Raw genomic sequence first — 72089 nt, 5'->3', positions numbered from 1 at the left:
CCCGAGGATCACCTCCGCGCCTTCATCTCCGCATTCCGACTCTACTGCGTCCCCGACGCCGTGATTTGTCGGGCTTTCCCCATTTTCCTACATGGGACTGCCCGGAAGTGGTTCTGGAGTTTGGAACCAGGGAGCATTTCCTTCCTGGATGAGCTGATAGACCGGTTCATCCACCGCTTCGTGTCGTCTCGACCAATCACGAAGACTTCAGCTTATCTCTTGAACCTTCAACAGGGTCAGGGCGAGTCTCTTCGCTCGTATGCTCAGAGGTTCAACGAGGAGAATGTGCAAATACCTGATCAGAACGAGCAGGTAACTCTCGCGGCCTTTACCAACGGGTTGGTGGCCGGACTCTTCAACACCGAAATCCATCGGGATTACCCTCGTACACTTCACGAACTCTGGGAAAGAGTGGAACAGGGAATCCGGAGTGAAGATGTGAATCGCATGAAGCGAGAAGCCCAAGCCTCTCGTACGGGACAAGATGCCCGGAGAAGGAAAGACATCGGCCGAGGTGAACCCGGCCCAAGTGGCACTTCAAACCCACCCCGGGACCGCCGGAGTGTCTTTGACCGGATCGTGAAAGGAAGATCTTCCACCACGGACGCTGAGCTAACACCGCTCAACTCCAGCCGATCTCATGTCTTGGCTGTGATGAGGCAGAACCACCTCGGCCGAACACCTCCTGAGATCCCTGGAAGAAGAGATAGGAGGAACTCCAGCCTCTACTGTGCCTACCATCGAGATGTTGGGCACGAGACCGAAGATTGCAACGATCTGAAGCGAGAGATCGAAAACCTAATTCGGCAAGGACACTTGAAACAATTTGTCCGCAAAGATGGAAGCTTCGGACGAAGTGCCTCCCACCGGGAGAGCCGAGGTCCTCGCCGAGAAGACAGGCGGGACACCAAGCTCAACTGCCGAGGTCCTGAGGACCATAAGGGGGACCAAAGGCCTCCACGCGACGGGTCACCAGGCTATGGTCCAAACATTGCCGGGGTGATCAACACCATCTCAGGTGGTCCCACGGAAGGAGACAGCCAGAGCTCCCGAAAGCGGACCTACCGCCAAGCCGGCATGGATGTGGCCGAGCCGAGCTCGAGGCTGTCCGAGGTCATAACTTATGGTCCCCGCGACCCTGTCCCCGCTGCCTCCAGCAATCACGAGGCCCTCGTGATTGAGATTCTCACAAACAATTATATAGTCAAGAAGGTCTACGTTGACCCCGGAAGCTCGGTAGACGTCCTGTACTACCGAACTTTCGATAGCTTGAAGCTAACCCGGGAACAACTCACTCCGGTCAGAACTCCCCTTGTCGGTTTCGGGGGACACGTCGTCCACCCGGAAGGCATGGTGAATTTAATGGTGACTATCGGGCGTCATCCCCGTTGCCGAACTGTGCCTGTCAGCTTTGCGGTGGTCAAAGCGGACTCTCCTTACAACATGCTGATAGGCCGGCCCACGCTCAATGCCTTGAGAGCCGTATATTCTACCTACCACCTAAGTTTCAAATTTCCAACACCAGAGGGGGTGGCTGAGGTGAGCAGTGACGTGGGCGCCGCCGAGAATGCTACCTCGCCACCATCCAAGCCGCAGTCGGACCTCAGCCCCCGCCGAGGTCAGAAGAAAAGAGGCCGGCTGTCCTCTCCATAGACTGCATCGACCCTCACAAGGCAGGAGAGCCCAGCAGGCTTGAGCCAGGGGATGAAGTGGAACAAGTGGTCTTGGATGAAGCCAAGCCTGACCGAGTGGTCCAAGTAGGGGCCGGACTCCCTTCACCCCTGAAAGAAGAAGTGATCTCCCTGATCAAGGACCACCGAGACATCTTTGCGTGGTCCGCAGATGAAGTGGTCGGAGTGCCACCCGAGCTTATGACTCACCAACTTAACGTTAACCCACAGGCCCGACCTGTGCGGCAGAAGCAGAAGCGAAGACACTTCGGCCCCGAACGCAGCAAGGCCATATCGGACGAGGTCGACAAGCTCTTGCCGGCCAAGATGATCCACGAAGTCCAATATCCGACTTGGTTGTCCAACCCAGTCATGGTCAGAAAGGACACCGGCGGATGGAGAATGTGTGTAGACTACACCGACCTCAACAAGGCCTGTCCCAAAGACTGCTATCCCCTCCCGAGGATAGACACCCTCGTCGACTCGGCGATGGGGTACGAGATCCTGTGATTCCTAGATGCCTTCAAAGGGTATCATCAAATAGGAATGAGTGAAGAGGACCAAGAGAAGACGGCGTTCTACACCGATCGAGGTGTTTATTGCTACACCACCATGCCGTTTGGGCTGAAGAACGCCGGGGCGACCTACCAAAGGCTGATCAACCGGCTCTTCAAGAATCAGATCGGCCGTAATGTGGAGGCTTACGTGGATGACATCCTCGTCAAAAGTCTCGCCACTTCATCCTTCCTGTTAGACTTGAGGGAAGTCTTCGGGGTCCTGCGAGACTCGAGGATGAAGCTGAATCCCAAGAAGTGCGTCTTCGGCGTCACCTCGGGAAAATTCTTGGGGTATCTGGTTTCCCATCGGGGGATCGAGGCCAACCCCGACAAAGTCAAGGCCATCCAAGATATGTCCCCACCTCGGAACCTCCGAGAAGTCCAAAGACTGAATGGACGCCTGGCCGCACTGAACCGCTTTTTGTCTCAATCTGCTGAGAAGGCCCTGCCCTTCTTTAAAGTGCTGAAGAAGTCTGATCAGTTCGCCTGGACTGAGGAGTGTCAGTCTGCCTTCGACCAGCTGAAGCAGTACTTGCACCACCTGCCCACTCTCGCTTCACCTCGGCCCGAGGAGAAGCTCTACCTCTACCTCTCTGCAGCCGACGAGGCTGTCAGCGCTGTGCTCATCCGAGATGAGGGCACCCAAGTGCCGATCTACTACGTCAGCCGCGCTCTTCGCGGGCCGGAGACTCGATACACTCAGGTGGAGAAACTGGTGCTGGGACTAGTCCATGCCGCTCGGCGGTTGAAGCCCTATTTCTTAGCCCATCCTATCTCGGTCAGGACTGACCAGCCCGTTCGGCAAATATTGGTGCGACCCGAAGCTTCTGGTCGCCTCACCAAGTGGGCTGTCGAATTGGGAGAATATGACTTGTCCTACGAGCCACGCACCGCCATAAAAGCTCAAGCTTTGGCTGACTTCCTTGCCGAGCTCACCTTCACGGAAGGTCCGGAGTCCACCTCAGCCTTAGCCGAGGTGTCCTCCTCACCCCAGTGGACATTGTATGTCGATGGATCCTCCAACGGAGAAGGCAGCGGAGCCGGACTTCTCCTGGAAGGACCTCAGGGAGAGGTGTGCTCCTACGCCCTCCGCTTTGGCTTCCCAGCCACCAATAATGAAGCCGAGTACGAGGCCTTAATTGCTGGACTCCAGTTGGCCCGAAGGCTCGGCGCCCAGCAAGTCCACGTCCGCAGTGACTCCCAACTTGTTGTGCGCCAAGTTCTTGGTGAATACGAGGCTAAGGATGAGACCATGCAAAGGTACCTCTCCAAAGTTCACCAACTCACCGCATACTTCAAGTCATTCGAAATCTAAAGAATCCCCCGGTCCCAGAATAAGCGAGCCGACGCCCTATCCCGGCTGGCCTCCACTTCATTCTCGGACCTCAACAAGACGGTCTTAGTGGAAGTTCTGAATGAACCAGCATATGTGGAAGAGGTGGCCTGCCCCGTCCACTCCGAAGATAATTGGATGACCCCGATCATCCTCTTCCTGAGTCAGGGAACCCTTCCCGAAGACCGAGCCGAGGCAAGGAAGATACAACGCAAGGCTGCTCGACACGCTCTCCGCGATGGAGAATTGTACAAACGCTCTTACCTCGGCCCCTGGCTGAGGTGTGTCACTCCCGAGGCCGGACGTCATATCCTCCACGAGATCCACGAAGGCCTGTGCGGAGCTCATGTCGGCCACAGGATGTTAGCCAAGAAGACTATGCTCCTTGGATACTTCTGGCCATCACTTCGGCAAGACGCCCAGGACCTCGTTCTCGGCTGTCCTTCCTGCCAAGTCCATGCACCCGAGCATCACCAGCCCTCAAATTTCATGGTCCCCATCACTTCACCTTGGCCATTCGAGCAATGGGGGACAGATATCATAGGTCCTTTCCCTAAAGCGGTCGGGGGCTATACCTTCCTTGTGACTGCTGTGGACTACTTCACTAAGTGGGTCGAGGCCGAGCCACTTCGGACCATCTCGGGGCTGGCCATTCAAAAATTCTTTTGGAAGTGCATTGTCTGCCGCTTCGGCATACCTCAGATCATCATCTCGGACAATGGGAGACAATTTGCCGAGAATCCATTCAAGACCTGGTGCGAGAACCTCGGCATCAAGCAACACTTCACTTCGGTTGGCCACCCCCAGGCCAATGGTCAAGCAGAAAACTTCAACCGGACTCTCCTGCATGGCCTCAAGACCCGACTACACCAAGTTGGGTCATCTTGGGTGGAGGAACTCCCCAGTGTCTTGTGGTCATATCGGACCACGCCGAGGTCAGCGACACAAGAGACCCCATTCTCCCTGACCTATGACGCCGAAGCTGTCATCCCGGCTGAGATCCTTACTCCCAGCCCTCGGCTGGCAGCCTATGCCGCCGAGGTGAACGACGAAGAGAGGCAGCTGGACCTCGACCTCGTCGAAGAACGAAGGGACCTCGCCTCAGCCCGGATAGCTTCATACAAGAACACACTGGCACGCTATTACAATGCCCGTGTCAGACATCGTAGATTCCGTCCGGGAGACTTGGTTCTCAGAAAAAATTCAGTCAGCCGAGCTGAACCTCAAGGAAAACTGTGCCCGAAATGGGAAGGCCCTTACCGAGTTGTGGAATCTGACCCTAAAGGGTATTGTAAACTGAGCTACAGAGATGGCTCATTAGTGCCGAGGTTTTGGCACGCCGAGAACCTTAGGTTGTATTATGCTTGAAGTTATGACTCCATTCGGTTATTTCATCAAAGTTGACTCTATCCAGTTATCTTGCCAAGCTATGACTTCGGCTATTATGTTATTTTTCAACATCGTTATTACGCAGTTAAAAAATAAGGAGGACAAGCAAGGGATGAAGTCAAAGCAAGAAACAAGAAATTAAAGAGCTGAGATGAAAAGAAACAGACTTTCATTCAATAGAAGTATTACAAAAAATACAAGGCCGAAGTCGAAGTGCTACTAGACACTTCACCTCGGCCACCCCCTTGAAGCCTACAAGCCTAAACCCCCGTATCGGCTGCATCCCCGGTCTTGACTCCCTCCTGGGCATCCATCTCTTCGGCCTCCTTTCCGCCGGGGTGAACTTCATCTCCAGGCTCTTTGCCGACGTCCCCTCCGGCTTCGTCTCCCCCGGCATCCTCTCCAGTTTCTTCCTCTTCAACCCCCTCGAACACTTCGTCGATTTCGGACAGCCATTTGTTGAACTCGGCCTGGACCTCGGCCAGGTTCCTTCCAGCCTGGAGGCCCTCAGCCATCCGGTCGCACAATTCCTTGGAGTCCTCGTTGTAACTGGTATGATTTTTCAGAAACTCCAAGGCTTCGGGAGCGAGATGAGCTGCAGCCTCGTCTATGGCTGATGTGAAGCCAAACATGAAGTTCGGAGTGAGCAGTTGGCCGAGATCCCTGGTGAAGGCCTCAGACCTCCGGAATTCGTCCACCGCCGAGGCTCCAGCACTGTCAAGGGCTTGCTGGTGGGACTTCTTCGCCTCGTCCCCCCTCTTCTGCTCTTCTTCGAGAGCCGATCTGAGACTGTTGACAGTAGCCACGGCCTCCTCATCCTTCACCTCGGCCTCCTTAAGCCGCCTTTCAAGCTCGGCCTTCTCAGACTCGGACACCGCCAGTTGTTTCTCCAACTTGGAGATCTGATTCTGTAGCTTGCCGGTGTCCTGCTCATCGACCAGAGCACAATATCGGTGTGCCATCTCGGCCGCGAAGGCTGAGGTGGAAGCCGTGGTCACCATCAGACTTTGAACCAGCTCGGCCGGGCTCAGCTTCTTCATGAACTCCAAATCCCTTGGCAGAATGGAGTGCATTATTAGCTCCTGAGCGACCCGAGGGTGTTGGCACCTGTCGTTGACCGAAATCTTCCAGTTCGGACACCAATGATTGCCGGAGTGCGTCTTCTCGTCTCCGGAAAACACTGGGGGGCTATGGAAACGATTCCATAGCGAGGTCCCCGACACCGGATTAACCGGAGGCTTCAGCTGCTTACCTCGGCCAGAAGGAGGTGTGACTATTTTAACAACTCCAAGGGGAACTCCCTCTGGCGCAGACGAGGTGGACCCAGTAGCCGTAGTGGCCGAGCTGCTCTGGCCAGCCTTGGTGGAAGTGCCTTTGGGCGCTGAAGTCTTAGCGGCTGGTCCTTGTGACTTCTTCTTTGGCGGAGGCGCCGACGTCTCGTCCGAACTTTTCCTCTTCTGCCTCTTGGCCACTTCGGACGAGCCGGAGACGACGAGGTCAGACAGTTTAGTCACTGCACAAGAAATAAATATTATCATATGCCTTAGCCGAAGTGAAAAGAAAAGTCATGAAAGAAAATTACAAGGCTTCTCAAGTTCAGTGGAAAAGAAGGGAGCTTTGGTAGTATTGATCACGGCTCGACTTATCCCCCCATCCACGAGCACGGCTTCGGGGTAGTCATGGCTGAATAGCCGAAGTCCCGACTTCATCAGCTTCTGGAAGGACTCCTCTTCGGCATCCCCCGCTGAGGGGTCGGCCTTCGCCTTAATTGGCCTCCACCAAAAACCCCTCGGAAAGTCCACTCCGGGCACGAAAAAGTAGTCGCGCTTCCAGTTCTTGATCGAGATGGGAGCACCGATCACCAACTTCGGGATGGCATTGTTCCGGTTGCCAACATAAAACCATCCCTTATCAGTCGCGTGCGCCTTGAGGGTGTAGCATCGGCGGAAGAGATCGACGGAGTGAGTCACCTCCTGATGTCGGCACAGCATCTCAAACCCCACAATGATGCGGATCGCATTCGGGGTGAGTTGGGTGATTCTCACCTGGAAGTGACGAAGTAAGTCCCGGAGGAACCTCGACGTCGGCATCCTCAGCCCGGCCTCCAGCTGTTGAATGTAGACGGCCACCATGCCAAAGGGGGGTTCCGCGGCTGTGTCATCCACCTCGGGCGGCAAAACTTCATACCACGGCCGGAAGGGGTACTTGTCTACCACCTTCTCGGCCCTATCCCTTCCCACTCGACTCCTAAACTTCGGCATCTGGCCGAAGTTGATGTTGGCTACGTCCACTGGAGCAACTGGCTCCGGCACGCCCTCGTCATGGGGTATCTCGGTCCCGAGCTCGGTATTGTACTCGACCTCGGAACCACCCTCGCTCATCTCGGACGATTCCAATCCCGAGCCTGCCTCGCCGACTCTCACTTCGGTCGATCCTTCCTCGGAACTCTGTGCCGACCCCTCCGAACTGGACGTCGTCGCTTCTTCCTCAGAATCCGCCCTCACCTCGGTCTGGTAGCTCGGGGTCACGGTTTCTTTGTGGGTTTTAGCCGTTTTGGCCATATGTGAAAGACAAGACAAGAAGAAAAAGGGATACTTACTATTGTATACCGAACTGGACGAAGTGGATGACTTCGGCTGTGATCTCGGCTGGCAGGATTGATCTCGGCTACGCTCACAAATTTTGCAAGTCACAAGCGAAGAAACAAAGTGATGGGCCATGCGGTGAAAGGGACCACCTATTTATAGTGGAGAGCCAGAATCCGAAGAGGCGGCAAGAATACGAAAAGACGATCACGATCGAATTCAAAACGTCACGCCTCCCTCTCTCCTCATTAATGCCCCGTCCTTTCGACTGACACCTTCTGCACGAAACGTCCCACTACTTCACGACGCGACGGTTATCAGTGACCACGTCCTATCAACTGACTCGTCCACGTGTCGAGTCCCCGCATCTTCCGGAGCGGTTTCGGAGCCTCGACTCTTCATGACTTCAGCACTAGGAAGCCTCGGCACCTCCCTTGCTCGGAGCATCCGAGGCTTGGGGGGCTTATTGAGGATGCTCACCTCGGCCATCCCGAGTGGCCGAGGTGGACTCACCTCGTCCCTCATCGGAGCTCATCCGTGTCCCGGACATCATCCCTGAGCTCGGCCTCGGCCGTTTCCATAGCATACTGTGTAGCCGACCTCGGCACCCCCGCCTCAGCTGCACGCTGATGATGTCGAACCATCTGACATCACCCAGGACCAGTGCTTTACCTGAAAAGCACTGGAGGCACTTAATGGCACCTACACAATACTCCCCGTCATCATACCCAAGACAGCTACAGTGTCAGAGTCAGACCTCCTGACACGGGACAGAGCCGTAATGACCAGAGGGTGGGTCCCACCAGCGTAAGCCCTCCGCTCTGTCCTCTACTCTCCTATAAATACCTCACTCATACTCCCACCAAGTAAGCACACTGTTCATTAACTCATTCTCATTATTCTCGTTCTCATACTAACTTGATCGTCGGAGTGATACCAGGGGAGAAGCCCCGCCACTCACTTCGGACGAGGAGGTTCACTTCGGACACAGGAGTTCACCTCACTTCATCCCAGAGAGGACTGATCCAGGTCGGTCTAGTTACCAACCAAAAATCACCTCCTCAATATCCATTTTTTATTTAATTAAATATGCTATGGATATAATGCGATATCATCAAATCAGTCTTGAAGGAAAATTTTACCCCTACATAATTGTAATCAGAAAAAAAATTTAAAAAAAAAATATGCATACCTATATATGTGGAAAATCCTAGAATATAGAACTACAATCAAAATATCCTCTAATGGAAAATACCAAGATTGCAGATGCTATAAATTTGAAAGTTATAGAATCTCCTAAACTTTGATTTTATTCTAACTACCTAATTATCTAGCCAAGGTAACATTGACATCCTATGCTTATCCTATATTTTAGCAATTTTCCCTAGTTGTGAGATAGGCATTGAATGGTTAGAAATATTTACATTGGACATATCTATCTTGCTAATGACACCTGAAAGACTAAAATGGGGAGGCATCCACATTTTTTAGTGATGAGTGAGAAAGTTTTAAATGAACTTTGATTATTAAGATAATATTCATAAATAATATTCATATATTCACGTGACTCAATTGGTAAGGATTTGAGACTTGTGTTGGGAGTATCGGGTTTTGAGTCCACTCGCAACTAAAAATTGCATGCAACATAAACCCTGAAAAAATCATTATGAAAACATCTCTGCAAAAGAATTGTCAAAACTTAGTGAGAAACTTAAGGATGAAATATGAGGAAACACATCCTTATAAGAAAATGAAAGTATGTACGCCCTAATGATAATCACTTTTAGAGATTTTATATGTACTTAAACTATTTATGCATTAATAAATGACATCTTTATCATACTGATTACATGTCTAATAATTCTTTTCTTCAAGTCTTATTTTGCATTACTCACAATACCTTCAAAGGATTATTTTGGGCTTCCCAATTCATGCATTGGTAGCAATTAGATCTTAGATGAAAATTTTATCCCTTTCGATATCCCCGAAGTTTAAGGTTTTGCATTCATACAGAAAACGTCCAAATGTGATAGGTTGGAGAGTTATATTAGAAAATTTTGATTAAATCTTGCAACTAATTTAGATTATGTTGAAAATATGTCTTAGGACCTGTTTGATAACCCAATTCAGCACTTAAATTTAATGGAATTAGATTTTAATATATTTAGATTATTTGATAATAAAAAATTGAACATCTGAATTAATTAAGTGGCACTAAATTTTCTAAACAAAACTTGTTTCTAAAATTAGGTGATAAGCTATTCCCTTATCACTGGATATGATATGTACTCCATGTATTAGATTTAATACTTAACAATTCAATAATTTAATATATTTAAACTTAAGATTTTAGATTTCAAATTCAGTTTTATCAAACGCACCTTTAGTTTCGAGCCAATCAAATCTTTGTTTTCTCTTTCACCAACTATGACTCCCCAACATTTTTCTCTTATTTTTAAAGATCTAGCCATTTAAAAAAGTTTTTCTCATTTTTTTTCAGAAACCTTTTGGTGGCTTGATACATAAAACCAATATCAAGTAGCAATTTACCTTTTTTTTTTTCAAAAAATTTTTTTTAGAATGTCTTTTAGGCCGAAATAGTCACAATTTTAAGTCCTGTTTTAATTTTTAAAGTCGATATCCATTCCTTTTTTTTTTTTTTGAAAACTATTAATTTCTTTTTATCCAAAAAAAAGGCGGGACTTTGTTTGGATTTTATGGATTATGAATTGCCCGAATTCTGTGTCTTATTCCTTTAATATTGATAGTGATAAACTTGGTTGTGTCCTCTCCCTTAAAGAGGAATCACACATTCCTTTCCTTTCTCTCTGCCACTTTGATCTCTTGTGCCTTCAAGAGGAATCAGGCAAGGGATCCTCTCCCCATATCTATTTCTCATTTGTACTGAGGGATTTACTAGTTTGTTCAAGCATGCAAGTGAACGAAAGAAAATAACAGGGCTCATAATTTCAAGGAAAGGACAAAAACTGTCCCACTTATTCTTCACTAATGATTCCTTAGTCTCTTGCAAAGCTTCAAAAAAGGATGCAAGGGAGATTAGGAGAATTCTCAACTACTTGAAAAAGCATCAGGATAAGAAATCAACTTTTGTTTTCAGCCAGAATACAAAGAACAGCCAAGCTTATGAGCTGCTACAACAATTGGGAGGAATTCAAAGAGTGCATCAAGGAAAATATCTAGGACAACCATTGGTGATTGGAAGATCAAAGAATCAGGTTTTGGGATACATTAAAGGAAAACTGCTCGAATGGAAAGGGAAGATGCTAGGCCGAGATGGGAAAGAAGTGTTGTTGAAATCAGTTGCGATGATCATGCTGAATAATGCTATGTCAGTGTTCAAGATGTCAAAAGGTATTTGTAAAGACCTGTGCTTATATATGGCCAAGCTTTAGTAGGGCAGTGATTAGGGTGACAAGAAGATTCATTGGATCAATTGAAGAAAATCACAGAAGTCAAAGGCAAAGGATGATTGGGATTCAGGGACTTGCAACAATTTAATTCTATTTTGCTAGCCAAACAAGTAATGGAGAGTTCTCACTACTCCAAAGTTGTTGGTTAGCAAAATAATGAAAGAGTACTTTCCCACAACCTCAATTCTGAAGGCCTAATGCATTCCTAAGAGTATCACGGATATGGTAGAACATATAAAGTGCTATCAAATTGATAGAAGAAGGGACATGGAGAATTATAGGTGATGGGAGAAGTATCAAAATTTGGGAAGATAGATTGATACCACAAACCAAAACTGGGAAGTTATCAGTTGCAAAGCCAAGTCTCTGTGAAATAAACACAGTGAATCAATTGATTGTTTGGCTGAAGAATGGAATAAAAAATTAATTCAATCTTTATTCTCTCTAGAGGATTGCAGATCAATTTTGAGTTACCCCCTCAAATCTTTTTAGTGGCAAGGATAAGATTAAGATAGGTTCACAACTCTACAGGGGTTTAAATGGTGATCTCTGGGTATTCCCAGGAAAAGTCAAAGAATCAGATGGAGGATAATGACAAGACTGATGGGAGTAAGCCTAGCAGTAATAGTTTAATGGCAGGATTGTGGAAAAATATATGGGGACTTGATATCAACACAAAATCAAACATTTCATATGGAAGTGTCTGAACCATATATTCCCCGCAAATGAAGTTCTGCAAAAAAGCAAAAAAGAATGGTTAAAGGCAATTCTATATGCAAGAAGTGTGGTGACTGGTGAGGACATTGAAACAATAGAACACATGTTCTTCTCCTGCATTTCTGTTCAAGATGCAAGGAATGCAGTCTTTGTACAATGGGATGGATTAGCAGTCATGCATGGAACTTCCAAGTACGGTGGATCCAACTTTAGGAAGTAGTCAAAAGGAATAAAAGGAAGGAGGCATATTGCATTGACTCTGAATCTGCTGTGGCCAACACACAACGGTAGGAACGAAAGTTGCTTCAATGATAATGAGCAAACTAGATTCTGGATTTCCAGGAAAGCCACAGAAGATTGGGTGGGGAGGGGGGGGATTCCTAAAGGTAAACAGGCAAGGGAGAACCACAGAAGAAGCAATCCTAGCAATGTACAAGCAGCTTGTGCTAATTCTTTAAGTGACCAGCAAAAGATTTTGACTGTTAAAAACACAGACAGCATCAAAAGTATAGTTGGTTTGTGAATTAGATTGAGAGATGGATTGGGAATCCTCAAAGTCACTTGGGCACTACCAGTCGAAGAATGCGTGAGGCCAAAACTGCTGATGCTTTAGCGATACTAGAGGCAATGATGCTGGCAATTGAAAAGAGCTAGCAGTAATTAGTATTGGCTCTCAAAAGTAGTAAGGGATAATTGCAGAAACCTCCCCTGAGATTTCTGACATTTGCACTGACCTCCCCTCTAGGTTTTGAAATTGCATTCACCTCCCCTGAACAGTAACAATTCGTTGCAGAAACCTCCCTGACAACTTTTGTAGAAGTGAGATAAGAAATTTCTTCCAATTTTGCCCTCTTCTTGCTTGACAATTGCTTAACTAATTATCTAATTTGTTAATAGTTAAACTAATTAACTATTAACTAATTATCTGATTAATTATTAACTAATTAACTAATTATCTAATTAAGTAATTATCTAATCAATTAATTAACTAATTTCTATTTATCTAATTAACTGCTTAACTAATTAACTAAAACTGTTGTCTGTCTGAAACTAACAAACTATTTGCATGTGAAACTAATTAACTAATTAACTGCTTAACTAATCAACTAATTAACTAACTAACTAATTAACAGACTATTTGCATGTTAAACTATATGCAGTACGCATTACCTATTTAAAGTATCGGCTCTTTATGGGTATTTTACTGTCAAACATTTAATTTATGATACAAACATCAATGTTTGTAAGTAAAATTCAAAAGTGTTACAGTAATATTCTTACAAAAAGAGAGGGGCATAGGGCCATAAATTAAATGTTTGAAAGTAAGAATATTGATATTTTTTGTAACACTTTTTGAATTTTACTTACAAACATTGATATTTTTATCATAAATTAAATGTTTGAAAGTAAAATACCTATAAAGAGCCGATACTTTAAATAGGTAATGCGTACTGCATATAGTTTAACATGCAAATAGTTTGTTAATTAGTCAGCTAATTAATTAGTTATTTAGTTAAGCAGTTAATTAGTTAATTAGTTTAACATACAAATAGTTTGTTAGTTTCAGACAGACAATAGCTTTAGTTAATTAGTTAATTAATTAATTAGATAATTAATTAATTAGATAATTAGTTAGTTAATTAGTTAAGCAGTTAATTAGTTAATTAGTTTAACATGCAAATAGTTTGTTAGTTTTGGATAGACAATAGCTTTAGTTAATTAGTTAATTAGATAAACAGAAATTAGTTAATTAGTTAATTAATTAATTAGATAATTAGATAATTAATTAGTTAAGTAGTTAATTAGTTAATTAGTTTAACATGCAAATAGTTTGTTAGTTTCGGACAGACAACAGATTTAGTTAATTAGTTAATTAGATAATTAGTTAATTAGATAAACAAAAATTAGTTAATTAATTAATTGGATAATCAGTTAGTTAATTAGTTAAGCAGTTAATTAGTTAATTAGTTTAACATGCAAATAGTTTGTTAGTTTAGGATAAACAACAGCTTTAGTTAATTAGTTAAGTAGTTAAGTAGTTAATTAGCTTAACATGCAAATAGTTTGTTAGTTTCGGATAGACAACTAAATTAGATAATTAGTTAATTAGTTAATTAGATAATTAGGTAGTTAATTAGTTAAGCAGCTAATTAGTTAATTAGTTTAACATGTAAATAATTTATTAGTTTCGGACAGACAACAACTTTAGTTAATTAGTTAATTAGATAAATAGAGATAAGTTAATTGGATAAACAGAAATTAGTTAATTAGTTTATTAATTAATTAGATAATTAGTTAATTAGTTAATAGTTAATTAGATAATTAGTTAATTAGTTTAATTATGCAGAAATAGTTTGATTAGTTAATAACTATTAACAATTAGTTAATTAGTTAATTAGTTAATTAGATAATTAGTTATTAATTAATTAGATTATTAGTTATTTAGTTAATTGGTTAATTAGTTAAACTATGCAGAAATAGTTAATTTAGTGTAATTGTTATTAACAAATGTTTTGTTGGGTTTGATGAAAGTACTCATCACATTCATTTGGTAAAATTAAATCATGTCAGGGGTACTTTAGTAAATTGACCCACTTTTACCTATTAAATTGCCTCCAACTTTTGATAGGGGAGATCAGTGCTATTTCAAAATTGATAGGGGAGGTCAATGCTATTACTATAAAAGTCAAGGGAGGTTTCTGCAATTATCCCAAGTAGTAAATAAGATCAACCAAAAAAATTGTAGATAGTTGGAAGCTGCAAACCTGTTTTCGTAAGTGTAGTTTTCTTTTTATGTAAAGAAATAGGAAAATCATGTTAGCAATTGTTTGACAAAATTTACCATTCAACTAAACCAAAATCCTATGTGCGAAGTATAGTTTTTTATGTGCCTTAAAATGAGTGTACATGCTTATATAAATGATTATTACAATGGTACAATACGAATGACTTTTGACCCACAAAAAAAAAAAAAAAAACTTGATCATGTTAGCAACTGTTTGACAAGATTTACCATTACTAAACCAAATCTTAAAGGGTTCAATACCTTTCACCCTCTATGGTTTGGGCTTTACCACATAAGCCCCTATAGTTTAAAACCTATATATAATTCTCTTATGGTTTGAGTTAAAGTGTCCCTATTAGTTTTCTATTAAAACTAACAGTTAATAGTAAAAAGTCAAAGTCAAATTAATAAATTGACAAATTCACCCTATCATTACTTTTTTTCTTTTTCTTCTCTCTCTCTCTCTCTCTCTTGGGAAGAGAAGAGATTATTTTGAAAATCTATAATTTAAAATACAAAATATTAACTTTCTCCAATTACAAAACAAATGGAAGGGAAATAAATAAATAAATAAATAAGAAACAAAAAAGATGGAAGCGAAATATAAAACAAATAAATAAGAAACAAAAATACCAATTTTTTTTACTACAAATATCATTATAGGTTTTCAAATCAAAATTTTAATGGTATTTTCCAGTTCTTATGTATGTAGTTTTTATTTCAATTTCTTCTTTTTTACGTTTGGAGGGAAAAAAGAAGTAATAAAAGCATAAATTTGTTAATTTATTAGTTTGATTTTGACTTTTTACTATTGATCGTTAGTTTTAACGAAAAAATTAACGGTGATATTTTAACTCAAACCATGAAGAGGTTATATATAGATTATTAAACCATAGGGGGATTATGTGGTAAAGTATCAAACCACAGGGGAATAAAAAGATAATTTAGCCAATCTTAAATACGAAATATAGTTCGTGTGCACCTTAAAATAGAGACACATCTAAATTTTACAATCAGTAGTCTCTTAATTGTACATGCGTACATAAATGATTACTACACTAATACAATACAAATGATTTTTGACCAAAAAAAAAAAAAGGACTCAAAGACACAAATTGCACGTAAGGCCAAAAAAAAAAAAAAGAGGAGAAATTAGACAATTACTCGATTATCACCAAACAAATGCACAAAATCCACTAAAACGGAGACTCCAAATCTAAATAGGAAATGTAGCTGACACAAAGGAGGCGCAAGTAGAATGCCACGTACTGCCTCCCGCGCTTCACATTTTTAGCTCCAAATTTCCCCTCCCAACACCCAACTAGAACCTCCGACTCCGAGTGAAGAAGGCCGGCCATGGCCGCCGTGGCTAGCACCACTTCTGTTCTCAACAACTTTCCAAGAATCAACAAATTTAAAGAAAGCCCTTTCCTCAATTATCTCTCCAGAGGGGTTTTCCCTACTGAGAATTGCGCAAGACCCTCAAAAATGACAATTTGCAGGACCCAAATGAATATGGTTAAACCCAATAGCTCCAAAGAACACTTCTTTTGTGAATCATAATGGTAGAATTTACAACAGGCTTGAGTCTTGTTTGGTCATTCCTCCTCCAAGAGGGAAAAAACCCAAAGCCATTATTAAATTTTTGGGAGGTGCTTTTGTTGGAGCTGTCCCCGAAGTTTCTTACAGGTCAATCAATATTCGCCTGTCGTTAATATCTCTGTTTCAAACTTGACTATTAGAGTTGATAATTTTCATGTCTTTCTTTCTTTCATTTTTTTTTTTTTTTTGCTATTTTGATGAAGTGCTATTAGATTTCTGGGATGGAACATTTTAATTTAATTTCTGGATTAATATATGTGGCTACTTGCTTGTCCAACTACAGTTTTAACACACTATATTAGATTAATCCTTGAGTTAATTCTTGAAACACAGAAACTAAAATAAATTTGCTTGTAGCGTTAATTTTTTTTTATTGGAAGATTTTTTCCTCTGGTTGAAGTAATTTTTTTTTAACTCGGGAAAAGAAGATGGAAACATTGCGCTGGAAAAACAAGGTGTACTTGATTGAAATTCAAACTGTGATGACATTGCGCTGGTGATGTTTACTACAGAACAGAGGGTTGTTAATTCAATTTTTTCTATTGTAAACTAAAATGCTAATAGAGTCTTATGATCTGTTTTGTTTGATTAGTTGTTTTTGTTGTGGTGGCAGCTATTTGCTTGAGCAACTGGCAAATGAAGGCTATTTCATTATCTTGGTGCCATATAACGCGACATTTGATCATGAAAAAGTAACTAGGGAGATTTATGAGAGGTTTCATGCTGGCTTTGATTTGATTTTGGGGTCTGAATTGCCAGAATATGGCCTTTCACCTGATGATATTGTTGATCTTCCACTTTACTCGGTTGGCCATAGGTGAGTGGAGGTTAATTGAGCATTAATGATCACAAATTAAACTTCATAAAGCCTTAATTGTGTTGTCTAATGTTAGTTTGTATGTTCAATGATATACTTTGTCCTGAGGATGTTAGGCGTGTCCTCTTTTTTTCTTGAGGAATCTTTACATCAATGTGTATTGGAGCTGCTAACCTTCATAGCAACATTCATTTTATCATAGCAGAGGTTCAGTAAAGCTGTTTTGGAGCTGAACATGGGATAGTTGTCCAATGAATTGTTTTTTGAACATAAGATGATCGAGTTAGGCTTGGATAGATTGGAGGAACTTGTAACTGATTGAATTAACAAAATGCTGGGAACGTTTACTTTGAAATGGTGAGCGTGATGAAGAATACTTCAAGGTTAAAAACCTTGCTAGTACTCCTAAGTTTCATTCCGATGAGACTTCGTTATAGATAACCATGCCTAAAATGCTATCTAATTTATCTAACTTTTATTTCATTCTTATCACGAAACTATCCTTGACGTTATTTGGTTTAACTATAATTGCAGCAATGGTGCACTTCTACAAGTGCTTACTGGAAGTTATTTTTGTGAGAAGATACCCAAGGTTCCTTCTTTCTTCCAAAGTTTCATAAGTGCTTAACCAAAATTGAACTTAATTAAGATAAGAAAGATATAGCTAAAAAGTTATGCTTTTGCAGCTTTAATGTGTGAAAATGCACTGTAGTTCAGTGTTTAGTACTTTTTGACTTAATGAAGGTTATACTTGTCTCTCAATGAAGGCAAATGCAATAATATCATACAACAACAGGCCAGCGTCAGAGGCAGTACCATACTTTGAGCAGGTAATTCTGTTCCAATACTAATTTAAGGGGCTTAGCTGTTATCCTGACTATCCAAAAATAAAAAATGGTGGCTTGTAACATTTTTTGCTGTTGAAGTTGAGCAATTAATCTTTATTAAATTGGATGTTTGCTATTTTTTTATTTATTTCAACGCTAAAGGTCTTTCTTTATTTAAGTATTTACAGTACTTACCCTTATTCCTTCACACAAAAAAAGAAGAAAGAAAATTGCCCTTTTTGCCCCCTTCATCTCTAACTGCCATAACTTGGGCTATTCATGCAATGCTCCTGGGGAAGGAAAAATTTGCAGTTTATGCTTTAGTTTCTTTCATGTTCCTAGTTCTGGCTTTTACTGGCTTCCAAGGAACATGGATGGGGATTTCCTTTTCTTATACAGTTGTGGCCATGAACTCTTGGAGGCCACCCTTCAAGAGCCCAAAAACCTTTGGGGATTACAATTCTTCCTGGCTGGCTCATAATGACTAAAGAGCTGTTATGTAATATGTGAAGCTGGGAATGGACTTCTATGGGTAGATTGAGTAGTTCAAAACAATGTTTAGTGAGTCAGGATGCATCTGTGTTATGCCACTTGCTGAAATAGTCTCTATGAGTTCATGCACAGGATGGCAGCAACTCGTGAGTGTAGAAGTTGGTGTTGCACCTGCAACCTAGTTGAGTCCTGCAAATTGATTCATTTCAGTGGTATCTGACAAATTTGCTTAGATTTGGGTATCCTTTCATATATATCATTTTTACTATGGATAATAAGATTAGTTTGTAAAATCATCCTTTTCGATTTGTATATAGGGCATTTTGTTTCCCTCTTAGTTCCGACCATGTGACATAAGAGCTGCTGCATACTATGCCAAGCAGGTAATGGTGCTCTAGGGTGGATCAAATAATTGTAGCCACGGCTTAGCTAGTGTGATGCAGGACATGAAAGACATCAATATATCGAAGGAAAAAAAACTTCAGTTTCACAATCTTTTAGCTCTGGAATTGATTTAAGATTCAGATTGTGGTTCATTTGCCAATTTTCAGTGTGCAACTGTTGAGCTTGTTGCTGCAACTTTTGTTGGTAAGTAGTTGGCTGCCTGATAATGATACTGTACTTGAAACTAGTAGTGGAAGTCCAAGGGTAAAGCATGATTGGAAGTCCAATGGGTAGGCATGGGTGGACTTTCAAAGACCACCCATGGTTGGGAGTTCAATGGTCATCCTACATAGCTACTATTGTAGTGGACAACAATTGCCACAGACTCTACTCTTGAATGGCTGCTTTTTTTTTTTTACATGAGAAAGCTTTTAGGTTGCTGTGTTAGACTTTTTTAATAGCTTGCATTAGTTTTTGTAAATGAGGGTGAGTTTGAATCAAGAAAGTTTCAGAACGAAACCCCTCTTAGTCTCTTACCTGTGAAGTCTTAGTAGTCATCTTTCCTTCCTTCCTTTCTTTTGCCCTTTACCTCTCCTAATCTCTAATTAACCTCTACTTCTTAAATCTAATTTCTGCTCAAATTTCACGAGGTAAACAGCCTATTCTTTCATTGCCTCTCTGAATCTTCAAACCAATATATAGGGTAAATTTAAAAGAATCGTGGTTTCTATTGAGGATCTATGATAGCGATACAACTGACTGATGTAGTTTGTCTGAGTTCTGGGAACTCTACGATTTGTGAGTGTAGATGCTGGTGAAGCGTTGCACTCTAAGCCCTCCCCCACCAGTGAAGTAAAAGTCATGTCCTGTAGATATTTGACGTTTACCCAGCTGCTGCCATTTCTGAGAGCATACTTGGTGGATGAAGGGCTCTTTAGCTACTAAGATTGCTTTCATTATCATGCCATGGCATGAGTTTATTACCTTTTTCAAGTGCAATTCTACTAATCCTTCAATAATCCTATGGATAGTAACATCTTAGTTGTCGAAAGATGTATACATGACCCGTTGTGTCGGATCACATGCCTATCATCCTCAAAATCTCCTTAATTGTCATGCTATTCCCTTTACATTGGAATATGTATAAGATGGAAAATGTTAAAACAAACATGAAAAAGCTAATGCATAAAGGAATGTAAAGGTGCCATCACATCAATGTCATACTATGACTGTCAATTAACAAAGAAAATTTTTTATAATATGTCAGATAGTATATGCTCATATAATGGGTGGGTTGTGAGTAACTTATATTGCTTCAGCTATGCCATGAAGTTGATGTAAAGTGAAGATTTTTTTTTTGGAAAGGAAATAATTGGTGACGTTACAGGGAGCAAGAAAATGGGTAATCTTATAAGTGAAACAGGACAAATGGTAACTGAAGGTAGCAACTCAGAAAATAAAGGGAAAAAAATGTGAAGTAGAAAGTGTAATATGCAGTTTATAAATTAAAAGAGTGTCCATAGTAGATTGCATATATTTGTGGAAATGGTATGTCTGTACATATTACTGACTTTGCACTTCATTTCTAGATCTTTCTGCTTGGAGTTTTAGTATCTATGCTTCTGCTTGCTGATGGCTTCTACAGCAACTAACGCACTTTTGTTCATTTGTGATTGTTGTAATTTTGTCCTTATACTGAACTGTTCACCAATTATTATTCATCCAAAGGGTGAAGTCATATCGGTCTTCCGTTCATTCAAGAATACAAATTAGTTCAGTATAAATGGGAATCGATGTAAACAACATTATAGTTAACATATCCATGATCTTGGTGATGGTTTAACTCGAGCAAATCAACATTGAGGATTATATGGAAATTTGGATCTAAACATTTATCTAGTTTGTTTAATTTATATTTTGATATTGCATAAATATTATACCTTGAGATTTGGTGGATCAATTTTGTCATATGTTTTTGAACCTTAATTTCATTTTAAATCTTATATACCAAGGCGGAGTTGATTGTAAATATGCTTATATGATGAGTTGTTACTATACTCGTTCAACTGGTAGGGCTCCAGTTTCTCAGCCCTTGCTTTAGAATCCGTGTCAAATTTTGTCTCCTGCCTCTCAAAGAACTAATATTGCTTTTGTAACATTCCTCATTTTTGAAGTTGTATTATGCTATGATGCAGTTAGGACCTCTTGTCAGTCAAATATTTCCAATTATGGAAGCGTCTCCAGTATATTCATTCACTCGAAATGCCTCAGGTTGATCACAGTGAAAGGTTTCTTAATTTTCTTAATACTTTTTTAAAATTAAACATCATTAGTTATGTTGCTTTAGCTACTCATACATCAATGCTGTGTTAGTCTAATAGAAATCTTTTGAATCCCAGGATTAATTGTATGCTCTTTACAAAAGCGGGCTACTGAGAAATTGCCAAATCAATCCCTTGTTGTTAATATAATCACCATTGACATTAGCTTTGATGAGAAACAGTGTGGCTTTGTTGGGACTCTTGAAGGTCATTTTTGCTCTCACCTTCCCATGATCCAATCACCATTGACATTAGCTTTGATGAGAAACAGCGTGGCTTTGTTTGGACTCTTGAAGGTCATTTTTGCTCTCACCTTCCCATGATCTAACTTGTAGTTTGGGTTAGGTGGTGGAATTTGTGTTGTAGACTGATGAGTATTGGTGGAGTGCAAAAAGGGATGGGGTGGTAGGGAATGTTCCTGTTCTGTTTTATTTATCTATTGTAAATTGCAGTGATAGTGTAGAACTATTTTCTTTGAGTTAGTTTAACTTTTTAGGGTTAAGTTCTGTATAAGGGTGTTAAACAACAGAGTGGAAAACTGGTTACCTATGAGGTGGTTTATATAGAAGAACTCTATTGATGGTCATAGATAGCTCAAGAATGAGGGGTAGGTCATAGGCTTTTCAGAAACTAGCAAGGCATGCTGTAGAAATTGTATCCTACAATTTGTGTCAACACAAATACTTGTGGAGCTACTAATGTGTGGATATCATGAATTTGTAGCCAAATCAAAGCTTCTAGTTGTAGGTTCCAACTTTATTATCCACAGATTGACGATCTGCACTCAACATGGTTGGGTAGTTTTCTATCTGCACTTATTGAGTAGTTCATGTGACTGTTGTGACATTCTTGCCAATGTTTATTTACCTTTTTCATTTTCTCTTCTATTCAGAAAACAAACCTTCTGTTAATGTAATGGAGGATGAGTACATCTACCGTATTGGACAAAATTTGAATAGGTACCACCAGTTTGATTTAATCTTATACTAATTCCCTGTCCTGTGCAACTCTTTGGGTTCCTGAAGACCAATTATTTGGAACTATAGTTTGCTGAAGTGTCTCTACCCTTGATTTCCTTATGCATATGCTAAAAGAGAATCTTCTTGCAAATGTTATTTTCTGAGGCCTTGAAACATACGCAAGATTACCCAGGCATACAAGTGCTCTTTGGTCCTGATTCCATTTTAATGCTTTGAAAGAGGCCTCAACAATATCTGCATTAAACAGAAAATGAGACATTATTTATTTTTTTTTGGGGGGGGGGGGGAGGGAGAGTAAGTGAGAGATCCCAGGTTCAAGCCGTCCCACTTACACTAAAAAAAAGGAGACGTTATTTGACATTTTGCAGAGAGTGTACTTCATTGCAACTTTCAAATGTTAATATGTGCATTTTCATTGTAGATAGCAAATGTAGCAGTAACAACAAAAATAATTTTTTCAGTTTGTACAAAACTTAATAATTAGAAATTAGAAAAAGAAAATGAATCATTAACTATAATTGAATTTGTACTTTTGCATTTGGTTTCTTTTTCTTAATTTTGCAAATGTTTACTAACAGTTAATTCCTTGTGTGGCCTAAACATTATTTTCCTGAACCATAGAGGCTTCCCCCAACCCCCCCTCTCCCTGATTGTTGTGGGGGGGGGGTGGGAGGGGAGGTGGGGGGACTGGGGAGTCTGCACATGCTTGGCTGTAATCTACGAGTCCTCCTAAGTCCTTCCTTCACATAACCCACATAATGTTGTTTCTCATTTATTCCTGAAGATATGAGCATGATGGACACTGAAGCAAGTAGTGTATTCATTTAATCCTTGATCAAGCTAATGGTGCATAAAGCTTTTATAACAATGCGATGCAGAATGATGCTTGAAAACTGGGCTTTATCAAGAAGAGAAACTTTATGCATGAAGTGTTTTGATGTCAGGCTTTAGATCATCTAAAACATCGGTCTTATATTTTGTGTCGAGGGAGTAGAATATTATTTCTAGGGTCTTAGGGAATACAGAGATATTTACTTGCAAACAATGGCAGGTTATGTTTCGTGTACTTTATTATTCACGAAGAAGCAATAGAGCACAAGAGTGACATATAATTAACTTGTCCTTTCATTTTTTATGATTTACAAGAAACAGAAATCAATTCAAGACCTTGAAATTATTATTTTTGAAACTTTTATTAAATCCTCCCCAAGTTTCACAATTACCAAATATAAGGTATCTCTGTAAACCAAGGCAAGCCTTCAAGTAGTAATGAAAATATCCTGGTACAGGTTTTAAAATCAAATTGGGATTTTTTTCATAGGTATGATACAATGCTTCATTTGATTGAAGACATATGGCTGATGAGGTTGAATCAAATTGTCATCTTTCTGCTTCTAATGCCTTCTCCTGTCATTGATACTAATATACAGCAGATGCATGGAAAGTACTACTTGATACTGCTGGAACCATGATTCCAGATTACGATCCAGAAGTGGCAGTGTCAGTCAACAAGTTTGTTGATCACTTGCCGGCTGTTTTTAATCAGGTGACACCCCACTTACATGATGATGTCTATCCAACCTGGAAAACAAATCCTGCCACCTTTGTGGCTGAACATGTCTATATCTCCATCATTTTTCTGTCAAATGGTGAAATGGCATTGTCGCTCTTTCTGTCTTCTGGTCATTCTCTAATCCTCAAACTGCCTCAAATGGATGTTACTTCAGCTTGCTGAAGGAATTTCGGAGTTCAGGCCAACACCCTCTGAGAATCTTGACTGTTTCCAGAAGTCATACAATGTTCAGCATACATTACTGGTTTGAACATGTTATTCAAGTACCAGAATTGATTGAATTGCTCCAACTTCAATGTTCACTTTTAAGTCTATCTGATTCTTTTTTCAGGTCAAGTTCAATGTTGATGCAATTGATCAGACTGATCTCCTTGAAGAGACACTGAAGCCTCGAGTGGAATCTATTGGTGCAAAACTACAGAAAATAATATTGAATGGAACTCATATTACACCTTGCATACAGGTATGCTGCAGTAACTTTGTACTCCTTTTGTATCATAATCTTTAGTCCTTTGCTTTCTGGGAATTTATGCTGACATGTTGTGCTGCGCCTTGTATCTTGTGCCAATTGTGTATGTATTACTTAGCATGATCTTTAAGTCACTTTTGATAAAAAATTGGAAAGTGGCACGGTAATCAGAACAATCAGGATTCAGAAAATGACATGGTCAACGATTGTTCTCTAACTAAATTTCTTCTTTTTATTCTCCATTTATGCTGAAATTTGTTTTGTTGGACAATCAGGAACCTAGATGGCAAGTGGGAGATATATACTCGCCTGTAGATGCTGTTGCTCAAGGTCTTAAGACAATTTCTTTGAACGACACTAGAGTCCTCACAAGAACAATTACAGACTGGTTTAGTCAACTTGAAGGATAGGGACACATGAATCAGACCCATGATACGGCAATATCTGAATCATGTGAATCCTTCCCGGTATTGGGTTGACCTTCTTCCCTTTGAGTTGTTTGCATAGAATTTTTCTCAGGAATTTGCAGGGAAAAGCATCCTATGATGCATAGGATGCAAGCATATCCTATGATATAAATACGTAATTTTGACAGTTGTAGGCATCATTACAAGTTACATGACTTGTAAAATACAAATCTCAGACACTTTCTTGGGAGAAAAATTGCTTTCCAAACAAAGCACTATTATTTGCTTTTTTATACTTCTGTGTTGCCTTACAAATATTGACTATGAGTATGACTGCATTCATCAACAAATACTTCTGTGTGATGTAGAAGTTCTCAATTTTAGCAACTTCAATATTTTTAGTTTAAAAATGAACCTTGGTGGATTGGGCATTATAGTGCGAACATTCGATTATCAATTCATGGAAAAAAGAAATTGTTTTCATGACTGTAATAAGTGGGCATGATTGAAAATAATTTACTTGAGAATATTAATTTGTCCAAAAGGACAGATGGATGAGCATAAAGGACTGATACAACCATTATTTGTCCAAAAATTACTATATTATTAACTACTAGAGAAATCAATCTCTAAGTCATACCAGCGTATAAACATAGGCTTCATGTTTTAATTTTGTACCAAAATTTTAGGCTATTGTTTTAGATTGTATATTGAAATTGTGTGCAAGATGCTAAGGCACCTCTAAATTATTGGCTAAATCAATTAAAGAAAAAAATAAACAAGATTATGCAACACAATATTTATACAATTAGATAAAAGATAAAGCAAATTATAAACTCAGAAGTTACAAACAAACGTACAAAAAAAAAAGAAGAAAAGAAATAGGAAGGAAATATTTAGGTTGTGTTTGGATTGCATTTTCCATGATTTTTCATGGAAAAATTACTGTAACGATTTGATGTATGTGAGGGAAAAAGATCATAGGGAAATGTGATCACGGAAAACGAGAACGACATAATTTTCTGACGAAAAACCGCAATCCAAACAAGGCCTTACATATTCTTCCCCCACAGCCGGTGCAGTCTCCATCCCTCATCTGTCCACAATCCAATGACAACTTCAGAAACGTGTGCAATTTTTCTATAATCTTCAGTCTCTTCATTTAGATTCTCTAGCTTCTCCATCAGTTGAGAACTCAACCCAGACAAATACAGCTTTCGAAGATTCCTTGAGTGCTGAATTCCCAAAGGTAACTCCTCTAGCAATGGAAGTGTATCCAGACAAAGTTTGCGGAGATTGGGTAATGCACCCTCCTCCACTTTCAGCCATTTCAACTTCTCTAATTTCTCTAGGTACAATTTCTTTAACTTCAGGAATCCTCCAGCCTTGAAACACAACCCCTCTCCTTGGTAAGATCCACAAAATTGAATAATAACCAAATTTGGCAAATGGCGGAGGGGTTCAAGCAGATCCTCTTCATCCCTTAAGCCACTCCAATCCAAATCTATTCTTACCAAGCTTTGAAGATGAGCTATCCATTTCGGCATCTTTTCTAAGCGGCCATGCAATATTAGCATACGAAGAGATTGGAGAAATGAAGAAGGCATTGAAGATGAAAGAGAATGTTGTTGTTGATCATGATGATTCAGATCCATTACCTCATAATCACCCCCATCATTTCTAATTAAACTAATGTTTAGTTGCCGAAGACTAGTGAGGGTGGCGAGGGAGGAGCAGAGCACCTTTCCATCTTCTCTTCTCAGATTTGAAATCCCTAATCGTCTTAATTGAGTCAATGCTCCTATCTCTTTAACTATTACGGATCCGTTACTCGCATCTATGGTTGTTAATGATTGTAGGGCAAGAAGTCCTCCCAATTTTGGTGGAGCTTTAAACCCATGATATCCTTGACTGTCATCAGAAGAATCAACTTTTTGGTATACCATAAGATGCTCAAGATTTTGTAGCTTCAGGATTTCCACGGGTAATTCCTTGACTTCAGTTTCACACAAATCCAAATACTCCAAATTTCGAAGCTTTCCTATGAATTTCGGGACTGCTTTAACCCCTGTCCTATATAGGTTCAGATGCCTGAGATGATACAAGTTGAAAATCTCATTTGGGATTTCCTCCAATGTCTTTTCATCACTCAGATCCAAAACCTTTAACAGTCTGCTACTCTTTAAAGCTTTACATAACAAGGCTCTGGATATCGGTGGATTCATGGATTCAATCGTAATAAAGGATCGAAGGTGGTTAAAGCTATAACATTGGCTTTCTTGGTGCTGCTCGGTGTTGTTGCTGCTACTATGGACTACCAAACGGCGTACCTTCTCATACAACCACTTTGTGTATTGTCCAGTAGTAATTGCGATCATATTTTGTTCCCTTGCCTTGGAAAGAACAATTTCTCGCACTAGATCATGGATTCGACAAGCGTAGGGGATTCCTTCATAAAAAATTTGGGTCACTTGAATTAGGCTCCTATTGACCAGTTCTCTGAGGTAATTGTAGCCTACATCTTCCACAGTCATTCCTTCTTTCTTACCTACAAATCTTTCAGCTGACCATAATCGAACAAGTCTACCACAACGTATTTCAAAATCCTCTGGATAAATGCTTAAATACAACAAACAGGACTTAAGATGGCAGGGCAGATCATTGTAACTGAGAGAAAGTATCTTTTTTACCCTGTCCAGCATACCACAGCCTTCTAATTCACCCCCAAGGCTGCGTCGAACCATCTCCCATTCCTCTGCAATATTCAAGTCTTTCAAAGCCAAAAGCCCACTGATTGCAAGAACCGCAAGGGGCAATCCCTCACATTTCCCCAGTATACCTTTTGCAACATCTATTAGATGGGCAGGACAACCATTTTCCTTGAAGATCTTGCTGCAAAATAGGGTCCATGAATCCTCGAAAGACAGGGGCGCCATTTTGAAGACATAATCTTGAGATTTGTTGCAAGATGCAGAGGCTACATCGGTTTTTCGTGTTGTTAGCATGACGCGATTGCCATAGCCATTTTCGGGCAGTGCAAATCTAATTGCATTCCAGAATTCTACATCCCATACATCATCAAACACAATTGCATACCTTACAGGTTGTTGAAGAAAATCTTTAACACATTGTTTCAGCTGAATTGCAGTCATTGCCTCAATCGATTCTGGAACTGGTTTCTTCAATTCATTGTGTAACTGCCGAGTCAAGTCTTTCAGGAGCTCCAGGAAGTTGCATGGTTGAGAGACAGTTACAAAGGCACGAACTGGGAAATGCCTTCTAATAGCTAATCTTCGTGGACTTTTTTGACTAAGGTAGTTTTACCGAGTCCTCCCATGCCAACCACAGAAACAACTTTGAGCTGGGAATCATCCCTCTCGAGTAGTTGAGAAATTAGCTGTTGTTTGGGGTGGTCAATGCCAACTAGTTCAGCTTCTTCCACGAGAAGTGCATCATCCCTGCTATAGCGCCATGTTGTGTTGTTAACAGCAGCGAGAGACTCGGCCGCTTGGGTAGTACCGCCGAATTCTGATTGGTATCTCTGATGCCCTTCAGATATATTCTTTACTCTGGCCTTGATGCTTTGTATTTGCACAGCAACCTTACGACGAGCTCGCAAAGTCTTTATGGAGTTGAAAATTTTCCTAACAGAGCCATAGAACCCTGTTGCATGATGGTGAGCAAAGCAAGCTACGAATTCATCAAGAACATCTTCGGTGTCATAAGCGGCTTCTCGTACTTGCTTGATCCATTCTTGGAGCCTGGGATCAGCACCTTCTTCTATTGTTTCTGCCACTCCCACGAAAGCTCTCATGTGCCCCAACTCATCGCTGATGAGTTGAACCTCTTGGCGAAGCCCTCCCAATAATCTGCCCTCTTCACGCAGAAAAATTGAGAGCTGATCTAACACAAAAGAGAGAACTGTTTCTGCCATTTTCAGTCCTTTTCTTTAACTTGAGAATATCAGGAAAGGAACAGAGGCTCCTTGACCTTGTGGCTTGTACAGAAAAGGAAGAAATTAGAGTTGGTCATCGGTTCGTAATATGATGAACTTTAATAATGTGCGATTCAGTACTATTGGTCAACAAATCAAACCGCGTTCAGATCTGTTAATATAAAAGGTGTGGGGCTGAACTTACAGACTTCCGGACAATATTCACATGTGAATCTGTCCTTTACTGATTTACTTATGCAATGATGTCTAATTTGTGGGACAGATGTGTTACGTATCATTGTGATGACTCTAAAAGAATATTTATTTTTTTAATTGCTCTTAAACATGTTTTACAATTACTTATTTATCTTAAATACATTATACTACAAAACATGCTACAGTGAATTATACAAAAGTTTTTCTAAGTAATATTCTATCCATGCAATCCCAACTAAAAAAAAAATAGGGATAATTTCAGAAACCTCAGGGGAGGTTTCTGACAATTTCACTGACCTCCCCTGAGGTTTCCACAATTACACTGACCTCCCCTGGCAGAACTTGGGACCCAATTGCTGACATCATATAATGCAAAATTACTATTATACCCAAGACATTTTGTGTTATTATAGGACTAAAATATGATAAGGCAGATGGTGTTTTGGATAGTATTGGATTGCATTTCTATTTATTTAATGTATGGTTATGAAATTTGTAATGATATTACTCTTGGATTGCAGTTTTGGTTTGCACCTTATTACTGTTAAGGTTTTATAAATGACTGTTTTAGTTCTTGGATTACACCTTACCTCCAAAATTTGGGAATTTACCCAAATTTTCCATTCTCTAATATTCCTACAAATATGCAAAATTATGCATATCCCTCAAATCTACCCAATATTAATGTTTTGTTAAACTCTAAATAACAAAAATATGAAATATAATATTTAAATATATTTTAATACACACAAGTTGGACGGGTAACTAGTGTGTCAGAGAGTTGCCATAATCTCCTTAAACCCGCATGCGGGTTTAAAGAGTATTCGGATATTCTCATATGCACCTATGCAAATCGAACCAACCGGATATCTTATCCGTATCCCATTTTTTTAAATAAAAATCTTATAAATTTGAAAAATAAAATCAAATTTAGATGTATTAGGGTTTTAAAAATATTATATAAGTGATAAAAATTTTATAAATTGTAAAAATAAAATCAAATTTAAATAATTAAATGTTATATTTGCATAAGAAATAATACAATAATCATAATAATGATAATACAATAATATTGGTGTAATAAAACTGCCATTAATTTAAATATTTACTTATAATGCCCAAAGAGCCTAATTACCAATTTTTTTTTCTCGCGCTCAAATATAACATTAACCCGCATGCGAGCTAACCTTGAAATAGAAAAAACACAGAATCCCGCTTGCAGGTTTCAACGTTATTATGCAGGCGGGATTTTAACCTGCTTGCTTGTGAACATGTACCACATTGTTTTGAATTTTTGTGACAAGAGGAAAGCTTTGTCTGATGAATGTATTTGTGAAATGACCTAAGTGGTGGTAGATGGGTTAATTGGGTCGGTTGCGTTACCCAATTGTTTATATCCATAAGTAAAATTTTATGATTCCCATACCCATCCCCTCACTTTTTCTTATTTATTTCTGATTTTTATTAGTTTTCATTAATTCACTAATATAACTTGTACACCTACCTTAAGGGCATTTATGGGAACAAAATTTCCTCTCTTTCCTGAAAACACTTTTTTATGTTTACTTTTGTGGTCATGGGCTGATTTTGTTACAAAATCAGAAACCTCAAGGGAGGTTAGTGTAATTGTGGAAACCTCAGGGGAGGTCAGTGAAATTGTCAGAAACCTCAGGGGAGGTTTCTGAAATTATCCCAAAAAAATAAAAGGAATTCTTTTATTGGCTTTTCCTGAATATATTTTGGAGTGATAGGCTAAAAAGCAGTAGTTCAATTGATTGAGTTATTACCTTTTTTTTTTTTTCAAATTCCTATATCAAAACAGTTACCTTAGTTAAATATTTAAAATTTACCGGTGAAATTTGTTGCTAGTCATAACTTTGAGAGTCAATTACTCAAGTTACTTGAATCCCATGACAACTAAAACCATATTCTTTTCGGTAAGTGTTTGTCATCTTGATATCATTCCTACAAAAAGAATTGTCAAAGTCGTGTGAGAAAGATTTCTTGTCATTTTTTTTTACTTTTTTAGGGGTACACTTTAATAATTTAATATTGTTGGCCATTATTTTCTAAATATATAGAGTCTAAGCAGTTTTTAGTAGTACCAATATTTATAAGATGATAAGTTCCACAAATTTTTTGAGTGCATTTGTGATTTCAAGGACCTTAATAAAATTCTAATCCATATATCTTTATGTCTTAAAAGCAACCAGAAACTAGAAAAAAATACTGTGAGAAAAATAAGACAAACTGGAAGGGGATAGTTGACAAGTGTCGGGCCTATGTAATAATAAAAATTTATTCTAATAAAAATACAGATTTTATATATAGTGGTTAGTAGGATCGAATTCACAGAGATTGGAAAAATTTTGTTTCTTTTAGAATCTAGAGTACAGGAGTTGTTATAAAAATGAGAATAATTAAATAGCTCAAATAAAGAAAAATACTAAATTTTTGTTTAGTGTATAGAGTCTAAGCAGTTTTTAGTCTTACCAATATTTATAAGATGATAAGTTCCACAAATTTTTGAGTGCATTTGTGATTTCAAGGACATTAATAAAATTCTAATCCATATATCTTTATGTCTTAAAAGCAACCAGAAACTAGAAAAAAATACTGTGAGAAAAATAAGACAAACTGGAAGAGGATAGTATTTTAGGGATTATCAAGAACGGCATTGTCAAAAGAAAAAATAGGAAAAGTGTAAAAAAAGAAAAAGAAAATAGAGGAGTAGTTCAAATAGGATAATCATAAAGCACAAATAAGTGATTATACCCTTTTTTTGGTTTATCCTTTAAAGGGACATACTCTTTTTTTTTTCTGTCAATAGCAGCTCATATAAATGATTATGCTCTTTTTTTTTTTTCTTTCTGAAAAGTGCGGAAGATAGAGGCAAAAATCAGCATACCCTTTTCTGAAGTAATGATCTTGTCACTTGACAAATCGAGTTTGTGGCAGTACTTTTCACCTGCAATGGTATGTTCTTTAAAAAGCAACATTTTATTTGGCATGTGATTAAAGTTAGTAGGAAAAATCTCATGGTCACCTACTAAAGTATTTTTAATACTACCCCAAAAAATTTAAGAATGTGAGCATTAGTTGTGTTTAACTTTTTTTAAGATATTTCTCTTTTCCATTCTTCTTCGGTTTCCAAGAAGTTTGCCAACAAATAGCATCAAATTCACTTAATTTTCCTAAAGTCCTATTTAGTCTGCCATACTATTTTTCATTAACGAAGCTACAAAAGTTCCCCACTAATTGCAATCTGCTGCTGTGTTTTATAAGTTCCCAGCTTTTTAACCACTAACTAGACGGAATGGTTCAATTAAATAGCTTTAAAATTTTAGTGGGTCAATCCATACGAAAAAGAGGGTATAGCAAAATTCTGAAGTATTCTAACATTATCCTAAACTTTAGGAATTTTGATTTTATAAGACATTTGTGTGCTTCTTTAAAATCTCGAGTGTTATGCTTCCAAAAAAAAAAAAAAAAAAAAAGATCTCAAGTGTTTTTAGTTTTAGATACATTTGGACCTTGGAATTATTTTGTAGGGTTTTGTGCTCTCTCTCTCTTGTACTCTTTTACTTATAGTGATATTGTGTTGCTTCTTTCACCTATGATCCACGATAGTGGTTCCTCAGAAGAAAGAAACTGTAGGGAAATGAAGTATTAATTGTCAAGAAAGAAAGAACACCCTAAAGCAAAATGATGGAAATTAAAAAGAAGAAGCCAGACAACGACTTGATTTTGAAAGACGAAGGTGCCCTGTCTGCAAATGAAGCTAAAATGCAAATTCGTGGAAGCTATTAGAAAGACTTTGCTGTCCGTGGGGTCTTCACCCTTCAGGACCTTTCGTATGATTTACTTTTGCACCCTCTTGCAAAAGTAAATAAATGATGGACGAAAAAGTGTAGTATATGCCTTTTTGTGTGTGTGTTTTAACTACTGTAATTTGTGTAATTTTTTGTTAATGTGCCACGATGATTTACAATTTCAAATCAGGCCAACTAAAGAATTGGATGTCATAACTAGAGGTGGCAATTATACCCAAAATCCAACAATCCACCCAATCCACCCACTAATTTAAGAGGCTGGGTTGGGTAAATTGGATGTTGGGTTAATTTTAGGTTGGATAATAAAAACTCACATGTATTTTGGGCGGTTTGGGTAATTAAGTTGGGTACCCATTACCCAACTTAAAAAAACAATGGAGGCCTCTCGTCGGGAATTTTCAATCCACCACCGTTTTCTTAACTTTAAGCATTTTGGCACATTCTTGTCAACTGCATCGCGCTTGCTGTTTTTTTTTTTTTTTTTTTTTCCCTTTAAGATAGCAAACTTGCAAGTCCATACACATCTTGTTCCTTTACTAATTGGTTTTAGGATTGTGAAGATTACTGTTCAACTGCATGTTAATGTACATATACATATTTTTTTCCATTGTTATCTTTTGGACGGAGAGATTCTATTAGCAACTCGTGTTTTTAAGCATTTACTAGTTCCTAAAAAATCTAGCAAAATATGCAAGCAAATTTTTAATTGCTTTCATAAGTTGCTCAATTATTAATTAAAATTTGTCAATTAGATCATTCATGGGTCCAATTTTCTTTCTTCTTCGTCTTTTTTTTCCCCTTTTTTGGCCCTTGACATGAAGGTTTATCACAAGACAAGATTGATATTCAACCACAATAATTGTGTAAAAAGTGCAAAGTGAGGTTATTTAATAATGAATAAAAGGAACCCAAAAGTCACAATTCACAAATCTCAAATGAATTGGATAGTGATATTTGAACTAATTGGTTGAGAATTGTATCTCTCTTATCAAGTTTCAATTTAATTAAGGCATGATTGGATCTTGTTTAATATTGGTATAACATTTTTTCATGCTATATTCAACTTGGACCAAAATTGTTTTAGTGTGTGAAAAAAAATTTTTGTATGCAAAAATATATTTGAGAGAATTTATGTATCAAAATCTATTAATTAATATATTGGGTCATATTTGGGTCTTGGGTTTGAGATGACCCAATATGACCCAACCCAAAACTAACCCGATTTAAAGTTGGGCGGGTTGGGTATAATCCATTTAAGTAAAAACCCAATATCAACTCGTCCAAAATCCGTCCAACCCGCCCAATTGCCAGGTATAGTCATAACTGATAAGTTACTTGCGATTTGATTTTTACTTTTTTGACTAACCAGTACCATCCTCTTTTAGTTGTGATAGATGTTCATGCAGATTTTTAAAATTTTGAATGTTTCAAGGTAAGACAGAAACATTATGAATCCTGGTCCTAATAGTTTGTGGTTGAAAAGCGTGCAGAGAAGGGAGATAGTAAAAATTTGACTTTACATTATTGTGTCTTTGATTTTCAAATTTACAAGGGTAATTATACAATTATGATCCTTTTATAAAATAGCAAATTTTTTATCAACAGAGCAAAACCATGACTTCCTAGCAAGGTCCTACTTCACTTTGGTTCCTTTTTGATGACCCGTTCCTCTTTGGGGTCATAATCTTTAAAAAAGAGAGAGCAAACCAAAGCAAAAGATGGAATCTTAAAAAGAAAAAGCCAAACGATGACTTGATTTTGAAAGAAGATGCCTAGTCTACGACTGAAGCTAAAATGCAAAATCATGGAAATTATATTAGGAAGATTTTATCACTTTTCAGCAACTTCCAATTGATTGTAGGCACTTCAACCGCATGAAGGAATAGCTACTGCGCCATCTTGCAAAAGTAAATAAATAAACGAAGAACTGAAGATTTTTTACATGCCTTGTGTGTGTGATTGCATGGCTATTTTTAGCTACTGAAATTTTGGGTTACTATTTTATAACGATACATCATGTCAACTAAAGAAAGCTTAAAAGTTACGAGTACTGTTTTTTTCCCTTTGAATGGGAGACTTCAGCCTTACAATGGGAAAGAAAAAAATTAAGAATTTGATAGTCGAATGTCAGATCTTATGGTCACCTAACTAAAGTATTTCTAATACTAGCTCAAAAGATTTGAAAATGTGAGAATTAGTTGTGTTAAACATTTTCTAAGACATTCCTTTTTTTCCATTCTTCTTTAGTTTCCAAAAAGTTTTCCAACAAATTGTATCAAGATTCACTTAATTTTACTAAACTCCCATTTAATCCGCCATACTATTTTTCATTAACAAAGTGACAAAAGTTCCCCACTAATTCTGAAAGTTTCATTTTTTTTAACCACTAACTACACGGAATGGTTCAATTAATTAGCTTTAAAAGTTTAGTGGGTCAATCGATACGAAAAAGATAGTATAGCTGAAGTATTCTAACATTATCATTGTATCATTATCCTAAACTTTAGGATAGTTAGTGTCCCTATTTCACTTCTCATTTTCTTTTCAAGGACTGTTAATTTTTCTTTTTTGGTTTCTCATTTCAAGTTTCTGATCTAAGAAAATGTCATGAATTATGACTCTATCAAATTTTCATGATTAATTGCAGAAAGAAAACTCTCGAAAGACAAAAAGCGCCGTCACTAAGATAAGGTATGAGAATGACACAAAATGTCTTACATACACAAATTACTCTTTAAAAACTACAGTAGAAAATTCATGTAAAAAAATGCAAGTTTAACAATGTTATGCATAAAAACTTATCCATGAATATTATTAGAAAGCATGTCAACCTAGAATTTCCTACTCCAATCATTCCCTTCCAAAAGATAGATTATTCATCTATATGCCCATAACGGAGAAAAAAGGAAAAGCTTTCATTCTAAAATTTGCTTAGCATTAAAAAAATAATAAAAAAAACCACGCAATATAAGAAAATTACCACACAACGCGGGTTATGCGCAAAGCACGTGCATCCAAACTAGTATGATATACTACCAAGAATAACAGGAAGCTAATTCCCAGCCCTGGAAGCTACTCGGCAACGTATAAAAGTACATAGTAGCAGAAGAATAAATGTCAAAAACACATGGAAGCCAGATATATATATTTCAACCAAAAATGTGTATAATAATAATAATAATAAAAAGAAAAGAAATTCAGCACTTACTTTGGAGAGAATGAACACTCTGGCAAAAGCTGATCTGTTGGATTTGCAGAAATTCCGTTTATACTGGCGAGGCTACGTCAAAAAAAAAAAATAGAAAAATAAAAATTCCTTTAAGTTTGAGGGAAAAAAAAATTAAGCACTTACTTGAGAGTAAAATAAAAGAAAGAAAGAAACCACTGGGAGTAGCTGATCTGTTGAGTTTGGGAAAATTGCTAGTATATCGTGAGGCTACTTAATTACTCAAAAGTAAAGTTTAAGAAAAAATGTAGAAACTGTTCGTATATGCAAGGCTTTTTGGCAATGGAGACGATCTATTATTGAGGAGAAAGGAGTAGTATTGTTGTTGAAAAGAAAGTAGATCTGTTAAATTGGTCATGAGTTTCCTAGCCTTGTAGCAGTACAATTATTGAATGTGGTGGACCTATAGATTAGAATTTTTCCAAGCAATGGCATAATAAAGTAGAATGAAAAAATAACTGCATGACCTTTCAGGGTTGTCTAGTAATAGAGAGTTTTGAACATGGGATGCATATTGCACATTTGCACTGTACAATTTTGAGTGTTTTACCCTTCTTGTTAGTTTCAAGAATAGCAGGAAGCAAAAATTCTAGCCTTGGAAGCTAGTCGCCAACATATGAAAGTATGCTAGTAGAATGAATGTCATAAACACATGGAAGCCATTTATATTTCAACCAAAAAATGTGTATGAAAAAAAAAGAAAAAAAAATTCAGCACTCACTTTGGAGAGAATGAACACTCCGGCAACGGTTGATCCGTTGAATCTGCAGATATTCCCTTATATGGTGAGGCTATGTTTATAAAAAAAAAAAAAAAAAAAAAGCCTTGAACTTCAAGAAAAGTGAACAAATCTCAGCACTTACTTGAGAGAAAATAAAATCTCTGGCAATAGCTGATCTGATGAATATGGGAAAAGTGCCTGTTTATCGTGAACCTACCCTGTCAAATCCAAGTTTGGTGAAAAAGAGAACACGGGCGAGGAAGATGATAATTTGAATCAAAATTAAAACAATGCAGTATGTGCAAGGCTTTTAGCTAGGAAGATGGAGTATCATATAGAGGAGAAAGTAGGAGCAGTACCGTAATTGATAAGAAAGTGGGGTGAAATTGGCCGTGACTTTCCTGGTTGGATAGTAGAACAATTACTCAACGTGCTGGACCTATAGAGGCAGGCTCAAATTATTGCATGACCTAACTTCTGAATATGGGGGACCTAAATTAGATTTCATCTTACCGGTTGGAACTTGCAAGTTAACTTTATATGTACCAATTGAAAAAGAGAAGGTTTGATAATTACCATGCTTCTTTTGTTTTTGCTTGTACTGTAGCTTTTTTTCACAAGATTATTTTAAGTTGAATATAAAGACACTAAAATAAAATTATGAGAAACCCGCAAGATGAAATGAAGTTAAAGATGGAGATGTTAAAATAACTTCCAGGACATGTTAAATTAACCCATACTCAAAAATCATACAAGTAATATATATAGAATTCGGGGCATTTTCTTGCTATCTTGAAATGGTTGAGAAGATTGAAATTTTGGCACTAGATTACAATTGTTTATGACCCAATAATTGTCAAGATGAGTCAGCACAAGTAGTAAAATCTAGCCCGTTTGGATTGCTATTTTAAGAGTTTCTGCAAAAAAAAAAAAAAAGTATATTGTAACAGTTTGACGTATGCGAGGTAAAAAAATAATTGAAAAATGTGTTCGTGAAAAACATAAAAATTTTTCTGCGAAATATCACAATCGGGGTCAAAGTTTTTGAATGCCATCTTCAATATCATTTTTATAGTAGGCTATTTGTAGTTACAACCATATGATCCCATTGAAAATTGTTGAAGATGTGAAATACCTTATTTGGGAGTGAAATAACTTCCATTGTGTTTTTGTTCAATCATTCTATGATTCCCTCTAAGAGCCGCATTTACACCTATTTATCGGTAGAAATTTCTCGAATATGATGCAGGAACATTTTTAATTTTTTTCCATTCCCAAAAGTAAATGACTTTTTTCTTTTTTATTTGTTTTATGGAGAGTTTGAAATTGAACATTTGTGTATGCAAGGTTTTTTGGCAATGGAGATGGTCTATTAACGAAGACAAAGTAGTGGTACTGCTATTGATAAGAAAGTAGACTTGCGAAATTGCTTGTGAGTTTCCTAGCAGTGTAGTAGTACAATTATTGAATGTGGTGGACCTATAGATTACATTTTTCCAAGCAATGGCATAAGAAAGTAGAGTGAAATAACTGCATGACTTTTTTGGTTGTGTAGTAATAAACTTTGAACATGGGGGACACAATTTAGAATCCATCCTAGAAAATTTTTCACGAACATGGAAGCTAACTATGAACTAAAATTTGCCATTGTGTATTCTTCTTTTGTTTTTGCTTATACAGGAAGCTTTTTCACAAGATTGTTTTAATTAAAAAATAAGGATGCTAAAATGAAATCACGAGAAATTCACATGATGAAATGAAGCTAAAAATAGGTATTTTCATGGTAGGTTATTTGTAGTTACAACCATATGATCGCGCTGAAAATTATTGAATATATGATTTTTTTCTTATTGGATAGGGGATTATTTGAAATATTATTTGGAATAATTACTATAGCACTTTTTGTGATGTAATGTATGCGAGATAAAAAATTGATTGGAAAGATAAAAAGGTATTTTGAAAATTATGTTTGTGATGCAAACAAATAATTTGAAGCCAAATAATAGCTATCGAAACACACTTAAGTTGAAATGTTTTTGTTCAATCATTCTTGATTCCCTCGTAAGAGCAGCATTTACACTTATTAACCTAGTAAGTTGAAATTTCTCAAATATGGCTCAGGAACTTTTTCATTTTTTACTTTGCCAAAATTCTCAAATTACATGGAAGAATCAATAGTGGTGATCATAAGGAGTTTCAAATTTTATCACTCTATAAGAATCTAAAAATAATTTAGGTGTGAATGTTAAAATCAATTAACACTCAAGGAGTTCATTAAAACTTTGATGGAAGGGAGAGGAAGTAGGATGAAATTTAACAAAAATTAAAATAATGAAAATTAAAGAATAGGAAAAGAACATTAAATATGCCTTTGCAAAAAGTAGAGTATAATTATTGAATTGGTAGTGATTTAAATTTACTTACTAACGATTGAATTTGAATCTACATCTAATTTAATTAGCTCTAAATAAGTGATGCCATTCCTTCCATTTAATAGTCACTAATTAATGGGTGTCATTAGGTTATCCATTTGAACCTAAGTAGATGGCATACCCAAACTCATTTGTTCAAGAACAAGTTGCAAAATTGGTCACTATTTATAACTATAAATGGGTGGAAAGAACAATAGGATGGCAGGAAATAGATTACGAAATTAGTAAGAGATTGCACAATTTGAAAAAAGCAGAGTAGGGTGAAGGGAAGGTAGAGTTTGTGGGAGGGAAAAAAGTTGGAGGAATGTGGGAAGTTTGAATTAAGAAGGTAAGAAAGAGGGTAATGAAGAGTAGTGGAATGTTAAGAGAAAGTGGCACAAAGAGGAAGACACATGGAGGGGGGGGGGGGGGGGGGGGTTAATAATGTTGTGTTTGATGCACTTTTAGTATTTCTTTAGGTATTTTTGTGATCTTTGTTCATATTTTTTAATATACTTTAAAGTTTTAGACAAGGTACATAAATACAATAAAAATTAGATACAAAAGTAGCACTCTTTTGATTTCTTAACTTTTTTTTCGTGTAATTAATAAAAAATAATTTATTTATTATTATTAGTATTATTATTGTATTAAATATAAATTCGTGCTTAGCACTGGTCAAAATACTAGTTGTGTAATGGGAGTTGGGTACGTGGGAAGCAGTGGTAAAATAGAGTGGAAGATCGGTACAAGTTGAAGAGAAAAGTGCGTAATATATGAAGCCAAAATTTTCAGGAAGGGAATCAAAGATCTGAAAATAATTATAAAAAAAAAAAATGTTCAACCGAAAATGATTTTCAATGAAATATTTTTCCCATGAAAAGATTTTACATCCAAGCAAACAAACCCTAAAATATGTTGATTTTCTGTGTTCAAATGCCACTACCTGCAAAACATAACGGAATTGTGCGCACTTAACCCATCTACGTTCACTAGTTATTATGCAGACAAGTTAAAAGATCAATTCGTGCATGCGCCCGTAGTTCGTGGGGAGTATTGGGCTTCCATTATGTCTCGTTATCAGTATTATAAATGGTATTCTTATATCTAAACGTTATAAGTATCCCAATAAGTGGATATGGAAACACTGTTCTGAAGATCAACAAAAGGAAAAATCATCCATGCTGGGAAAGCCATATTCAAATTCCCACCAGTCCTGAATCATTTGCGAAGACACATCTTTAGCTCAACATTTTGTACACTTTTTAGCATGGATGACCTTTTCTCGGATCAAATTAAATGCAGTTAACTAAAACTCTAACAAACTTATGGATTTCATCCTCAAATGCTTGCCTAATCTAATTTGAATCACATTGTTCTGAGTTCTGAAACAGAAGTTGATGGATAACATTCAACCATTGAAAGCTTTCAGAGAATGAGTCATTTCGCTGTGTTCCTTTTCAACAACTAACTCAATAAGCACTAATTCAACATCATGGACATCGATGCTTCTTTAAAGAACCTGACATCCATACTTTTCACGGCGATTGCTGGATTTTTTGCTAAAAATTAAAAAGAATGATCAATAAAATTATTACTAGCATTATATATATATATATATATATATATATAAAGAGAAAAAATAAGACTAAATAAAAACTAAAAATGGCATTGGGGCAGGACAGGTGCACCTGCGAGGGTAACGAGGTTAGTCGGGATGGGGGATGAGTGAGGATTCCTCCACCTCAAACCTGTCCCATTGCCATCCCTAAATGTATGATTTTGGGACGTGTCTTGACTTGTGGTGGTTATTAGCGTTAAAACCATTTAAATATTTATTTTACCAAAAAAAATTTAATGGACAAGACACTGAGTATGCCCACTATTTCTTTTTTCAGTCTAATCTTTAGCCTTAATTGCAAAGTTATATATGCTGTTTAAAATTGACCGCAACAAGAAAAAGTTTCTCCATTCATATTAGTACAGAGTTGATTAGTTCATACTGCTTGAGTTAGAGAGTTACAATTAATCAGATGTAGTTTGCATTGGACTGTTTGGCCAGTTATTTTGCAAGTGCAAGATTTTTAGCAAGGGAGATGGGACTACTTAGAGGAGAAACTAGAGTGAAATTGATCATGACTTTCCTGGCTGGGTAGTAGTACAATAATTCAATGAACTTGGTGGGCCTATAGAAGCAGAGTGAAATTATTGCATGACATTTATGGGTGTGTAGTAGTAATAAACCTTTGAATGTGGGGGACCTAAATTCCATCTTAGAAATTTTTCCACCTGCTGGAACTTGGAAGTTAATTTTGAGGGTACTAATTGAATAAAGTGAAGGTTGAACAATGGCAGTCAGGACCCGAGGTCAGCAGGGACAAAAGATAGAATAGGAAAGGAAAATTTTCGTAGATTATGCACTAAAATCACAGTTATATGAAGATATTAAGCAAGTTTTTTATCAAGTTTATCTGCTACAAGTTTTTAAATAATTTTAACTATAATAATTTTAAAAAACTTCTCAAATTTTTTAAACCATATACTTCGAAATATCCATATGTTTATACACTTCAAAAATTTTTTCTACAACTTCTACAGTAAATTACAATACAATTTTAGATAAACATCCAAAAAACTCACTTGCCAAATGGGACCTATATGTGATCAAATAGCAACACACTTAGACGAATGAGATCATTTGCCTGCCTGACTCACTTGGCCGTGATTTTCTAATTCGATTTGTTTAGCGAGTGTCTTGTGGGCATGCATTAAAATATATTTCAAGTGTTAAAATTTTAAAAATATAAAATTAATTAATATATATAAGGAGATTAATTTTAAAAAATTTATAAATGTAAGAAAAAATAATTATTATTGGTGTGTGTATATATATATATGATAGATTGAGTGAAATATCGGTATGTTAACGAATACAGACAACATTCGTTGCGGAAATCCTTCCTAATTTGCACCACTCTTAGACCCTGTTTGGCAAATAAGTTTTTTAGGTGTTTGTCTAAAACTTTACTATAATTTACTGTAAAAGTTTTTTAAAAAATTTTGGAAGTGTGTTTTTTTTTGAATATTTTGAAGTGTATAATTTAAAAATTTTGAAAATTTTTTTGAAGTTACTATAATTAAAGTTTTTAAAAAACTTGTAGCAGAAAAACTTGTCTGCCAAACAAGGCAATTATTTTCGATTACATATTTTACAATGAACAATGTACAATATATAGATGTTCAGTAACTGATCGGGGATGTCGTGAGCCATAGTGATAACTTGAGCTAAAACCACATAAACGTTTATTTTTCCAATAAAACCAAAAAAAAAATCACCGAAATTGACATCGAGTGTGCCCATTGTTTCTTGTCGGTCCACCAACGTTGACGCTGAGTTTTCCCGCAATAATGATAGGGTGCGTTTTAGCGGGGTATTTTGGGCATTAATGCATGTTTATCTGACTAAATATTTTCATTAATTGGGTGGATTCTACTGATATTTTGTTTTGATACTAATTACAGGAATTGATGCTAAAAAGTACTTAAAGTCAAAATTTCGAAGATTTGTCGCACGTGGGGGCCCCTTGAGAAGCTGAGAAAATTTGATTGTAATAGACTTTATTTTATTTTATTTTAGAGAGTCTCGTTTTAATTTTGTAAAAGACCACTTCTCGAGAGGAGAAAAAAAAAAGCCCCTCCTGGAAGGTCGGATAGGGGAAGGTATTAGACTCCAGAGAGCGGGCTGGCTGAAAACAATTTTTTTACCTCTTGTCTGGTTTAGGTTTTCTTCCTTTTTCGTTCCCTTTGTTCTTAAAAAAAGGGGGCTGGCCGTGGCTTTGTAACGGGGAAAAAAAGAGACAAGAAGGCCGCAATTGTTGACTTTGTATTCTGGCTTTTCTATCTTGTGTGAATTGATTTGGAGAAATCAATTGATTGAAACCCAATCTCTCGTATGTCTTGTGAGGAAAGAAAGAAAGCTAAGAGGAGCTGCAACTGTGGACTTTTGACATTGCTTTTCACCCTGGCCTTGACTGAAGAAAATTGAAAGTGTGCACTCTCTATACGGTTAGCTTAGGAGAACAATTGAAAACCACCATAATCGATTGTCCCCTTTCTTTCTTCGGTTGACCGGAATTAACGAGGGGCAATTTCTTTCGTTCGCTTTGATTAAGGAATCGATGGCTTCTTCCAACCTTGTCCGCATGGCCTGTACATTAATTATGGGGAACTAAATCCCTAATTCTAATCAAGGGGGCAATTGACGAATTGGTTCAACAACTACTGTGAGATATAAGCTGCTTTTAATTATTTTCTTCATTTATTGATATTTATATGTTCCTTACTTTTAATTGCTATGAACTTGTGTATGATTGATTAGTGCGCAATAATTAATTATCCATATAGGCTATTTTTGCTAAATAGGGGTAATTGAATCCGTAATTGTTCGTTATCTCTATCTTAGTAGCAACTGGCGTAATCAGATTTATGTCAGGGGAGCATATGATCTAACTTAAACGAACTCTCGTAGCGTGTTTGTTGGTTAGGATTGGACCTTTCTAATTATTAATGCAATCTAAAAATTTAATTCTACGGTCGTATCTAGGGTTGTTTATGAGTTAAAAAAATAGCTAACGGTCGTACCTTGGCTATCGAGAAATTAAGGAAGGGTTGGTTGTTTATCGCGTGCATGACAACTATAACTAATCTATTACTAAATGTTGGAATTATCTGTGAATCGATGATCAGTGTACGAACCATTTCTGAAGTATACCCTTGGCTAGAGTTTCTCTTAATTATTTCTTTTATTTAATTATTTTCTGCATTTAATTTGTTTAATTAGCATTTAATCTCAAAACCTCCCATTAATCTTGACTTGGTAAGAAATAAATTTTTCTCCAGTCCCTGAGGAGACGACCATGCTTACCACTGTCTATTTGTTTGTGAGTTCAGTTAAATAATTAATTCATGTATATTGGATTAAGCAAACTCTTCAGGAACAGGGTGAATCAAGTAACCCATTGCACACCTAGAGTCCCTGCTTCAGTACTAGAATTGATTATTGACTGCTTTAGGTGGTACTTAGATTTTATTTATTATTATTGCACAGGTTCGGCACCTGTCAATTTTTGGCGCCGTTGTCGGGGACTGTCATTTGAAATATTTATTTCTTTTTGAGTTCAGTTTTTTTTCTTTTTCTTCTTGATATTTTTGCTAGTTTATGCCCCATTCTTCTCGCACAGGTGAATTGGTATACGATCCTGAGGTTAAGAAGGCAGCGCGTGGGCGAAGGCAAGAGATCAAGAGACGAAAAGAAGGGCACTTATCTACTGCAAACGAGCCAGCAGAAGACGAATTTAGCATGGCCAACACCCAATCACTAAGGAAGTTGGCTGCCCCGGAGTTGACTCACCAGCCCTTGTGCATCACATTCCCCACTTTGGCTGAGAATACCGCTTTCGAGCTGAAGTCGGGGTTGATTCACCTCCTACATTCGTTCCATGGTCTTTCTGGTGAAAAACCCCACAAACATGTCAAGGAGTTCGAGATAGTTTGCTCTAATATGAAACCTCTTGGGGTCACTGAGGAGCAAATAAGACTTAGAACTTTCCCCTTTTCTCTCAAGGATGCAGCGAAGGATTGGCTATACCATCTCCCTGCTGGTAGTATCACCACGTGGGCACAATTGAAAAAGAAATTTCTAGAAAAATTCTTCCCCGTATCCCGGGTTGCGAGTTTGAGAAAGGAAATATGCAGCTTCAAGCAGTACTCCGGGGAGTCCTTATACGACTATTGGGAAAGGTTTAACAAGTTATGCACTAGATGTCTGCAACATCAAATTAGTGAGCAACTATTGATCCAGTACTTCTATGAAGGGCTCCAGTCAACTGACAGGAGTATCATTGATGCTGCGAGTGAAGGAACCTTGACGAACAAGGCATCGAAGGAGGCGTGGGAGCTTATTGAAGTCATGGCAGAGAACTCTCAGTAGTTTGACTACCGTGAGATTAACCCCACTCGTAGGGTCAATGAGATAGAGACGTCATCCATTCAGCAACAATTGTCAGAGTTGACGTCCGCTGTTAGGCAATTAGCCATGGGGAACACACCACGAGTGAAGGTGTGTGAAATCTGCACTAGTATGGACCACTGCACGGACACGTGCCCCTTTTTACAAGAGAACGGGGCGAAACAGGTAAACATGGTAGGAAGCGTGCTCGCGCCACGCAGGCAGTATAACTCGTACTCCAATACATACAATCCGAGTTGGAGGGACCACCCAACCTTAGTTATGGGAACAGGCAACCAAATTCACTTTCAAATCGTCCACCAGGGTTTCAGCAACCATGGCAGCAAAAGCCTCAACCTTCGTCCGCCAATTCAGGTAGCTCTCTGGAGGATATTGTCAAGAGTCTGGCCATGACTACTACTCAGCTCCAGCAGGAGACCAGGTCATTGACCACGAATATGGCCCAACTCCAGCAAGAAACTAGAGCCTTAACCATGAGTACCACTCAGTTCCAGCAGGACACCAGAGCAGACATGAAAGATATGGATACTCGAATAAGCCAATTGGGAACTGCCATCAATCGCCTGCAGTCCCACGTCCATGAAAAATTACCATCTCAACCCGAGATAAATCCCAAAAATGTAAGTGTCATGACACTGAAGGAGTGGCAAGGAACTGGAAGGGGCTAAAGTGGAAAATTCAAAAAGCAAAAGTGAGAAGGAGATAGAAAAGAAAATTGAAGAGGAATGACGTATTCGCAAGGATCATAAGGTAACCTTCACTTCTCCACCCACTATTAAATCTAACTTACCCCCCCTTTCCTTGCAGGTTAGAGAAGACAAAGAAAGTAGAGAAGAAAAAAGAGCTTTTGGATGTGTTCCAAAAAATGGGGATTAACATTCCCTTACTGGATGCAATCAAGCAGATATCTAAGTATGCCAAGTTTTTGAAGGATTTGTGCACCCACAAGAGGAAGTTGAAGGGTGACGAAAGAGTGGCGGTGGGAGAAAATGTATCAGCTATGCTTCAAAGGAAACTCCTACCAAAATGTGGAGACCTAGGTATATTCACCATTCCCTGCAAGATAGGAGGTACCCCAATTAGGAAAACGATGTTGGATTTGAGGGTATCAATTAATGTTATGCCTAAAACAATTTATGCTTCTCTTAATCTTGGCCCACTAAAAGGCACAGGCATTATAATCCAACTTGCAGACCGTACCAATGCTTATCCAGAAGGGTTAGTTGAAAATATTTTGGTACAGGTCAATGAGTTAGTTTTTCCTGCAGATTTCTATGTCCTAGACATGGGGGATGAAAGGGCACTACATCTGTCACCTATTTTGTTAGGTAGGCCATTTTAAGCACTACTAGGACGAAAATAGATGTAAATGAGGGTACCTTATCAATGGAGTTTGATGGAGAAATTGTAAATTTTAATATTTTTGATGCAATGAAGTACCTGGATGAGGCTAACTCCATTTTTGTTTTAAGTGTTATTGAGCCCCTTGTGCAGAAAACGTTTGAATTGGATGGGGACGATGCACTGGCAGTGGCATTAGCCAAGTATCTCGAGTTGGGAGCAACTCCTGATGCAGGATTAAGTGATGAGTTATATCGTGCAGTTGAAGCACTGCATTCGCTTCCACCAATTTCTCCAAGATATGAGCTTACTTCTCTTTTTGTACCAGAAATTCTGGCGAAATTGTTGCATTCTATTGTGCACGCACCTGAATTGGAGCTCAAGCCTCTCCCAAAGCATTTGAAGTATGCTTTTCTCGGGGACAAAGAGACACTGCCGGTCATCATATCTGCACATCTGTCACCAAGACAAGAAGACAACCTGATTCGTCTTCTTCGAAATCATAAGGAGGCGATTGGGTGGAACATAACAGATATCAAGGGAGTTAGCCCTCCTTATGCATGCATCAGATCCAGCTTGAAGATGATGGAAAATAGGTAAGACATGCGCAACGGAGATTGAACCCACTAATGATGGAAGTGATAAAGAAGGAAATATTTAAACTCTTGGAAGTGGGGATCATTTTCGCCATCTCAGACAGTCCGTAGGTGAGCCCAGTCCAAATAGTCCCGAAAAAGGCAGAAGTAACCGTAAAAGAGAACCAGGAGGGCGAGATAGTCCCAGTGAGGAAACCCACAGGATGGCGTCAGTGCATTGATTACCGGAGTCTGAATGCTGTGACAAAGAAGGACCACTTTCCTCTCCCATTTATTGATCAGATGATAGAAATGTTAGCTGGTCGTGTCTATTACTGTTTTTTGATGATTTTTCGGATTATTTCCAGATCGCGATAGTACCGAAGGACCAGGAGAAAACTACATTCACCTGCCCATTTGGCGCGTTTGCCTATCGGAGGATGCCTTTCGACCTTTGCAATGCTTCGGCGACTTTTCAGAGGTATATGGTAAGTATATTTTATGAGTATGTAGAAAAGATTACTGAGGTATTTATGGATGATTTTAGTGTGTATGGGGATAGTTTTGATGAATGCCTTGATAACTTAGATTTGATTTTAAAAAGATGCATAGAAACAAATTTGGTACTTAATTGAAAAAAATATCATTTTATGGTGGAGTATGGTATTGTCTTAGGGCATGTAGTGTCGACTAGGAGAATAGAAATAGATGAAGCAAAAGTCGATATTATTTCTGCTTTACCTTACCCCGTAAGTGTACGAAAAGTACGCTCCTTTTTTGGTCATGCAGGGTTCTACAGGAGATTCATCAAAGATTTCTCCAAAATTAGAGTGCCCCTGTTCAAACTGTTGTAGAAGGATGTAACATTTGACTTCACCGAGGAGTGCAAGATGGCATTTGACAAATTGAAGGAGTCGTTAACATCACCGCCCGTCATTCAACCTCCAGACTGGAGCCTCCCATTTGAAATTATGTGTGACGCGAGTGACTACGCAGTGGGAGCTGTGTTGGGGCAAAGAATTGGCAGGGCGGCTCATGCAGTCTATTATGCATCAAATGCGTTGAATGGAGGTCAACTCAACTATTCTACAACAGAGAAAGAATTACTAACTGTGGTTTTTGCATTAGAAAAATTTAGACCTTATTTGTTAGGTGCAAAAGTAACAATTTTCTCTGATCATGCAGTCTTGAGATATTTGATGACAAAGAAGGATGCAAAATCGAGACTTATCAGATGGATCCTACTCCTGCAAGAGTTCAACTTGGAGATAAAAGATAAAAGTGGGGTAGAGAATTTGGTTGCCAATCATTTGAGCCGTTTGCTGACACATAAGGAAGAACAACCATTGAGGGAGACATTCCCAGAGGAGCAACTTCTTGCCGTTGATTCGTCTACACCCTGGTACGCCGATATAGTAAATTTTTTAGTGACTAATCAATTGCCTGCAGGGTGGCCAAATGTTAGGAGAGATAAATTGAAGAGTGATGCCAAATACTACATTTGGGACGACCCCTACCTTTGGAGACAATGTTCGGATCAAGTGCTAAGAAAGTGTGTAAGTACAGGTGAATTTCACTCTATTTTAAATTTCTGTCATTCGTTTGCTTGTGGAGGGCATTTTGGACTCAAGCGAATAGCTCGCAAAGTGTTAGAGAGTGATTTTTACTAGCCCACCCTTTTTAAAGATTCGTACTTATTTTGCAAATTCTGTGATAGGTGTCAAAGGGTGAAAAATATTTTTCGTAAGGATCAAATGCTTCAAGCCCCCATGTTATTTGTTGAAATTTTTTATGTTTGGGGGATAGATTTTATGAGTACTTTTCTCTCATCTTTTGGTTTCCTATACATTTTACTTGCAGTTGATTATGTCTCTAAATGGGTGGAAGCCAAAACCACCCGTACTAATGATTCTAGAGTGATTGCAGAGTTCTTAAAATCTAATATTTTTGTCCGCTTTGAAATGCCAAGAGCTGTGGTAAGTGATAGGGGGACACATTTTTGTAATAAGACCATCGCTGCCTTGTTTCGAAAATATGACATGCTTCACAAGGTATCAGCGCCGTATCACCCGCAGACAAATGGGCAAGCCGAAATGTCAAACAGGGAGATCAAATCAATCTTGGAGAAGATGGTACGCCCAGATAGGAAGGATTGGAGTTTAAAGTTAGAAAACACACTATGGGTGTACAGAATCGCATATAAGACACCTATTGGGATGTCCCTGTACAGACTTGTCTTTGGTAAGGCTTGTCATCTCCCTGTAGAGTTCGAACACAAGGCGTTCTTGGCAGTAAAGCAGTGTAACACGGGTCTTGAAGAGACGGGAGTTCAACAGAAATTGCAACTACAGGAGTTGGAGGAGATAAGGAATGAAGCATATGAGAATGCCACGATCTATAAGGAAAAGAGTAAAATCTTCTATGATCAGCAAGTTGCAAGGAAGTCTTTTGTAGTGGGGCAAAAAGTCCTCTTGTATCACTCGAGACTTAAATTCTTTCCTGGTAAGTTACGTTCTCGTTGGATTGGTCCATTTGTCGTTTCTAATGTGTTTCATTATGGTGCAGTGGAGATCCAAAGTTTGAAAACGGAGAAGAAGTTCGTGGTGAATGGTCATCGTCTCAAGCCGTATTATGAAGGATTCTATGTTGAAGAAGTAGATATTGTACACCTCCAGGATCCATTTTATCTTGTTTGAGAGTTTCGGCTGTGTCTAAATAAAGACATTAAAGAAAGGCGCTACTTGGGAGACAACCCAAGAATATTTGTTTCAGTTTTCGTACATTTTTTGAAGTTTTAGTTAAGGGTTAGTGTCATTTAATAGTTTGATATTTGGTGGCAGGAAATTGACAATTAGACGTGCCTACGCCAGTTGGTCATGCCTAAGGGAAGAAAGTTTTCGTCCGCAGTCAGAAGACTCTACAGTAGTTAAGCGTGCCCACGCCAGGTGGTCACGCTTAGGGAACTCAATTTCTGGAGATTGGTCAGAAGACTCTATAGCAGTTAAGTATGCCCACGCCAGGTGGTCACGCTTGAGGATCAAAAAATTTTGACGGATGGTCAGAAGACTAGAGGGCGGTTAGGCGTGCCTACGCCTAAGACCCAGGTTCTTTGTTGTCTATATTTAACAAAATAAAAGGAAAAGAAAAAGGAAAGAATGCAACAGACGAGATTGCCCTCAATTTAAAAGCAAGAAAAAGAGAGAGAGAGAGAGAAAAAAAAACATAAGTGAGAGGAACTTTTCTACAAAGATTAAAAAAAAAAGGGGGGAGGGGACAAAAAGACGAAATTACCCTTACAAAAAAAAGAAAAAAGAGAGAAATTTTTTTTTTCAAAAGTCCGTAGCCCTATTTGTCTTCTTCTTCTTCCTTTTCCTTTTTTTTTCTTTCTTCTTCTTCCTTCTTTTCCTTCTTTTTCTTCTTCCCTTTTCTCTTGTTCTACCGCCGCCGCGACTTGCACATCCACCGCCGCCCACTCCTTTTCCTTTTCCTCCTTTGCTTTCTTGACGTCGCCGCGCGCTGTCCGCTACTGCCAGTAGCGCTAGCAGCAGCTGCCTAGCAGCACCAGCAACAACCAGGCGCGCTGCTGCGCGCCTGCCTTCCTCTGCGCCCAAGCCCATCCACAGCAGACGCGAGCCAAGCGCTCCAGCAGAGCCCCGAGCGGACCGCCACTGGCGCTCACCAGTCCCGCGCTCGCACAGCTTGCACCAGGCGCCTCTGCCCTCTGCGCGCGAACCCCCCTCGCGCGTCCCCACCAATCTCCCCTCGCATGCGACCAGCCTCTGCTCAGCTCCAGCATGCCATTCAGCCCGAGCCCAGCGCGCAGCAAATCCAGGCCAAGCCCGCGCGCCACGGGTGCCCTCCGTGCACTCCACGCCAGCAGCTCGTGCCTCCAGCCAAGCCCAGCAGGCGCGCGATCTCTTCTGCTCTTCCTCAACGACTTCACCAGACAGGCCCAGCAAGTAGCAGCAGCAGCCGAGCGCCCTTCTGCGCCTTAGCCCACGCGTGTGGACCCCACGCGCGTCGCTTCTGCCTTTTCCACTATACCTGCTGTTGTTGCCAAAACCCCTACGGTGATTTCTTCTTTAATTTTCTGTCATTTATTAGTTGAGGCCAGATTATTAGCTTTTATTAGCTGATGCCAGATTTCAATTTCTTAACTGAAGCCAGGTTGTTGACTTACTAGTTGGACAGAAATTTTGTGCTTGTTTGGGTACTGTGATATATCTGTGGTTAATTGTTGATTATTTGTCAAATTTTGTGCTCAACCAGTGATATTTGGGGGGAGTTTCTACTCTGATTGCCTGTTTAATTAGCTTTTGGGAAAATTTGCTGTGTTTATCTAATTAATTGGTTTTTGGGTTGAGTTGGTAGTATTTGGGGAATATTTTGCTGTTTACAGGATTAATTAGTTTTTGGGGTGAGTTTATTACCCGTTTTTGCACTTGTTTGTGATTGGGAACTGTGACTAGGGATCATTTGCTTTATTGGCTGTTTGTTGACATATTTTGAACACCATTCCCTCATCTTTTCCCAATGACCAGACTCAAAAATAAAGGCAAGAGCAAACCTTCCACCTCCACCCCACAGCCTACGGTCCCCTTGAGTGGACCTGCCCCATCAACTGGGCCGGGAGGACCCCGTACCCACCTTGGATGGAATAGGGAGGTTTATATCTCCTCTCCGGCCCACTTTGACGGCAATTTGACCTTCATCCGGGCTGCCGACAAGGAGCGGTACGCCTCGGCGTGCACAAGGAAGATAATTCCTTGTAAATACATCCACGGCTCTACACTTGATATGTTAAATGTTAGAGATGAGGTCACGCAGCAATTGGCCGACATAGGTTGGACCCGCTATGCTACTATCATTTTGCCTGCTTTTACTGAACTGGCGTGGGAATTCTATGCTACTTTTGAGTTCAATATCCCCGATGAATTCTCCGTTACCACTCCCGAGGTAGTGAGGTTTAGATTAATGGATAGAGAATTCACCAGTCTATCACTGAATTTAATTTGGCTCTTGGGTTTATTGATATTCCTTACTCCCAAAGTGAGGAATATATGCACAGTATGTGCGAGTACACGGAGCCATTTTTCTCTCATAACATTGGTTATTGGAGAGATTTGTCGGTTGACCGACACAACTATGACCCCAGCCAGTCTAAGGTATCTTTTCTTAAGAGCGCTGCCTACCATTATTTACATAGATTTATGGCTGACAGTTTTTCTGGTAGAAAGGATAGTTCGGGTACTTTGACCAAACCCGAATTCTTTTTCATTTGGTGCATGGTTGCTCGGTATAAGGTCAATTTGGGTTGTTGGTTTGCCCCCCACCTTCGAACTGTCTTAAGTAAGAAAAATAAGCCATTAATTTTGGGCTCATTTATCACTCAATTTACTGTAAATCTTGGGATTTTGGACTTGAATAATCATAATTTGCATCGTGCTTGTACTATGGAATCTCTTGATTTAGTTTGTTTGGAGAAAATGGGTCTTGTGCGACAGGTGAATGGCGTTTTCCAGTTTGCTCCCCCGGGGCCAATCTCTGTTCCACCGAAGCGCAGAGCTTCCAAGTCCACCGTCCCGGAGGCCGGTGGTCCTTCCACGAATGCTCCCGGACCGTCCTCTTCAGCGCCTCCACCGTCTCCCTCCGCCGATAGCCAATTTGCAGCCCTTCGGTTCCAGATGCAGCACATGGACACTCGTATGGAGCGGATGGAGCGTCAAATGGCTGGAATGGCCCAGAATTTAGCGCATCTCCATCACGTGGGTTTCCGCCTGCCCTTCCCTCCATAGCCGTAGTTCATATCTGCCCTCCTCCGTTTTTAAGGGAAGTGTCGTTGCCCCTTTACCTCAGTTTTATTCTTTATTTGCTTACATTGAGGGCAATGTAAGATTTAGGTGTGGGGGAGGGTTAACTATGCTTTAGAGGGTTAACTATGCTTTAGTTGTGTTTTTAGTTGTCTGATTAAATTTTTCCTTGCCTTAGTAGTTCTCTTCTTTAAACGATGATGAATGTAATTGATATATGAGTATAAGTAGTAAGTTCATGCCATGGGGTGTTCTACTTTCCTTGATACTGAATTGATTGATGAATATGCTGAACTTGACATCAATTTGATCACTGGTGCAATTTTTGAGCCTAATTTTTCGTTTGTTGAGTGATTAGTACACATGGTTTGTCATTCTAGAACTTGCTCGGTTATGTATGTCAAGACCACATTTAAATGAGTTTAATACATTGAAATGATAGGGCACCTAGGATTGAGCCATTTTTGGACTTTCTAAAAAATAAAAACTAACCCTTAGCTTATTTACCATTAGGGAGCCAAGTTGAGTCTTAACCCTTATTCTTCGCTTGAGACCCTAATTTTTAGCCGTAAAACCTCTTTTTAGACTTTTTTTTTTGAACCCCGTGTGAAGAAGTGCTTTGATTTCATTACATGAAAATTTGGAGTATTATTTGAGAGGCGTTACACATATTTATGGAAAAGAAGAAAGAAAAAAAGAGGGAAAAAGAAAAAAATATGAAAAGAAGACAAAGTGCAAGAAATCAACGAGTAAAGTTGACTTTTATGGTGTTGGTTGGGAGTTATTCAAAACACAAAAAAAAAAAAAACAAAACAACAAAACAAAACAAAACAAAAAACAAAAAAAGGAAAAAAATAGAAAACAAAAGAGAAAAAAAAAAAGAAAAGAGAAAAGTGAAAAAAAAGGGGAGAGAGGAAGTAGATGAATGAAAAGAGGAGAAACAAAAAGATCGAAGGCTGTGGCAAGTGCCGATTTACTTCACTTGTATGATGGTTGAGATGCCTTGAAGTTTCAAATGTGCAAGAATCTGTGTAATGAATTTGTGAGCACTTTCTTTATACTTTTACACCCTTTTGAATCCTTTCTATCCTACCCTCTCGCCCTAACCCCATTACAACCTTGCAAAGTCCCTTGATTGCTGCATTTAAATTTATAAATAAGTGGTGGCGATATGATATATAAGCAAGTTTATGGTAGTGTCATTCTATTGTGTTGATTTGAGAGTTATCTTATATACATGTCCTATACACTTGGAATGAATAAGTGCATTTTAAACTGCGAGAATTATCGATTTGGTATATTCTGATTTCAATGTGGTTATTGGAAAATTTGGGATGCCATTCTTGGTATGAACTGCTGTGAATTGCTTAATATCTTGATTGCACTTCTGAGTTAATTATGCTTGAGGGCAAACATAGTTTAAGTGTGGGGGAGATTGATAGGGTGCGTTTTAGTGGGGTATTTTGGGCATTAATGCATGTTTATCTGACTAAAATATTTTCATTAATTGGGTAGATTCTACTGATATTTTGTTTTGATGCTAATTGCAGGAATGGATGCTGAAAAGTACTTAAAGTCAAAATTTCGAAGATTTGTCGCACGTGGGGCCCCCTTGAGAAGCTGAGGAAATTTGATTGTCATAGGCTTTATTTTATTTTATTTTAGAGAGTCTCATTTAATTTTGTAAAAGACCACTTCCCGAGAGGAAAAAAAAGCCCCTCCTGGAAGGTCGGATAGGGGAAGGTATTAGACTCCAGAGAGCGGGCTAGCTAAAACAATTTTTTTACCTCTTGTCTGGTTTAGGTTTTTCTTCCTTTTTCGTTCTCTTTGTTCTTAAAAAAAGGGGCCTGGCCGTGGCTTTGTAACGGGGGGAAGAAAAAGAGACAAGAAGGCCGCAATTGTTGACTTTGTATTCTGGCTTTTCTATCTTGTGTGAATTGATTTGGAGAAATCAATTGATTGAAACCTAATCTCTCGTATGTCTTGTGAGGAAAGAAAGAAAGCTAAGAGGAGCCGCAACTGTGGACTTTTGACATTACTTTTCACCCTGGCCTTGACTGAAGAAAATTGAAAGTGTGCACTCTCTATACAGTTAGCTTAGGAGAACAATTGAAAACCACCATAATCGATTGTCCCCTTTCTTTCTTCGGTTAACCGGAATTAACGAGGGGCAATTTCTTTCGTTCGCTTTGATTAAGGAATCGATGGCTTCTTCCAACCTTGTCCGCATGGCCTGTACATTAATTATGGGGAACTAAACCCCTAATTCTAGTCAAGGGGGCAACTGACGAATTGGTTCAACAACTACTATGAGATCTAAGCTGCTTTTAATTATTTTCTTCATTTATTGATATTTATATGTTCCTTACTTTTAATTGCTATGGCCTTGTGTATGATTGTCCCCTTGCTTATCATTTAATTTTTTAAAAAAAACTTATACTAATTTAATTTTTATATTTTACATATTCATCTATAATTTAATAAAAAGTCTTCCACTAAGAAACAAACATGCGAAGAGAATACAAGAAAAAGAAAAAAATTAAAAGAATTCAAAATCAATGAAATTTTGAAATAAGTAGTACCTTTTTTTAAGTATATATTCCACATTAATTAAACTCTTTTCTAAAAAATATAGGATCATGATTTCTGCAAATAAATCTTGTGAACAGACTATAGTCTTCCATATTTGTAATGTAATTTAAACAATGAAATTACTTATTTAGCTCTAAAAATATTATTTTGTGGTATGTGTATAAAAATAATACATATATGTGTGTGTGGTGGGGAGGAGGCGGATTGGGTACCTGTGGTTTTTTAATTTATGTGATCCTACCACATCCAGCATCTAAGCGGGTATTTGACACTCTTTTGATTCGGTCAAATAATACAGATTGGATATTCTAATTTTTAGGTCCGATCGGATTAGGTATGACGAATTTTTGAGTTAATGGTCGTTTTTGTCCACCTCTAATTGTTTCTGCATTGACATATGGGCCAGAAATGTCACTAAAAGTTCTCTACAAAGGCCCATGTATCCAAATCATATCATGGGTCTCTACAAACCTTGGTTGCCTTGCGAAGTCCAGGTATACGAGGCCCATCATTTACATTTTTAATTTTTTGGTGATTACTTTCAATTATTGATTCAATTTATATGGTAATCTGGTTGCGGTTTGCGCATATTATTGTGCACTTATGGTACCACTGCTGTGTTTTTGTAGAATAATTTTTACAAAAAACAAATATATAACACTTTTGGTTAGAGTAAATTCCCTCAATTATTTTTCAGACAAGGTAGAGTCATAAGAGATATCATCAGATGAAAAGAAAATAAAATAAAAATGAGAATCCGTCTAAGAAATTAATTAATGTTTGCCAAGTGGATATAGATTATGCTCCATGTAGCATGTGATTTCACCTGCAAATCATGATTTCGCATAAAGTTACAGATGATTGCTATACGAATTACATCCATCGTGAATTAAGATAAAGCTGAGAAATTTTTCAAGTCTATTCTACTCTGTATCATGGATTTAGAATGTCTAGCTAGTATTGCAGTAGAATCTACAAGACTCATTTTCTTCCTCTGCATTGCAAGTGCAACATATTGCTGTGATGGCCTCTGGTATATATAGGCTTTTCTGATGGTGCAATTGGAATATATGATGCCCATAGCTTGAGGCTCAATGTTGGATAGCCGCCTGGCATACAATACAGAATTTCCTTGGCATTTTTCTTATCTATACTAAAATAGTTTGAAATACAAGAGCAGATTATTAGCTGTAAGAGTTCAAAACTTCTTGAGGTATTTTCTGTAACTCTCATCTAGTTCCTTTTGCATGGCAGTGCAGAAATTCTGATTACATATGCTTTTGTATTTACATTTGGTTCTGAAAATTACTAATGTCACCTTTAAGCGATCTGTTTCTCTATTGAACTGACATGAGCTTCAAATATTATCGAGCCATTGGATACAAAGGCCAAAATTGGGTAGTTTGAACTGTACCGTCTAATCCTCAAGTTTTGCACTGAATGGTCAACCATCTAAACCGTTGTCAGTGACATGAAGAATCTTCTGTACTCAAGTTTTGCCCAGATAGTCATCTGTAAAGTTATGGTCCATGTCCCTCAATCCCTAGTCTGAGCTAAATGATAAAAAAGACAAAAGGATACAAGTTTTTGATTGGTTGTTTGTTTGTTTTTGGGGCCTGCAAGGTTTTCTGATTTTCAACCACTAATAGATTTCAATAGTTTATACTGCTCTTCTACAAAGTCCAATTTATCACTCTTTAATTCAATTTTGGTCTCTTTTCATTCGATCTTTTCCTGAGAATACTGATAAGAGTTTATTTTACGTATTTTTAAGTGCATTTTATTAGTTAATTTTGAGTTGATTGTTTAGTTTTATAAATAAAATAAAGAGGTTTTTGGTAAAATTATATATTTTTGGTAAAAGTGGATAATATTGCATTTTTAGTGATTTTAATGGTAAAAACTTCATTTTTATGCAGGAATGATGATTCAATCACCAAAGGATGTCAAATGAGATGAAAATAGAAATTTGGTGATGAATTCAAGTGATAACCAGAAGAATGAAATGAAAAACGTTCAAGTAAGGAAATGCAATACAAATCAGTGTTGACACTCTTCGGTATTTTGACCATATCTGGAGCTACACTTATCGGATTAAGGTGATATTTATACCATTTTAAAGCTAAGAAAGAGACCTACAATTCATATGAAGACATCGAAATCCAATTCTGCCATTTTCATGGACAAAAAGTCGGAATACAGAAGCTGCACTCTGTGGTCGGAATTGGAAACAGAGGTTTGACCAGGTGATAGTATTTCGACCATATCTCAGGCTGTACAACTTCGGTTTGGGTGATTTTTATAGCATTGGAAAGCTAACTCAAAGGGCTACAGCTTTTGTGTTTTGCACAAAAGCCAGTTCGGTCTTCATCATGGAGAAAATCGCAGTTGAAATAAGGCCAGAGTGAAAACGCGAGTATACAAAACGCGAGTTTATGCCGCGTTTTGCGTAGGCGCGTTTTGTAGCCGAAAATTTGCAATTTGCTCAGCCATTCCTTTTGTGTTCAGACTACTTTCCAGCTATTTTGAGGGACAGAAATCGGTGGCACATGCTTCTGCAACAAAAGAGAAGACCAAATGAGTATGGACAAAAGGAAATATCATATCTTTGACTTCTTTTTACAAAATCTGAGTGGAGGAAATTATGAAATGAGAGGAATGGAATTTCTCTCACCTTTTATGCAGAAACACAGAGGAGAAGCCTGGATACCATACGTAGCTAGTTTTCTTTCTTGTATCTAGTTTTCTCTCCAGATAGGGTTCTTGGAGAAGTATTTGGAGAGTTTCACTGATAATCATATTGTGCAAGAACATAACAAGAATTGGAGAGCTTCACCTTCAATTGGCTAAGCTTTCTTTTATCTTTCTTATACTTGTACTTTATGAGGTTTTGCATTAATAAACTTGTGAGTTTGATTGTTAAATCATTCATGAGTAGCTAAACTCCTTCATCTAGGGAGTAGATGAAACTTATGGCTAAATAATACTAATTGAATGTGATCTACACTTGTTATATCTTGTATTAATTTGTCTACTTGTGTAGCTGTGATTACTTGTTATTGATTGATCACCAATAGCATGTTTATAGTGTTATTATTCAATGAGAATTGGTAATAACAATTGAAACACATGAGTAGAGCTTGAGTTGTATGTTCATGAAAATAGAGATACACTTAGGTGGATTAGTGAGCATTTCATGAAATAAAACGGAGTAGTAGTAGTATTTCACCATGAAAATAGGGAAATCTATATTGCTCTAGGCCATTTCATCATGAAAATGAGACTTGGTAATCTTGGAAATAAATCTCTGGTTAAGCAAGAATAATAGCAAGAAGTAAATCCATTCATTTGTGTAGTTTATGCCATAAGTGGAATCTACATCCCTAGAATCTTCCTTAAGTGAAATTTATCTATTCGCATTCAGCATTTGTTAAACTAGATTTGTATATCAGATTTGTAGATTACAGCATTAGATTTTCTCTGCTCAAATTAATTGTAAGTCTAAATAATAGAGAGAACAAGGGCTTAGTAATTGTTTAAATTGCTCCTCGTGGGATCGACCCGATACACATTTTGTACTACAATTGCAACCTGTATACTTGCAGTCCAACGGGTGTCAAATCGGAATTAAACTTGCATTGATACAAAAATCCCGTCAAGTTTTTGGCGCCGTTGCCGGGGAGCGGCAATATTAGGGCCTAATCATCTCTATTAATTTAGATATTTTTTAGTGTTTTTTTTTATTTGTTGAATTAAAACTGAAAAATTTCTCTTGTTTTTGTTTGTAGTGTATGCACCGATCAAATCGAGAAGTTGCACATTTCGATCCTGAAATTGAAAGAACATTACACAGAAAAAGGAGGAGTACATCACATCAAGAGGAACAAGAGGTTTGGCAGCCAATAGAAGATATTCTGATAGAATTACAATTTGAAGAAGACATGGCAGAAAATGAAGCAAATAGGCGAGTTCTACGAGATTATGCTCTACCGGGAACACAAGGATCTCAAACGAGCATAGCAAGGGCTACGGTAAATGCTAACAATTTTGAGATTAAACCATCACTTATCCAAATGGTTCAACAATCTCAATTTGGAGGTAATGCAGTAGAAGATCCTAATACACACTTAGCTACATTCTTGGAAATTTGTGATACAATTAAAATGAATGGAGTTAGTGATGATGCTATAAGGCTAAGATTGTTCCCATTTTCATTGAGAGATAAGGCCAAACTTTGGCTACATTCTCATGCTCCTAATACTTTCACTGGATGGGATGAATTATCAAGAGCATTCTTAAATAAGTATTTTCCACCAGGTAAGACTGCTAAGTTTAGAATGAATATCACTAGTTTTAGCCAATTGGAAGGTGAATCATTATATGAGGCATGGGAAAGGTTTAGAGATTTGCTTCGTAAATGTCCACATCATGGACTGCCGGAGTGGTTAATCATACAAACCTTCTATAATGATTTAGTTTTTTCTACTAAAACTATGATCGATGCAGCTGCAGGTGGAGCTTTAATAGGTAAATCACCCCAAGAATCTCATAATTTGATAGAAGAAATGGCAGCAAATAATTACCAATGGGCCAATGAGAGAGGTAATACAAGACGTCACGCAGGTATGATAGAAATGGACACTCTCAATATGCTGAGTGCTCAAATGAATAATGTGATGAAATTGCTAAGTAGACAAGGTGGAATTGGTCCAAGTTCATCTAATGCACATGTAGCATGTTGTTCTATATGTGGAGGTGAACATGATACTAATGAGTGTGTTGATTCTGAGCAGGTACAATTCGTCAATAATTACAACCGAAATGCTCCAAATAATCCCTACTCGAATACTTACAATCCGGGGTGGACAAATCATCCAAACTTTGGATGGAAAGATCAAGGCAATCAACAAAGGCCAACCAATCCGCCGGGATTTCAATCAAGGCAACCACAGGCTGAAACTAAACCAAGTTGGGAGATCGCGGTGGAAAAACTTGCTAAGGTGACTTCGGATAGATTCGAGCAAGTTGAGGGGCGGTTGGACCAATTAGCTGGGATGTACAGAAACTTGGAGGTTCAAATTGGTCAAATTGCCAATGTAATCAACAATAGAAACCCTGGTGAATTACCAAGTAAAACCGAAGTGAATCCGAGAGAGCATGTCAATGCAATCATTCTTAGAAGCGGTAAAACGGTTGAGGGATTCGATTTTGAAAATTCAGGTGGTGAAAAAGACAAGAAGCAAGCAATTGAAGGGGAGCAAGAAAGTCAAAATGATCATGTTATCATTGATATTGATGCACTTCATCCCAAATTAAATTCTAATGTGATACCTTTTCCTCACAGGTTGAAGAAAGATGGACAGGATCGGGAGTTTGAAAAGTTCTTCAAAATGTTTAAACAATTGCACATTAACATTCCTTTCATTGATGCTATAACACAGATTCCCTCTTATGCACGTTTCTTGAAAGACATCATGTCAAAGAAGAGGAAAATTGTAGATAATGAGATGATAGCATTAACGGAAGAGTGTAGTGCATTGATTAAGAATAAACTCCCTCCTAAATTGAAAGATCCGGGAAGTTTTTCTATTCCTTGCACTATTGGTCAATTGCATTTTTCTAATGATTTATGTGATTTAGGTGCAAGTGTGTCACTTATGCCGTTATCGGTTGCCCGGAGATTGGGACTTCAAGAGCTAAAAGCTACCAATATTACATTGCAATTGGCGGATCGGTCAATCACACGTTCCATGGGTATTTTGGAAAATGTGCTCATAAAGGTAAGACAATCTATAATACCTGTGGATTTTGTTGTCTTAGATATTGAAGAAGATGTGAGAATGCCAATTATTCTAGGACGACCGTTTTTAGCCACTGCACGAACTATAATTGATGTAGAAAAAGGTAAGCTTATATTACGGGTTAATGGTGAGGAATTGGAATTCAATTTGGATAATAAAGATGGGAGTATAGAGCCTACTACTCTTGTTTCTAATATGCCATATGATGAAAAGATTAACCAAGAAAGGACCGAAGAAGTTAAATTTATAAATGTCCTTGGTACTAACTTTCATGGTGTAGGAACAAAGGAGGAGAAGATAAGGATGGAAGTTGGCTTAATAAATTCGCCATTCCATGAAGAAAATAGTGAAAAGTTGAGCCAATTCAGAAAAGACAAGCAGAATCCACTCCAAGGTGAAGTTGAGCCTCTCTATGACAAGTCTAATATTCCTCCTTGGCATTTGAGGAAATTGGATTATGAAGATCAATGCATGGTTCACCACATGGTGGATTGGCTCGGGAGTTTCGACCCATGGGGAGAAAATCTCTCTCTAATGCTCTAAAGTGATTCAACTTTTTCAGTCGAACCAACGACTATAAACAAAAGCGCTAATTGGGAGGCAACCCAATGTTTATGTTATATAGGGTAATTTGGTGTGATTTTGTAGTTTGAATAAGTGTTTAAGTTAAGTTGTTGTTTTATTATAGGGTGGACAATTGGAAGCAAGAATGACCATTTGAGGTAAAAAAGGCGAGCTTTGATCAATCCACTCAACCCCTTCATTTGCGTTAAAGGAGTATTTGATCCGTCGAAAAGGGGTACTATGCCAAGGGGAAGACGTGTGATAACCTCGTCCTCTAGCAGTGAGGAGAGGGAGGAAAATGAACAAATGGAAGTATCTGAAGAGGAGAGTTCACCTTCTCCTCCGCCAGTCAGTCGTCAACCTGGTGAGGGCACTTCTCGTGGAGCGGGAATATCCGTATTTGACAGTGCTCGGTTCAACACTCGCAAGAATCAGGAGTGGCATGAGGCGCGTGCTAATTTGGAATTCCTGTTTGAGATGCACGTGAATTCGACAGTTGAGATGATGTATAATATCTCGGATGCTTTTGCTCAACTTGGATGGGCCCCGATTCTCACACTACCAAACTATTACTACCCCGATTTGGTGCGCGAGTTTTACGCTAACATTGACAGTAAGGCGCGTCATAGTGGAGAAATGGTTGAATCATGGGTACGTGGAAGAAGAATCAACTTGTCATGTCAAGATTTGGCCGCTATTTTGGGGTGTATGGATGACGGCCGTCCAGTAGATTTGAAGAAGGAGTTTGTTCCCCCGAATAGGAGGTGGGATCCCTCGCTGGCCATGGCCAGGTTTGGTCTTGAGTACCAACCTTTTCGCTCTACAAGGAAGGAGACCATTTTGGCGACTGTCTTCGAACCTCGTCATCGGCTTATCATTTACATGATGGCTCACAATGTCATCCCAAAGAAGACGGGGCATACGGAGGTTCGCAAGAGCGATATTTACTTCCTTGATTACATGTTCCACAACCGAACTTCCCCGTATGCTCGAATTTCATTGCCGAACATCATCATCAGCCACATTAGGTCTACGGCGAGGCGTAAGACAACTTCCTTCAAACTTTCATTTCCTCGTCTACTGACTTTAATCTTCACCCGTTTTGAGGTTCGATTGGAAGGCATGAGGCGTGAAAATGTTCCTCCACGTGCTGAGATGACTATCACTACTCTTCGCCGCCTTGGTATTGGCACGGGGGACATTCCACGCCCTGTTCAGGAGCGGAGACAGAAGGCTAGACATGGTCGGGATGAAGCTCAACCATCTACTGCAGCACCACCTCCTCCTCCGCCACAAACCAATTGGCAGCGGCTTTTCGGTCGCTTGGACGACATCGACCATCATTTAGCCCGACTGGATACTCGCCTAGACCACATTGAACATCATCTAGGCGTACATCCACCTCCCGTCAATGATGATGAAGATGACGATGAAGGGGATGATTGAGGCTGCTCTTTGGCTGGCTTTTCTTTTGTTTGCTTGTTTGCGTGTTATTTTTATCTTTTGTTTGAAAAATGTTAACTTACATTCCTTATTTTGAATATTGGAATTTGTGGCAGTAACTAGTAGATCGTTGACTGTAGATGGTTGAGCGGTCGATGGCTCATCATTCAAGGCTTCACTGGACCGCAGCCATATCACTTGGGGAGTCACTTGTTCCTTTCTTTTATTTCTTTTCTTTTCTTTCCCTACACATTGAGGACAATGTGTAATTTAAGTGTGGGGGAGAAATATGTGTGGTACTTGTGATTTTAGTTGTGTTTGATATATTTCTGATGCTTAAAATTGTGTTTCTTGTGGTTGCTGGCAGGGAGTTTAGTCCACTTTTAATGGGAGACTCTGTCAAAATTTTTCCAAAACCTTATACATATATATATGTTATTAACCATAATAAATAAATAAAATTGTCACTTATCCTTTTGAAATAAGTATATGTGGTTTTGAAATTTCTTTTCTCATGGAATTTGGAAATGATTTTTATGTGATTATAATTTTTACATCTATAGGAAAGTATATCTAGTAAAGTGGAGAAAATTATGCCTACATTTTGCATATTTGATGAAAATGCTTCTTTTTATCTGATTTTATAAGATAAGAAATTAATATGGTCAATAAGTGTCATACTTTTCTCATGATTATTCTTAGAGGGAATTTATTATATATATATATTAAAAAAAAAAGGGATTATTCTACTCCAATAGTTTTTGTACTTAGTAACCGGAAGTTCTCATCTACAAATGTCGACTTTCGCGTAAAACGGTACTTAAATTAAGAGTATGAAAAGCAATTTGAGTATGTGAATTGTTGAGTAACCGGGGATCTTCATCTAAAAATGTCGATCTTTGCGTCAAAAGGCATTCTTCACAACTTAAGTAATATTTAACCCTTAAAATATATACAAAAAAAAAGATGAGTAAGTAAAATAAATCCCTCTTTAAAAGAAAAATAAGAAGTTGATCATGAGATTAGTTAGCATCTTTATTGACTATAGGAGTTGCTTGCTTGCGAAATTGGATAAAAATAAGAAATTGAGTTGAATTGATAAAAATTATGGTATATTTAGCTCCTCTTTGCTTGATATGATGAGTACTTGAGGTTAATTAAAAGATCACATAAGGGTTATTTACCTTGATTTAAGGAAACGGAGTTGAAATACTACATATGTTTATTTTCAAATTTTTTGGATAATTGATGGTTGGAATTTTATATTGCTTGAGGACAAGCAATGATTCAAGTGTGGGGGTATTTGATAAGAGTTTATTTTACGTATTTTTAAGTGCATTTTATTAGTTAATTTTGAGTTGATTGTTTAGTTTTATAAATAAAATAAAGAGGTTTTTGGTAAAATTATATATTTTTGGTAAAAGTGGATAATATTGCATTTTTAGTGATTTTAATGGTAAAAACTTCATTTTTATGCAGGAATGATGATTCAATCACCAAAGGATGTCAAATGAGATGAAAATAGAAATTTGGTGATGAATTCAAGTGATAACCAGAAGAATGAAATGAAAAACGTTCAAGTAAGGAAATGCAATACAAATCAGTGTTGACACTCTTCGGTATTTTGACCATATCTGGAGCTACACTTATCGGATTAAGGTGATATTTATACCATTTTAAAGCTAAGAAAGAGACCTACAATTCATATGAAGACATCGAAATCCAATTCTGCCATTTTCATGGACAAAAAGTCGGAATACAGAAGCTGCACTCTGTGGTCGGAATTGGAAACAGAGGTTTGACCAGGTGATAGTATTTCGACCATATCTCAGGCTGTACAACTTCGGTTTGGGTGATTTTTATAGCATTGGAAAGCTAACTCAAAGGGCTACAGCTTTTGTGTTTTGCACAAAAGCCAGTTCGGTCTTCATCATGGAGAAAATCGCAGTTGAAATAAGGCCAGAGTGAAAACGCGAGTATACAAAACGCGAGTTTATGCCGCGTTTTGCGTAGGCGCGTTTTGTAGCCGAAAATTTGCAATTTGCTCAGCCATTCCTTTTGTGTTCAGACTACTTTCCAGCTATTTTGAGGGACAGAAATCGGTGGCACATGCTTCTGCAACAAAAGAGAAGACCAAATGAGTATGGACAAAAGGAAATATCATATCTTTGACTTCTTTTTACAAAATCTGAGTGGAGGAAATTATGAAATGAGAGGAATGGAATTTCTCTCACCTTTTATGCAGAAACACAGAGGAGAAGCCTGGATACCATACGTAGCTAGTTTTCTTTCTTGTATCTAGTTTTCTCTCCAGATAGGGTTCTTGGAGAAGTATTTGGAGAGTTTCACTGATAATCATATTGTGCAAGAACATAACAAGAATTGGAGAGCTTCACCTTCAATTGGCTAAGCTTTCTTTTATCTTTCTTATACTTGTACTTTATGAGGTTTTGCATTAATAAACTTGTGAGTTTGATTGTTAAATCATTCATGAGTAGCTAAACTCCTTCATCTAGGGAGTAGATGAAACTTATGGCTAAATAATACTAATTGAATGTGATCTACACTTGTTATATCTTGTATTAATTTGTCTACTTGTGTAGCTGTGATTACTTGTTATTGATTGATCACCAATAGCATGTTTATAGTGTTATTATTCAATGAGAATTGGTAATAACAATTGAAACACATGAGTAGAGCTTGAGTTGTATGTTCATGAAAATAGAGATACACTTAGGTGGATTAGTGAGCATTTCATGAAATAAAACGGAGTAGTAGTAGTATTTCACCATGAAAATAGGGAAATCTATATTGCTCTAGGCCATTTCATCATGAAAATGAGACTTGGTAATCTTGGAAATAAATCTCTGGTTAAGCAAGAATAATAGCAAGAAGTAAATCCATTCATTTGTGTAGTTTATGCCATAAGTGGAATCTACATCCCTAGAATCTTCCTTAAGTGAAATTTATCTATTCGCATTCAGCATTTGTTAAACTAGATTTGTATATCAGATTTGTAGATTACAGCATTAGATTTTCTCTGCTCAAATTAATTGTAAGTCTAAATAATAGAGAGAACAAGGGCTTAGTAATTGTTTAAATTGCTCCTCGTGGGATCGACCCGATACACATTTTGTACTACAATTGCAACCTGTATACTTGCAGTCCAACGGGTGTCAAATCGGAATTAAACTTGCATTGATACAAAAATCCCGTCAAGTTTTTGGCGCCGTTGCCGGGGAGCGGCAATATTAGGGCCTAATCATCTCTATTAATTTAGATATTTTTTAGTGTTTTTTTTTATTTGTTGAATTAAAACTGAAAAATTTCTCTTGTTTTTGTTTGTAGTGTATGCACCGATCAAATCGAGAAGTTGCACATTTCGATCCTGAAATTGAAAGAACATTACACAGAAAAAGGAGGAGTACATCACATCAAGAGGAACAAGAGGTTTGGCAGCCAATAGAAGATATTCTGATAGAATTACAATTTGAAGAAGACATGGCAGAAAATGAAGCAAATAGGCGAGTTCTACGAGATTATGCTCTACCGGGAACACAAGGATCTCAAACGAGCATAGCAAGGGCTACGGTAAATGCTAACAATTTTGAGATTAAACCATCACTTATCCAAATGGTTCAACAATCTCAATTTGGAGGTAATGCAGTAGAAGATCCTAATACACACTTAGCTACATTCTTGGAAATTTGTGATACAATTAAAATGAATGGAGTTAGTGATGATGCTATAAGGCTAAGATTGTTCCCATTTTCATTGAGAGATAAGGCCAAACTTTGGCTACATTCTCATGCTCCTAATACTTTCACTGGATGGGATGAATTATCAAGAGCATTCTTAAATAAGTATTTTCCACCAGGTAAGACTGCTAAGTTTAGAATGAATATCACTAGTTTTAGCCAATTGGAAGGTGAATCATTATATGAGGCATGGGAAAGGTTTAGAGATTTGCTTCGTAAATGTCCACATCATGGACTGCCGGAGTGGTTAATCATACAAACCTTCTATAATGATTTAGTTTTTTCTACTAAAACTATGATCGATGCAGCTGCAGGTGGAGCTTTAATAGGTAAATCACCCCAAGAATCTCATAATTTGATAGAAGAAATGGCAGCAAATAATTACCAATGGGCCAATGAGAGAGGTAATACAAGACGTCACGCAGGTATGATAGAAATGGACACTCTCAATATGCTGAGTGCTCAAATGAATAATGTGATGAAATTGCTAAGTAGACAAGGTGGAATTGGTCCAAGTTCATCTAATGCACATGTAGCATGTTGTTCTATATGTGGAGGTGAACATGATACTAATGAGTGTGTTGATTCTGAGCAGGTACAATTCGTCAATAATTACAACCGAAATGCTCCAAATAATCCCTACTCGAATACTTACAATCCGGGGTGGACAAATCATCCAAACTTTGGATGGAAAGATCAAGGCAATCAACAAAGGCCAACCAATCCGCCGGGATTTCAATCAAGGCAACCACAGGCTGAAACTAAACCAAGTTGGGAGATCGCGGTGGAAAAACTTGCTAAGGTGACTTCGGATAGATTCGAGCAAGTTGAGGGGCGGTTGGACCAATTAGCTGGGATGTACAGAAACTTGGAGGTTCAAATTGGTCAAATTGCCAATGTAATCAACAATAGAAACCCTGGTGAATTACCAAGTAAAACCGAAGTGAATCCGAGAGAGCATGTCAATGCAATCATTCTTAGAAGCGGTAAAACGGTTGAGGGATTCGATTTTGAAAATTCAGGTGGTGAAAAAGACAAGAAGCAAGCAATTGAAGGGGAGCAAGAAAGTCAAAATGATCATGTTATCATTGATATTGATGCACTTCATCCCAAATTAAATTCTAATGTGATACCTTTTCCTCACAGGTTGAAGAAAGATGGACAGGATCGGGAGTTTGAAAAGTTCTTCAAAATGTTTAAACAATTGCACATTAACATTCCTTTCATTGATGCTATAACACAGATTCCCTCTTATGCACGTTTCTTGAAAGACATCATGTCAAAGAAGAGGAAAATTGTAGATAATGAGATGATAGCATTAACGGAAGAGTGTAGTGCATTGATTAAGAATAAACTCCCTCCTAAATTGAAAGATCCGGGAAGTTTTTCTATTCCTTGCACTATTGGTCAATTGCATTTTTCTAATGATTTATGTGATTTAGGTGCAAGTGTGTCACTTATGCCGTTATCGGTTGCCCGGAGATTGGGACTTCAAGAGCTAAAAGCTACCAATATTACATTGCAATTGGCGGATCGGTCAATCACACGTTCCATGGGTATTTTGGAAAATGTGCTCATAAAGGTAAGACAATCTATAATACCTGTGGATTTTGTTGTCTTAGATATTGAAGAAGATGTGAGAATGCCAATTATTCTAGGACGACCGTTTTTAGCCACTGCACGAACTATAATTGATGTAGAAAAAGGTAAGCTTATATTACGGGTTAATGGTGAGGAATTGGAATTCAATTTGGATAATAAAGATGGGAGTATAGAGCCTACTACTCTTGTTTCTAATATGCCATATGATGAAAAGATTAACCAAGAAAGGACCGAAGAAGTTAAATTTATAAATGTCCTTGGTACTAACTTTCATGGTGTAGGAACAAAGGAGGAGAAGATAAGGATGGAAGTTGGCTTAATAAATTCGCCATTCCATGAAGAAAATAGTGAAAAGTTGAGCCAATTCAGAAAAGACAAGCAGAATCCACTCCAAGGTGAAGTTGAGCCTCTCTATGACAAGTCTAATATTCCTCCTTGGCATTTGAGGAAATTGGATTATGAAGATCAATGCATGGTTCACCACATGGTGGATTGGCTCGGGAGTTTCGACCCATGGGGAGAAAATCTCTCTCTAATGCTCTAAAGTGATTCAACTTTTTCAGTCGAACCAACGACTATAAACAAAAGCGCTAATTGGGAGGCAACCCAATGTTTATGTTATATAGGGTAATTTGGTGTGATTTTGTAGTTTGAATAAGTGTTTAAGTTAAGTTGTTGTTTTATTATAGGGTGGACAATTGGAAGCAAGAATGACCATTTGAGGTAAAAAAGGCGAGCTTTGATCAATCCACTCAACCCCTTCATTTGCGTTAAAGGAGTATTTGATCCGTCGAAAAGGGGTACTATGCCAAGGGGAAGACGTGTGATAACCTCGTCCTCTAGCAGTGAGGAGAGGGAGGAAAATGAACAAATGGAAGTATCTGAAGAGGAGAGTTCACCTTCTCCTCCGCCAGTCAGTCGTCAACCTGGTGAGGGCACTTCTCGTGGAGCGGGAATATCCGTATTTGACAGTGCTCGGTTCAACACTCGCAAGAATCAGGAGTGGCATGAGGCGCGTGCTAATTTGGAATTCCTGTTTGAGATGCACGTGAATTCGACAGTTGAGATGATGTATAATATCTCGGATGCTTTTGCTCAACTTGGATGGGCCCCGATTCTCACACTACCAAACTATTACTACCCCGATTTGGTGCGCGAGTTTTACGCTAACATTGACAGTAAGGCGCGTCATAGTGGAGAAATGGTTGAATCATGGGTACGTGGAAGAAGAATCAACTTGTCATGTCAAGATTTGGCCGCTATTTTGGGGTGTATGGATGACGGCCGTCCAGTAGATTTGAACAAGGAGTTTGTTCCCCCGAATAGGAGGTGGGATCCCTCGCTGGCCATGGCCAGGTTTGGTCTTGAGTACCAACCTTTTCGCTCTACAAGGAAGGAGACCATTTTGGCGACTGTCTTCGAACCTCGTCATCGGCTTATCATTTACATGATGGCTCACAATGTCATCCCAAAGAAGACGGGGCATACGGAGGTTCGCAAGAGCGATATTTACTTCCTTGATTACATGTTCCACAACCGAACTTCCCCGTATGCTCGAATTTCATTGCCGAACATCATCATCAGCCACATTAGGTCTACGGCGAGGCGTAAGACAACTTCCTTCAAACTTTCATTTCCTCGTCTACTGACTTTAATCTTCACCCGTTTTGAGGTTCGATTGGAAGGCATGAGGCGTGAAAATGTTCCTCCACGTGCTGAGATGACTATCACTACTCTTCGCCGCCTTGGTATTGGCACGGGGGACATTCCACGCCCTGTTCAGGAGCGGAGACAGAAGGCTAGACATGGTCGGGATGAAGCTCAACCATCTACTGCAGCACCACCTCCTCCTCCGCCACAAACCAATTGGCAGCGGCTTTTCGGTCGCTTGGACGACATCGACCATCATTTAGCCCGACTGGATACTCGCCTAGACCACATTGAACATCATCTAGGCGTACATCCACCTCCCGTCAATGATGATGAAGATGACGATGAAGGGGATGATTGAGGCTGCTCTTTGGCTGGCTTTTCTTTTGTTTGCTTGTTTGCGTGTTATTTTTATCTTTTGTTTGAAAAATGTTAACTTACATTCCTTATTTTGAATATTGGAATTTGTGGCAGTAACTAGTAGATCGTTGACTGTAGATGGTTGAGCGGTCGATGGCTCATCATTCAAGGCTTCACTGGACCGCAGCCATATCACTTGGGGAGTCACTTGTTCCTTTCTTTTATTTCTTTTCTTTTCTTTCCCTACACATTGAGGACAATGTGTAATTTAAGTGTGGGGGAGAAATATGTGTGGTACTTGTGATTTTAGTTGTGTTTGATATATTTCTGATGCTTAAAATTGTGTTTCTTGTGGTTGCTGGCAGGGAGTTTAGTCCACTTTTAATGGGAGACTCTGTCAAAATTTTTCCAAAACCTTATACATATATATATGTTATTAACCATAATAAATAAATAAAATTGTCACTTATCCTTTTGAAATAAGTATATGTGGTTTTGAAATTTCTTTTCTCATGGAATTTGGAAATGATTTTTATGTGATTATAATTTTTACATCTATAGGAAAGTATATCTAGTAAAGTGGAGAAAATTATGCCTACATTTTGCATATTTGATGAAAATGCTTCTTTTTATCTGATTTTATAAGATAAGAAATTAATATGGTCAATAAGTGTCATACTTTTCTCATGATTATTCTTAGAGGGAATTTATTATATATATATATTAAAAAAAAAAGGGATTATTCTACTCCAATAGTTTTTGTACTTAGTAACCGGAAGTTCTCATCTACAAATGTCGACTTTCGCGTAAAACGGTACTTAAATTAAGAGTATGAAAAGCAATTTGAGTATGTGAATTGTTGAGTAACCGGGGATCTTCATCTAAAAATGTCGATCTTTGCGTCAAAAGGCATTCTTCACAACTTAAGTAATATTTAACCCTTAAAATATATACAAAAAAAAAGATGAGTAAGTAAAATAAATCCCTCTTTAAAAGAAAAATAAGAAGTTGATCATGAGATTAGTTAGCATCTTTATTGACTATAGGAGTTGCTTGCTTGCGAAATTGGATAAAAATAAGAAATTGAGTTGAATTGATAAAAATTATGGTATATTTAGCTCCTCTTTGCTTGATATGATGAGTACTTGAGGTTAATTAAAAGATCACATAAGGGTTATTTACCTTGATTTAAGGAAACGGAGTTGAAATACTACATATGTTTATTTTCAAATTTTTTGGATAATTGATGGTTGGAATTTTATATTGCTTGAGGACAAGCAATGATTCAAGTGTGGGGGTATTTGATAAGAGTTTATTTTACGTATTTTTAAGTGCATTTTATTAGTTAATTTTGAGTTGATTGTTTAGTTTTATAAATAAAATAAAGAGGTTTTTGGTAAAATTATATATTTTTGGTAAAAGTGGATAATATTGCATTTTTAGTGATTTTAATGGTAAAAACTTCATTTTTATGCAGGAATGATGATTCAATCACCAAAGGATGTCAAATGAGATGAAAATAGAAATTTGGTGATGAATTCAAGTGATAACCAGAAGAATGAAATGAAAAACGTTCAAGTAAGGAAATGCAATACAAATCAGTGTTGACACTCTTCGGTATTTTGACCATATCTGGAGCTACACTTATCGGATTAAGGTGATATTTATACCATTTTAAAGCTAAGAAAGAGACCTACAATTCATATGAAGACATCGAAATCCAATTCTACCAGTTTCATGGACAAAAAGTCGGAATATAGAAGCTGCACTCTGTGGTCGGAATTGGAAACAGAGGTTTGACCAGGTGATAGTATTTCGACCATATCTCAGGCTGTACAACTTCGATTTGAGTGATTTTTATAGCATTGGAAAGCTAACTCAAAGG

At 38.2% G+C, this 72089-nt stretch overlaps 1 protein-coding gene, 2 non-coding genes and 1 pseudogene across 3 annotated transcripts; 1 reads left to right on the top strand and 3 right to left on the bottom strand.

The window, feature by feature from the left end:
- Nucleotides 1-15980: 15980 nt before the first annotated feature.
- LOC113706699 (uncharacterized) lies at nt 15981-24632 on the top strand (the record flags this gene model as incomplete). Its single annotated transcript, XM_027228646.2, has 9 exons — nt 15981-16156; nt 16683-16886; nt 17421-17478; nt 17654-17716; nt 20785-20860; nt 23321-23436; nt 23618-23707; nt 23795-23926; nt 24208-24632. Coding segments are annotated over 9 exons (1050 nt in total), but the record flags the coding sequence as incomplete, so codon positions are not given.
- Nucleotides 24633-25123: 491 nt separating this feature from the next.
- LOC113705786 (disease resistance protein RPM1-like) lies at nt 25124-36577 on the bottom strand (annotated as a pseudogene).
- A 22777-nt stretch (nt 36578-59354) lies between these two features.
- Nucleotides 59355-59461, bottom strand: LOC113707559 (small nucleolar RNA R71). The gene has a single exon (XR_003452282.1). It is a non-coding gene; the product is annotated as a small nucleolar RNA R71 (small nucleolar RNA).
- Nucleotides 59462-66722: 7261 nt separating this feature from the next.
- Nucleotides 66723-66829, bottom strand: LOC113707558 (small nucleolar RNA R71). Its single transcript, XR_003452281.1, has one exon. It is a non-coding gene; the product is annotated as a small nucleolar RNA R71 (small nucleolar RNA).
- Between the last annotated feature and the right edge of the window lie 5260 nt (nt 66830-72089).

Source organism: Coffea arabica, chromosome 8c (assembly GCF_036785885.1).
Source record: "Coffea arabica cultivar ET-39 chromosome 8c, Coffea Arabica ET-39 HiFi, whole genome shotgun sequence".
Lineage (NCBI taxonomy): Eukaryota > Viridiplantae > Streptophyta > Magnoliopsida > Gentianales > Rubiaceae > Coffea > Coffea arabica.
This window is presented reverse-complemented; position numbering and strand designations above follow the sequence as displayed.